Source organism: Schistocerca gregaria, chromosome 2 (genome assembly GCF_023897955.1).
Source record: "Schistocerca gregaria isolate iqSchGreg1 chromosome 2, iqSchGreg1.2, whole genome shotgun sequence".
Taxonomy (NCBI): Eukaryota; Metazoa; Arthropoda; class Insecta; order Orthoptera; family Acrididae; genus Schistocerca; species Schistocerca gregaria.
The window spans coordinates 793,550,483-793,622,571 of NC_064921.1; the positions used below are offsets into that span (position 1 = coordinate 793,550,483).

At 38.1% G+C, this 72,089-nt stretch overlaps 1 protein-coding gene across 2 annotated transcripts; it reads left to right on the forward strand.

Moving 5' to 3' along the window:
- The first annotated feature begins 4,178 nt into the window (after nucleotides 1-4,178).
- On the forward strand, nucleotides 4,179-40,941 carry LOC126335058 (specificity protein transcription factor 3-like). 2 transcript variants are annotated; one of them, XM_049997941.1, is made up of 4 exons: nucleotides 4,179-4,467; nucleotides 4,567-4,623; nucleotides 32,617-32,745; nucleotides 36,952-40,941. In XM_049997941.1, exon 4 carries the CDS (start codon nucleotides 36,987-36,989, stop codon nucleotides 39,018-39,020), a length of 2,034 nt encoding a protein of 677 aa, XP_049853898.1. In that variant the 5' UTR covers nucleotides 4,179-4,467; nucleotides 4,567-4,623; nucleotides 32,617-32,745; nucleotides 36,952-36,986; the 3' UTR covers nucleotides 39,021-40,941. The 2 variants fall into 2 exon arrangements, with proteins under 2 accessions (XP_049853898.1, XP_049853897.1); XM_049997940.1 differs by having other exon boundaries at nucleotides 4,191-4,384.
- Nucleotides 40,942-72,089: the final 31,148 nt, after the last annotated feature.

Here is a 72,089-nt window from a genome sequence, read left to right on the forward strand (position 1 = left end):
CCGGCGGCCCCAGATTCTACAAACAGACTCTTTGGTCAGCAATAGCCGCATGTTACCCCACTTTCGCACTATTCTGGGCTCGACTGATAACGGCACTCTAAAGTGGCAACGGTACAGTTATGATCTACCATGGGCAGCATTGCACAGCTGGTCGCTCACCGTCTTACTCTTAAAAAAAAAAAGGGAGGGGAAGAAAGTATCTTACATCGTTACTGTTGATCACCTCTCCTTACTTTAGGACAAAACGAATAATTACAGGGCCAATAAAACCACAGTCACTCTTATAAGACACCCTGTATAACTGTAGGCAAATATATTCTACCTGATTCACACTGGCTATGAGAAGAGAAGTATACAAACTCGTCGGTTATTTCTGTAACAAAGCCCTATCACAGGACCTCACTCAAAAACACATGGAATTGTAATCATATTTTAAGGCTGTCAGTGGCATACAAATTAGTATATATATATATATATATATATATATATATATATATATATATATATATATATATATATATATATATATACACTCCTGGAAATTGAAATAAGAACACCGTGAATTCATTGTCCCAGGAAGGAGAAATTTTATTGACACATTCCTGGGGTCAGATACATCACATGATCACACTGACAGAACCACAGGCACATAGACACCGGCAACAGAGCATGCACAATGTCGGCACTAGTACAGTGTATATCCACCTTTCGCAGCAATGCAGGCTGCTATTCTCCTATGGAGACGATCGTAGAGATGCTGGATGTAGTCCTGTGGAACGGCTTGCCATGCCATTTCCACCTGGCGCCTCAGTTGGACCAGCGTTCGTGCTGGACGTGCAGACCGCGTGAGACGACGCTTCATCCAGTCCCAAACATGCTCAATGGGGGACAGATCCGGAGATCTTGCTGGCCAGGGTAGTTGACTTACACCTTCTAGAGCACGTTGTGTGGCACGGGATACATGCGGATGTGCATTGTCCTGTTGGAACAGCAAGTTCCCTTACCGGTCTAAGAATGGTAGAACGATGGGTTCGATGACGGTTTGGATGTACCGTGCACTATTCAGTGTCCCCTCGACGATCACCAGAGGTGTACGGCCAGTGTAGGAGATTGCTCCCCACACCATGATGCCGGGTGTTGGCCCTGTGTGCCTCGGTCGTATGCAGTCCTGATTGTGGCGCTCACCTGCACGGCGCCAAACACGCATACGACCATCATTGGCACCAAGGCAGAAGCGACTGTCATCGCTGAAGACGACACGTCTCCATTCGTCCCTCCATTCACGCCTGTCGCGACACCGCTGGAGGCGGGCTGCACTATGTTGGGGCGTGAGCGGAAGACGGCCTAACGTTGTGCGGGACCGTAGCCCAGCTTCATGGAGACGGTTGCGAATGGTCCTCGCCGATACCCCAGGAGCAACAGTGCCCCTAATTTGCTGGGAAGTGGCGGTGCGGTCCCCTACGGCACTGCGTAGGATCCAACGGTTTTGGCGTGCATCCGTGCGTCGCTGCGGTCCGGTCCCAGGTCGACGGGCACGTGCACCTTCCGCCGACCACTGGCGACAACATCTATGTACTGTAGAGACCTCACGCCCCACGTGTTGAGCAATTCGGCGGTACGTCCACCCGGCCTTCCGCATGCCCACTATACGCCCTCGCTCAAAGTCCGTCAACTGCACATACGGTTCACGTCCACGCTGTCGCGGCATGCTACCAGTGTTAAAGACTGCGATGGAGCTCCGTATGCCACGGCAAACTGGCTGACACTGACGGCGGCGGTGCACAAATGCTGCGCAGCTAGCGCCATTCGACGGCCAACACCGCGGTTTCTGGTGTTTCCGCTGTGCCGTGCGTGTGATCATTGCTTGTACAACCCTCTCGCACTGTCCGGAGCAAGTACGGTGGGTCTGACACACCGGTGTCAATGTGTTTTTTTTTCCACTTCCAAAAGTGTGTATATATATATCACTTGTTGGCTGGCCATGGTGCACAGTCACTTTAAAGAAACTTCTGAAGAAACAAAGACTACTGCGTAAGTGGCGTAAAACAAAGTACATAAATATACATAGAGAGATGCCGAATGAAGCGCATTTGGTAGTTACCACAGCAATGCATGAATATTTGAATTACTGCTGACTGCTATCGAAAGATCTTTCACAAAACCAAAAGAAATTCTGGTTGTATGTAAAGGCTGTTGGTGACACCGAAGTTAGTATCCAGTCTCTCATAGACAATGCAGGAACTGAAATTTAGAGTAGCAAAGGAAAAGCAGAAATGCTTAACTCTATTTTTAAATGTTCCTTTACAAAGAAAAAACAGGTGGATTTCCCCAATTTAAATCTTATACCAATGAAAATATGAGTGAAATGTATATTAGTATCAGTGGTATTTAGAAACAGCTAAAATCCTTAAAACTGAACAAACCTCCAGGGACCATGGAATCCCTATTAGATTCTATAGCCAATTCGCGTCTGAGTTAGCCTCTCTGTTGACTATAATCTGTCTTAGACCCTTTAAACAAAACACTGTGTCTAGTAGCTGGAACAGCACAGGTCATGGCTGTCTACAAGAAGGGTAGCGGAAGTGATCCACACAATTACCCTCCAGTATTCTTGACATCCATTAATTATACATTCTTAGAACATATTCTGAACTAAAACATAATGATGTATCTTGAATAGAACGACTTCGTCCATCCCAATCAGTATGTATTTCGAAAAATTAGACCATGTGTAACCCAACTCAAACTTTTGTCGCATGACAAGCTGTTAGCCATGGGTCAAAACAGTCAAGTAGATGCAGTATTTCTCAGTTTCTGCAAAACATTTGACTCTGCATCACGCCTAAGCTTATTAGCAAAAGCTCCCTCATATTGGGTATGAGAAATAAGGAAAATGCAATCAGTCTACATAAAAATTGCTTACAAATCACTGGTGCAATCCATCTTAGAATATTGCTCTAGTCTGTGGGACCCACACCAAATAGGACTAGCAGAGAATATTGAACGTATACAGAGAAGGGCAGTACACAAATGGTCACAGGTTTGTTTGAAGGCTGGGAGAGTGTCACTGAAATTTTGAAAGGACTGAAATGGCAAACTCTTGAAGAGTATACCCATAAAGTCTACTAATAATGTTTAAGGAACTGACTGTAAATGATTGCTCTAGGAATTTACTACAAATCCCATCACAATGCTCCCATAAGGATCGTGAGGACCAGGTTACATTAATTACTTCAAGTGGCATTTAAACAACCACTCTTTCCGTGCTCCTCACTTGAATGGAATGGGAAAAGCCCTAATAATTGGCGAAGTGGGGTGTACCCTCTGCCACACACTTCACAGTGGTTTGTAGAGTACAAGTGTAGATGTGGACTGGCATAGATGACGATAATATGAAAGTGAAAGTCAGTATGTTGTTTATTGTGAATGGAGGAACTTCATGGCCGTACTAAAACACAGGATATATTACAATGATAGTAAACAGTTACACCTGATGAAAGGTCTTTATTCATTTAACAAATGTTTACGTGCAACTCTGACTCGCCTTCAACTAATTTACATCAAGTTCTAATGCTTAATGAGAATTGTTCCCATTTGTTTTCAGTACTGGTGGAATTACTTGGTATGCTACTCATTTCCGATATTACACTCTTCAGTGCACAGCAATAGGCCGGAAATCGCTGATACCAGTCATAAAGAAACACAGCGTCCTGATCATCTAAGGCTTGTTTGTTTTCGACATTTTGACCTTCCTTAGCGACTCGCCCATTGTATTTGAAGGAAACGCGGAGAAATAGTAGTATTCACAGTAATTTAATGGTGATACACATATTTTAACTACAGGTTAGCCTGTAATTGTAGGTATAGAGATAACCAATCGCTGTGTCGTAGTAGTGATAACAGTTATTTACTGCTCTATAAATGTTTCTTATGCGGTAATATTTAAAAATTTTATGTGTAATGTTTGTTAATTGCATGTCTATGTTTTTTAATGGAATCATAGATGTGACATTTGTTCTTCACTTTAAAATACTCAGTCCTGATTTTTAGAAGCGTTTCCTACGAAATGAGGTGTTTTCCAGGCTCGTTGTTCTACTACTGCTACAGTTACAAACCAAACAGTATACCTCGTCTTCGAAATTTGGAAAGTAAGATATTGTATATCGATATTGATATCCGAAAGAACAATCGCTGAATGTCGATAAGAAAACAACGCAATATCGTGAAGCACAGCAGGTGTTTTCGTTTTCGTGTTTGTTGTCAGTTTCCGAAATTTGAGTGTATCAAAGTATTGTTTGTCTTTGTGACTGGAGATTCAACATGAATGTAATCATCAGTACTTATAAAAGGCACTGAAGTTTGTAGTGAACTCCTGATTAGTTGTGTAAGTGGTTAATACTTGTGGTTTTAATGCCATCTTGTGACCCTATTTTAGGAGACAACGGATTAACTTGTGGCTGCAAAACAGTTATGTGATGTGAAGTATTAAATTGTTTTCCTGTGTGTGATGGACTGCGCGATTGTTCTGCATGACTACGAAACGTAACATATGTAATCTTATTTCAGATGACGATGTGGGAGCGCAATGGCAGTGAAATTGTAGAGAGCTGTTCTTATTTTGAGGTAAGTAGGTCTCTGTGAATACGCGTACCCAAACCGGTAGAAGTGGTGAATGTGTCTGTGGTAAAAATGTTGTAGTCAAGTCATGTAAGTTATTTGTTGGTTTACTGTAATTTTTCTTTCCTAATTTCGAATTAGTAATATGTGGTTTATGACTGTTATCTTAAAAGTTTTGTAAAAAATGGTTCAAAAAAACAAGTTCAGTTTCATTTCATCGTTTGATAGTGATATTAAACGAAAATAACCATAAACACAAATATTTTCTGCGAAATTTTTAAAATTTTAATTTGCGCAATAAATTGTTAATGGCATTTCGCATTAAATTAAAGACATTAACTTGTCTCATATTTTAGCAAAGCTACTTGTAACCACGTCAACACGTTACCTCTTAAATTTGCTTAATACGTGCGTTATTGTGCAAAAACATTTAATGCATTAAATACTGCTGTTCTGTCACTGAAAGGGTCGCATATTTTGTGTGGCAGCTATTCATGTGGACCTTTGTTTTTATACGTAGTTGAAGATTTATCTATAAACTATCATAATGACAGTTGATCAGTAGCTTAGCTTACAGTAAATTAATGCAATGGGCATAGTTGATTTTAATGATAAAATATGCAGCACACTGATATTTACCTTGTTATGTTTTTTGTATGTGAATAGACTGTTGCATTGTGTAGATCAGATAAACAAAATGCACAGGAGGCATTAGAGAATAGCCAAATAGCACAAAACTGTAGAAATAAAGCAATTTTTACGATTTCTATTAATATCTAGTAAGTTTTTTTAATTTTTTTTTGGTGAGAGGTGATTGATTGGCAAAATAGTGTTATTTGTTTACGTGGTGGCATGTGATAAGAACTTTGTCATGAAAGAGAGAATATGTGTGTTTCATGAATGAGGAATGTGCAAGTACAAGGAATTTCATCAAGCTTACCTGTACATATTTTACATCCAGAGTCATCAGCCAATTTTTTGAGTGAAACGGAGTTTGTTTAATAGTGGTGGTTGGCACTGAACGTAGACAACTTGTGGCAGTAGTAAGTGTATAGAACGAATTGTTGTGGGGACAGATTGATCTATATTGTAGCTTGAGATTGAGGGTAAATTGGAAGTTGACAGCTGATTTGTTGTGAGTTTCTGAAACTAATGAGAAAATACTAGAAGCAGCTAGGCTGTAGTTTCTGAACAGTTTAAGTAGCAGTTCAGAAGAAAGCAATGTTTAGAGATTACAGTCAGTTCAAGGACAGTTGCTATGTAGTTGACATCATCAGTCAAAGCAAGTTTCCTGTAGTGGTCAATGTATAACATAACATACAGAAGCATCAGAATAAATGGTTACAAACATTTGCAAAATTAATGTTTATTTTATCAGTCAAATTTGAAGGGCAATACTGTTTTGTGTATTAATTAACTTTATTACAGTGAGCAACCGTGTATTATCAGAGATCCCTGTAGTTTTGTGTTAAATATGGGCACTGGAACAGCTTTTATTTCTTATGGTATGATCGTATTTAATGTGATGTTAAGTTACACTTTTGTGGTAGAACGATGATCTGGAAAACTAGTGAATATTTGGTTAGTTATTTGGTGACTCACTGTTTTATTTTTGTCTTTCATTTCCAAAAGTTTGAATTTTGTCTTGCAGATGTATACCAAAAGTGATTACAGAGCAACTTTCAGTTGATTATCTTACTTTTTCAGCATGATTGTGAAGTGCATTGTTTCATGTGTTTTTAGGTTTTGGAAATTCATAGGTGATTTGTGTCATTTATATTCAGTGTACTGATAGTGAATTAATATGATTAACTTGAAATCTCATATGGTCTTATTATCTTTTAACTGAGTATGTTATTTCCTTTTTTAGGCTTAATGCCTTGAATTATTCAGAATTGTTATTGGATGGGCATTTTTTTCCATACCATGGTGTATTGTTCAGCTTTATGTATATTATTTTATGGTATCTTTCTTATTTAGAGTAATGAAAGAAATCTACACCATCGTACTCTTGATTGCAAATCTGATTTTTGTCCCTGTTTTCATTTGCATGCTGAAAGAAAGTGTGGTGTACAACTTAAAAAGTTCTGTGTTTAAAAAAAAAAAAAAAAAAATACAGCGTGCACTGTATCTTGAATATAGGAACTGCTGCACTTCTGTAATAACTATGAGATGAGTATGCTCCTAACTCTTATTAATTTCACATGAAGTTTATTTTAAATCCAGTTACTGTATAACTTGATCGGCCATATTAAAACCTTAATGCTGAATGTCACGAATGCACATCATATGAATTCTGTGCTAATTATTGGAAGGTTAACTGTTTTTTTAGCACCCATGCCAATCAGCAGACTGTCTTGAAGCTTCCACTTTGAAGCAGTGTCTAAGAAAAGTATGACTATAAAACCATGGTGATTCATGTGTACTATATTCTGGAATTGTGCACGTTGTCTGGTGAGATTATTTTTCCACTGCCTTTTTCATTGGAATCTGTTATCATTAATAACAATATATGCCATTTGCTGCAGGTGGTATGCATACTCTACTCTTTTGTGTGGTGGATAACAAGTGACAGTCTTTTGAATTAAAGTATGCAGGGTAGCTGATATGGTACCTGATTATTATGCTTTGTGAACACACTGACCACGTATGAAATAGGGATAAAGTATTAATTGTGTTTAATGTATGGTTGATATCTGATAATCCATTTCAAACAATGGAAACTCCAGGTAGAAATATCATCAATGTAGGAAAAGATAGACTGCTGCTTACTGTAAAGAAGACATGCCAGGTTGCAGACAGGCACGATTAAAAGACACTCACGTAATTCTTTCAGCCACAGCCTTTGTCAGTAAACAAACACACACACACACACACACACACACACACACACACACACACACACACACACTTGCCAGCTTCAGAATCTTGACGTGTCTTCTGTACGGTAAGTAGCAATCTATCTTTTCCATCATTGTTGATAGTCCATTTATGTATATCGAGATCAATGCTATTGTTGAGTAGATGTAAAAAGATCTCTGCCACCTTGCTGCTCTGTTGCTAGCTTTCAGCAAATGGGTGCTGGTTAAAAACAACAGTTATCTCTGATGGTATATCAGCAGCTCTTGGCCGTGCAGTTAGCATTGCTGATTCTCAATCATGGCATTACTGATTTAATTCAAGGCTGGGATGAGAATGTTCTCCATTTGGACTGGGTGTGCATGCATTCCTCCTCATTATTATTGACACGCATGTCGCCAAAGTAGTGTTAAATGAGAAGACTTGTTCCAGGTGACTAAATATCTCAGATGGGGTCTCCATGGCCAAAGAATGCCCTACCCACATATCACATTTTTTAAATGGAGCTGCGGCAACAAAGGGGTTGCCATAGAAATGTTTACAAATTCGCATTACTTGAATGGTTAAGAAAGGTGCAAGAAGCTGCTGCAACCAGCCCACTGCAATTGTCATCTTTTCACACTGACTCATTTGTAATCCTATATTGTGCTTCTGTGACACATTTCATGTCACTTTTGCTTCACTTAAACTTTTGCCGTCTACTGTAACATACAGGACTTTATCAGTCAAAAAATCTTTAAACCAATCACATTTGTGAAGAATCTCCATGTGATCATATCTTTCTTATTAAGCGACATCGTGCTACAGCGGTGATTCGTTTAGAGACCAATGTTAATTTGACACATTTGGATTTTAGGTGCTTTGATGATTTGGAACAGTGGAGACTTGGTTATCCGGACATCAGATTCGCAATTATATACTACGGTGCCCATAATTTATAAACACCAAAAAAAAGGGGGAATGGTAGAACACTGAAATATTCATTGATTGGCATGACAATATTTTTGTCTATGAAGTAAAAAAAAAATCAAAATGTAGTTGGTAAACAAGGAAATGTTCTATTGTTACTGGATAAGGTGCCAACCTGTCCTTCATCTTAACTGTTTAGACAGAGAATAAGGGGTGTTTACACAAAAATTCGTGGCTCCTAATGTGACATCCTTTCTACGACTAATGGGTCAAAGAGTTACTGAAAAATTAAAACAGTTTCATAGAAAACAACTTTTATGTAGATTGTAATTGTTGATTAAGATAATGTTGAAGTCTTTTTGTCATTATTCAAGCAAATGAATTTAAAGGAGTTCTCTTACACGGTTTTAGATGCGTGGGATTTAATTGAAATGGAGATGTTGAACAAAACTCAGAACAGAATTTCAAAACGGGAGCACGAAAATTCAAACTGATATGGATTAGTCTGTTGTTGACGACATAAATGAACTAATGTCAAACAAGCAAATTTGCAAGGAATGTGATGCCTAAGATATGGAAGACTGACTCACTTGTGAGAGTAATGATCAAGGTTTTCAAATCATGTCAGATGACGAAATTGTTGAAAACATATTGCAGGCAAATGAACAGTAGGATAGCCAAGAAGATGAAACAGAAGAAGACCATCTCATGCGAAAGTATTTCAAGCTCTGGATACAGTTTTCAAAAGGCTCATAAAAGAAAAGAGTATGATACTGGGAGTTTACTATAATTAAAACAAATTTGTGGTGTAGCAGCAATGAAGAGAAGAAGTTATTTACATCAGATAATAATTGCCTTTTTTAACTACACCGACTGTCCTATGTGGCTTTTATTGGCCAATACATAATTAAGGTTGCAGTATTTTAGTAATTTTAAGAAATTTACCTACATATGAAAATGTGTTTCTAATCTTTTAATGAATATTGCTTTTTTATTTTAATAAGTTTAATTTGTTTTTGTTGTTTTAAATAAACACCTAATATTACCCTGTGTACTAATCTGGGAAAGATAACCATACATTGGTGACAGATTGCCTCTGTAGAGTTAACAATGCAAAAATTACTTTTCTTCATAAATTCGGTTACCTGGATTTTCGATTATCCTAATGACGAACACTAACATGTTACCTTCAGAAGCAAAGACTTTTTCCCATGGCTAAAATATTGAGAAATTCATTGATGTGTATTAGGAGGTTATATGTCCTAATATGCTATCCTGCGATGTTCTTACATTAATGTAATTTATCTTCGATAAGGATAGGCAAATATAGTTCCATCAGATTAATGTATTGTGGTTCTGGCAAGTGTTTCACTAAAAGTTTAGACATATATACCTATATTTCAGATATGATCAGAGCTGGTAGAACAACACCTGTCAATCTGAATGATCTCAGCTTATTGAGTAGCATCTTGGAAGACAGCAGTTCAAACACTGTATGGCCATCCAGTTTTCTGTTTTCCATAGTCTCTGGGGAATCACTTGTGCCAGGTGCTTACTTTGAAAAGGAAATGGTCAAATGCCTCTCCCGTTCTTTCCAATTGATGTGTGACCTCTGTCTCTAATATCATCTGCATCACTCTGCGTGAAACCCTAATATTCACTTTTATCCCTTCCTCACTTTTTTTTTTAAACACTTTTGTACTTTTTACATTTTGTTTCAGCTTAGAATCTGATACTTCGTGTAGATGTGCTAAATTTTGGATTTTCGTTTCTCATTTTTATACTGTTTTTCTGACTTTAAATTCTGCAGGTGGGAATAATATCATTGTGTTTAGTGCTTAATTATTTAAAAGTGTCATATCTGTTTCTGGATCTTTGGTTGCAGTTTATTTCCAATAACAATAACTGAATTTTCCAGCTGTGCTTTGCATAACACAAAAAAATAGTACATTTGTCTGGAGCATCCTTTCTTGTGTGCTAGTCTTGCAAGGTATGCAAGAGAATTTCGCTGAAGTTTGAGAAGTGGAAAAGTTAAAGAATTTGCACAAACAGATTAGATTTCACCATTTCCTGAACATGATCATTTTTGGTTCGCTACTGGAGCCTTTCTAAAACTGATAACAGCAGAGTTATCACTTCTGAGGGACTTGATAGAATGTGAACAAATTAAGAGTTAAAATTTCAATTAAGAAATAGACATTAAGATTTTTGGCTTCTAAGGTAGTATATCTTCCTTTATGAATTACAGCAAATGAGGTTTCATTGTATTTCATTCATCATATCTAGTCGTACGATAATTTAACACAGTTAGAAATTCACTAACAAAGAAAAGGAACACATTTTAAGTATGAAGTGTGATGATATAAGATTTGGTGATGGCAAAAATGATTGAAAAGCTAGTGTAATTAAAACTCCAGCTCTCTACCTAATAGTAGAAACCTCAGGGATTAGTCCTGTTATGACTGACCAGTTGCTGCATACAGAGCAGTATGAGGAGTGATCTATGGTCAACCTGTCACCAAGCCCTCCAGCTGTTATTGTGCCTATTTAAGTAGATGACACATGATGCCGCCATTGCTTCTTTAGTCAAGCAGCTCCTCATTTGACCTCGTGAGACAGTGTATATTCTGTTCTAAAAGTTGTACTGGGTATCGAAACCAGGTCCTTCCACATCGAAGGGTACTTACCATTCAGCTGTGAAAGCAGTCAGTAGTATTGTGTTTTATTAATATAACTTTGTTAATCAAGTGTTGAACAGTACACCAGTATTGTGCAGTCTTTTAATAATCAAGTAATTTACAAATCAGTCTTGTAGTTCTTCAGTATTTGATGTAGAATACTTTACCTGAGAAGGAGAATTGTTGCTGGAACCAAAAAGTTGGAAACTGTGTGTAACGTTATTGTATTTCAAGGACGGAAGTCACTTTTGTTTTCTTGTCCCTGGACAAAACCACACTTGTGTATTTGCCACTATGCCAGCTAATTGCCAATTGATAGAGACCTACCAATCATTAGTGGGCTTGGAAAGTCATAAAAATGGTCACATATACCCTCTTCCTGTTCTTACTGTAAGCTAGTGGTTTTTTTTCGGGCCAGTAAATATTTAAAACAGAGACTGATGCTCTTAGGACACAAGTAGAGTTGATCATGTGACCAGTGGCTGTGAGGCAGTTAGAACAGCAATGACCTAGCAAAACAGTTCATGGTGATAGGGATCCTCCACAATATACCATCACTATAAAGAAACTGTGAAGAAACACTGCTGTATAATGGGTGTAAAACAAAGTGTATTGCAATAAATAGAGAGCTTCTGAAGGAAACGTTTTTGACTGCATGAAGCATTCGATGACTCCTGCAGCCATAAGATCTCTCACAAAATCGAAAGCAGTACTTGTTGTAACGGTTGTACTGTTAGTGATAGCGAAGCTAGTGTCCAAACACTGATGGACGAGACAAACTGAAATTGAAGGTAACAAACCAAATGAAGAAATGTTGAAATCCATTTTCAAATATTCCTTTACAAGTAGGAGTATGGGCATAACTTAATTCTCATACCACTGCAAATGTGAGTAAAACAGGGCAGTAGCATTGGGAAACAGCTGAAATTGTTAAAAGTGAGCAAAGCTGTATGGCTGGATTAGATCTCATATCAGATTGTGTAATGAATATGCTGTTGAGTTAGACCATCTTTTAACAATAATATAGTATAGATCCCTAGAACAAAAAATCATGCCCAGTGGCTGGAAGAATGCACAGGTCGCAGAAGTGTTCCACAAAAACACTGTCCAAATCCTGGACACCCGTTTGTTATAGAATCTTACAACAAATCCTGAGTGCAAATGTAATGACATATATTTAACAGAATAATCTCCTACATGCAAACCAGCATGAATTCTGAAAATATCAGTCATGTGAAAATCGAACTTACTCTATTTTCACTACATCCTAAATTACATGGATCAAGGTAGTCGTATAAATGCAGTATTTCTTGACTTTTGAAAAGTGCTTGACTCGGTATCAAATGTACACTTATTATTGAAAATATAGTTGTATGGGATATCAAGTGAAGTTTGTGACTAGACTGAAGTTTTCTTGGCAGAGGGGATGCAGTGGAGAGTCATTGACAGATGTAGAAGTAACTTTAGAGGCATCCAAGGAAGTGTGTTGAAACTCTTGCTGTTCAAATTGTATATTAATGATATTGCATGCAATATTAATACTAACCTTAAGCTTTTTGAAGATAACACATTTATCTATAATGAGGTACTGCCCAGAAAAGCTCCACAAATATGCAGTGAGGTCTTCATAAGGTTTCAAAGTTGTGAAAAGATTTGCAACCTGCTTTAAATGTTCATAAATGTTAAATTTTTGCACCTCACTAAACAAGACACTATAGTATTCTGTGACTACAATATCAGTGAGTCACAGTTGGAATCAATCAACTCGTGCAAATACCTGGGTCATAGATAAAGGAGGTCATAAACAGTAGTTCATAGGTAGAATATTATGAAAATGCAATTGGTGTATAAAGAAGATTGCTTGCAAAACAAATGTTTAATCCATCATAGAATACTGCTCGAATGTGTTGGATTGTAACAAATAGAACTAACAGGGGATATTGAACACATGTAAAGAAGGGCAATACAATTGGTCACAGGTTTGTTTGATTCATGGTTAAGCGTCACGGAGACGTGAGAGAACATAACTGGCAAATGCTTGAGGATGGGTATAAATGTCACTCCTGCAGGGATTGTGATTATGAGACTGTATTAATCTGTACTACTGTCTTCTAAAATAATTTGCTTTGCCTACTGTGTGAAGCTCTCTGTAAAGTGAAATGGCAGTACTACTAGAAGGATTTTAATGAAATTAATTGGATCTGATAAAGTCAGTGGTTAGACGATGAAATCTGTTGTTATAACTGGAAAATTCAAGTTAAAACATGGGAAGCCTTAGTTAGACAAGTAATAACAACTTATTTGCACAAACATTAAAACCTCAAGTGTCTCACAATTTCACTATTCCCATCTTGAGACATAGTCTTTTGAACTACATTTGTATAATCAAAATGTCTTTTGTTAAGATACTTGCCACTTGTTCCTTAGAGCTGATACCCACATGTCTTTCATTGTAACACATACCCTCACCAATCGTATAGATATATTAAAAACAAAGATTCCAAGACTTACCAAGCGGGAAAACGCCGGCAGACAGGCATAAAAGAATTTTACTTTAGAGTTCTGTTGGTTTATTTTGATGCATACTAAAGTAGTTAACTGACGTCTGATTCTGTTGCTGTCATTAAAAGTATCACGCAACCTACCAGTTCTCTTCATGGTTTGTTTTCAACTATGTCTCCACAAGTGTGTTCACTGGGTTTGACTTCCATCAGTGCCTTACAGGGTTAATACTCTTCCATGTTAATATTTTGACTAAGAAACATTTTTGCCACTGGTTCTCTGTACATCAATTCTGAGATAGAATTTTGGACCACCAAGTTTTCACATTCAAAGTTTTGTTTTTAACTTATTCTTAATATCAGCGAATTTACTTTTAGAGTTCCCAGCAATTAGAATGTCATCTGTATGAATCAGCAAATAAGTATTGGAACCTTCGTGTTTTTCAACTTTGGGTTGTTGTAATTGTAAGAAAACTGTCAAATGTAGAATTCCAAGTTCTTGGCGTCTGCTTGTATCCATGTAAAGCTCTATTGTGTTTACATATTGGCTGTGGCATGTAAAACCAGCCTGTTGTGCACATCGATAATGTTTCAGTGCATGTGCGCATGCCTGTAATAATGTAAAATGATAAAAGCCGGCCAGTCGCGCTCGAACTAACCGTTTCCTCTGATGTACTGACACTGTGGGGAACTTTGTTGTTGTATAAGGGAGCTGCAGTCACAGCCAGTGAAAGTTGTCAAAACCAGTTGAGAAAAAGGCCGCATTATGTGAAGTCGGGTTTGTGTGTGTGTGTGTGTGCGCGCGCGCGCCATACTTGTTACCCGAGCATATTGCCGTTGTTGAAGCATTTGTTTGCACAGGATCTTGTGTGAAAACAAAAATTTGTTTCAGGAGAAACTTCCAGCGCATTCTGGTCAGCAAAAAGCACCATACATGAATTGATTGAAAAATGGGAGCTTACAGAATTGGTTCAAACAGCTCCCAGGAACAGATCACCAACTGTCAGCGCACCTAAATTAAAGAGGCTGGTGCAGGAGATAATGACGAGAAGTCCTCATAAGTCAGCCAGGAGACTGAGTCAACAGGTTCATGCAAGTGAGAGACGTTGCACACGTGTTTTAAGGGGACTGAAGTTAAAAGCATACTGGATAAGTCTTGTGCAAGAACTGAATGAGCCTGACCTGCAGAAGAGAATGGGTTTCTCTTCATAGTTGTTGAGGGATGTTGCCAGTGTTGTCTTGGACCTACTAAGGCTCATCATGACTGACGAGGCATGGTTCCATCTGTCTGGGGACATAAATTCCCAAAACATTCGGTATTGGTCAACAGAAAATCTTCACACGATCCACCTGGTACCCTTGCATGATGAGAAGATTGGTGTTTGGTGTGCCATTTCCATCACATGCATTACGGGGCCCACATTCTTTGAGATGACAGTGAACAGTGATGTGTATTTAGGAATCCTGTAGGAGTTTTATTCAAACTTGACAGAAGAGGAGTGTCATTTATGTTTGTTCATGTGATGACTTCATGGGCCGGTTTTACATGCCGCACCCTGTACAATTCCCTCCTTATTGAGTTTACATACAATGCCCTCCTAATTCTTAACCCTTGGAGGCACTTTGATATAAGTTTCTTCAGTTAACTCTCCATGTGGGAATACATTTTGTATGTCCAATTGTTCCATAAAAATACCTTGTTCATTCATCACACACAATCCAATGAGTCAATCATCTAGAGTGTATGTCTCGTAGTCCAGGTTCCTCTCGGAAACTGAGGTCCAATTCTTCCTTTATTGCTTTTGTCCATTCTTCCTCACCATGGTGATCCTTCACATCCTCAAACTTCTGCATTCAGTGTCAACACTCTGTAGTCATCCATGTATCTGCGTATTGTTCTATTATTGTGAACAGTTAGTTCAGGAGTTTACGTGCTTGATGTCTAAGCAAAAACTAATCTTGAGCAAATAATAAGCATAATGTAAGATCCAGGGGTTGGACCACATTGTCATCGTAGCGAGACTGGATCCCATAACATTATAATTCATCAAAAACAGACACAAAATGTATCTATTAAAAGAAAGAAGAAAACTTCCAAACTAACTATGTATGTGTATACCAAATACAGCTTAAAATCAAAGAAACAGCATTGATAACACTTAAGAGATTTATGTCTTTTAAATTAATAAGAGATGGTACTGATCCTCCATGGTACACAGAACAGCAGCAGAGTCAGTCCACGTGAAGTGATCCAATTAGGGTTGCTTGACCATTTTTAAATATTTTGATTTTTTAAAATATGTTATAGCCCTATAACAAAGAATTTCAGGACATTTTTTTTTAAAAAAAATTACCTTGCACCATTATTGAATGACCCCCATTTTTATTTGTAAGCGCACTACAGTTTATTACTTTGGAAACACTAGCATTAATTTGAATATCTTTGCACTGGGTCAAGTTACAACATTGTTTATTACCCAAAATACTTTAAATTCAAAAATAACCAGTCAAAATGGCCTCCAAAGTTTGGTATTGAAAATTTAGAAAATAAATTTTACCAAAAGTAACAGCCAAGGAATGATTTTCAATAGTGTATTTTTGTCATCCGGATAGATATCATAAATTACTAGCCTTATATAGAGCAAGAACAGTAACAAATGTTTCCTTAATTTTTTATAAGTTTTTGAAATTTGAAAATCTTTATTTTCTGTAAAGTTTGGGGCTGGTTATCTCTGGTTGGACTGAATATAAAAATTTGGTTTTTGTACATTTTGTACACCTATATGATAGCAAAGTACTGTAAAAATTTCAGCATTGGTATTTGACTGTGAACAAGGATACAAATTTTTGAAAATGATGAAATAATTGATCTTATGGTTGTTGCCTCTTTAAATGTTTTGTTGTAATAAAATTTAGTTGTAACCTATATTTAGTTAACACTATCATCCTATACTTACTTAGTATTATTTATTTTGATAGTAAAATATTACACAATAAGAGCTTTTGTTTTAGTTCTATATTGAAAAAATTATCAGTTTACATGTAGGTTTATTTTCAGTTAAGTAGCACATTATTACAAGTTCAAAATGTTAAAAGTAAAATATTGAAAAAATTATCAGTTTACATGTAGGTTTATTTTCAATTAAGTAGCACATTATTATAAGTTCAAAACGTTAAAAGTAAAATAATAAACATGTGAAATTCCTCTGTTGAGAAGACTACAGTTTTGCGCATGAGTTTAGTCCCCTAGATAAGCGTGGACAGGAGCTCTGTGGACGGAGTTAAAAATCTGCACAGAAGCCCAGTAATCAGTGAAAAGTCTGTACATCAATTGTGTACCTCCACTACATTTGCTGGGTGTGGCATTGTTGTAGCCAGTCTGTTCAAAAACCTTAACCTCTGTTAGACTGGATGTATATAATATACTTCATTAAGAGTGTAGAATATTTTGTGTACTTTTGTCATTAATGTAATTTTTTAATTAACTAAAATAATTTTAAAATTTAATAATACATAAATTTGAGAGACTAATTGGAATGCAATAAGGTGGGCGAACAATGCTCTATTGGACATATAGTAAGGGAAGTGTGTCACGAAACAGTTTCTGGTTCAGTTTCAAAAAACTTAAAAAATGTTAATGACTTTGATGAAGATAGACAAACTTTGTTTAAATTATGAGTAGGTTCTTCTGTATCAGCTGTTTGTATCACAAGAAAAAATATATTCTGAAGTACAATCACATTTTTGGAAAAAAAATGCTCTGATCCACTCAAAGTTCATAAAAAGCCAGTTACTAAAGGTTTGAGGAAAATAAAACTTCAACATTTGTCCTTGTTAAGTGTGAATAAAACAGCTTCTCGAGTGAAACTTAATATGATTTCTGGAAATTCCCTGTGCACAAATTGTTACTCAAAAATGTTTCTCGTGAATCCAGAACCAGAATCGTGTAACTTTGTTAATGACATTTGTATTACTAACGAGGAAGCTATTAGCAAATTGTTCTTATTAGAGGTATCTCCTTCTTCGAAAGAAAGAAAATTGAGTAGCGGAAAAAGAAAAGGAGCTATTAAAAGCAAGGTACAGTGAATTACTGACAAAATTAGAAAAGACTTAGAATCATGCCTTAGTAATAAAGATGTAACAGTATTTCTAAAAAAGAAGAAAACCTATCTTCATAATCACCTGACGCTGAATATTTGAGCTTAATTTAGAAATTAAGAAGTAAGTGTTCAATGACTCTTAAAGAAGAAAAAGTTAAAATTTTAAGTTTGTTCCCTGACTCATTGTCAAGAGAAAAAAAAATGGTTTATGAATTCACCGTTTCTGATTGTTTGGTTAGACTAACCCAAAAATTTGTGAAAGAGCAAGGCATTCTCCAAGTTTTAGGACAGAAGAAAGGATTAAGTGTAAGTGAAGAAACAACTGAAAAGATTCAGCAGTTTTTTTGAAGGTGATGAAAACAGCAGAATGTGCACAGGTAACAAAGACAGCGAAGGAGATGTTATAAGTGGAGTTAAAGTAGCAAAGTAGAAATGACTAGGGCTCTCAGATTTAAATGAACTTTATGTAGCTTTCAAAAATGCTCATACTGAATGCAGAACTGGAAGGTAAAAAATTTTGTTGCCTTTGCCCTAAGTGGTTTATTTTGGCCGGCTTCTCAGGAACACAATCCTTATGTGTTTGTTTATATAATCAGAATCTCTGGCTGATGACTGCAGGTGCTAAGCTCATTGATGTTAACTACTAAGAGTTACTAGATTTAATGCCCTGTGACACTAACAATTATGGCTGTGTGATGAATGCCATAGTAAAGAAACTGCTCTTGAATTGTTTAAGAAGTCTAAGGAGGAAATGCCCAACAATGTTACCTTCAAACAGTGGGTCACAACCGACAGGGTTGAAATGATAACAGTGGTTAAATCTCAGGGAGAGTGATTTGAATCTGTAATTGATAATTTAGAAAAATCTCAAAAGTCACCACTATGTTTCTGAAATACAATTAAGTTTTTTTAAGGCTAAAGAAGCATGATTTTATGGAACTGAATGCATAATCCCAGCTGATTTTGCAGAAAACTTTAAATTTGTGGTTCAGTATGAAATACAAAATTGGGTCAGTAACCAGGCAACAGTGTATCCATGTGTTCTGTACCTCAGAAATGAAAAAGATGAAGTTTGCTATTCTTCAATTTGCATCCTAAGTGACTACTTTGGAACACAACACTTTAGTTGTCCTTGTGTTTCAAAAGTATCTAACAAGTAACATAAAAGTTGCCCAAGGCTGAGAAGCTCATCTACTTTTCAGATGGAAGTGGTAGTCAGTACAAGAACAAGAAAAAATTTTCAAATCTTTGCAACCACAAAGTAGATTTTGGGTTGGGACCCAAATGGCACTTTTTTGCCTCTTGCCATGGTAAAACTGCATGCGATGGAGTAGGAGATACAACAAAAAGTGATGTGAGTAAAGCCAGCCTACAAAGGAAGACCACAGACCAAATTCTTACAATAGAGGATATGTATGCTTATTGCAAGCATAATATTAAAGGCATCACCTATTTTTTCATCAAGAAATAAGAGGTAGTTCTTCACATCAAAACATCACCTCAAACCAGAGTTGAAAAATATGTAGCAATAAAAGGGACAAAGCAATTCCACCAATTCCTTGGCATTGCAGAAAACGTATTTCGATGCTCTGTAACACCAGAAACTAAAACTTACAAGGATCATTTTGTCAGTAAAACTATATATCTGTCTTTAACGTTGAATGACATAATGGCATGTGTGTTTTTGATGGACAGTGGTGGCTAGCACAGGTTGAAAGAATTAGTTTGGGAAACAGTGATGTTTTTGCGCATTTTTAGCGCCCTGCTAATCCAAGAGCATCATTCAATAAATCTACTAGTGATAAATCTTCTAGGGACAAAATTTGGTTACCAGTGAAGAACGTGTTAAGGAAGCTTTCTGTGTGAACTTATGACAGCAACTGGGACGTCTTATTCTATATCACTAAAGCTGTCTGAAGAAATAAGTGTTCTTCTCCATCACTACTAGGATTAGGAAGCATTGTATCTCGAAAGTGTGTTAATTGAACATAATTATTTTAAATTTGTCAAGGTAATATAAGTGTTTAGTTCAGTAATTTTTCAAGTCTTTGCATATAATTCAGTACCTTAACTTCAATAATAATTGATTACATCTAACCAATATCACAGATGAATTAGGCAACAGCCGTAAAATCAGTTGTAGTGTAATGTGAACATTTCCTCATTTTCAGAAATTCATATCTTTGTTCACAGTCAAATAGCAATGTTGAAATTTTACAGTGCTTTGCTATCATATAGGTGTAAAAAATGTGCAAATACAAATTTTTATATACAGTCCCACCAGATATCTCTGGTGCTCTTGCCACAAACTCGACAAAAAATAAAGACTTTTTGACTTTCAAAAATTCATTAAAAAAATTGAGGGAACATTTGTCAGTGTTCTTGCTCTATATAAGGCAAACTAGAGAAAGAAACACACTCTGTTAAGTTGTTATTTTTGGGTGTCCAAAACTGGATATTCTAAATTTTCAGTACCAAACTTTGGAGATCACTTCAACTGGTTATTTTTGAATTAGGGTATTTTGGGTAATAAACAGTGTTGTAGAGGAGACTTTTCTAAGAACAATCATGTCAATTGCAATATTGTAATTTAACCCAGTGCTAAGATATTCAAATTAACGCTAATATCGCCAAATTGAAAAAGGGCCATGCGCTTACAATTGAATTGAGGTCATTCAATAACGACACAAGGAAATTTTTTTTTAAAAAAACTTCTCTACTGTAATGTAATCAGATATAAAAAATCGAAATAATTAAAAATGGTCAAGAAAATAACTTAATTTTATTTTGATCACTTCATTTGGATTGACATAGCAATCAAAAAAGATTGCCAAATTTAAAAGAAAGTAAAATATTCAATACTGATGATGTTTTGCTGAAGCTCAAAACATGGCCTTTAATAACTTCCACAGCAAAACTCTGATTTGAAATCCGACAGAAAATCAAGAGAGGATCTGGTTGTATACAAAGTAAACTTGTGACTAGCGTAATAAATAGTCTTACTGTGCAGTAACGATGGTATTGTTACCAGTGACAGTGACATAAAAGCGGAGTTACTATACATGATTTTCGGAAATTCATTCACCCAAGAATATGAAGTAAATATTCCAGAACTCAAATCAAGAACAGCTACCAACAAGAGTAATTCAGAAGTAGATATCCTCATTGTAGTGAAGCAGATTAAATCACTTAATAAAGGCAAATCTTCTGGTCCAGATCATATACCAGTTAGGTTCCTTTCAAAGTATGATGATAAATAGCTCAGTACTTACCAATCGTATTCAACTGCTCACTCAGTGAAAGATCCATACCAAAAGACTGGAAAGTTGCACAGGTCACACCATTACCCAAGAAAGGAAAGGAAATTAAAGTACATGCTAGAGTACAGACCTGTATCACAGATGATAATTTGCAATAGAAATTTGGAACATATACTATGTTCAAACATTATGAATTACCTCAAATAAAACAATCTGCTATCAACAGGGGATCTCAAATTGCTTCCATATTTCTAGTTTCCAGAAGGTTTTTGACACCAATCCTCACAAATGATGTGAAATCAAATTGCATGCATTTGGAGTATAATCTCAGTTGTGTGACTGGGTTCATGATTTCCAATCAGAAAAAAACACAGTTTACAGTAATTGACAGAAAGTCAGTGGGTAGAACGAAGTGATGTCTGGTTATCTCCAGAAAGTGTTATAGACCTTCTGCTGTTCCTAATCTATGTAAACTATTTAGAAGCAATTTGAGCAGCCCTCTCACATTATTTGCAGATGATGCTGCCATTTACCGTGTAGTAAAGTCACCAGAAGATTAAAACCAATTGCGCAGTTATTTAGACAACATATCTGTATGGTGCTAAAAGTGGTCTTTCACTGTAAATAGAGAAAAGTATGAGGTCGTCTATATGAGTGTTAAAAGAAATCAGTTATATTTTGGTTACATGGTAAATCAGATTACCAACTTTTTTGTCAAAATATGAAAATATTTTGTTCACACTAAGCTACATAGGGAGAAATGTATCATTGTTTTAAAAAATAAAAAAAAATGAGAACTCAGAGCTCCCATGAAAAGATTTAAGTGCTTGCTCTTCTCATTTGCTGTTCGAGAGTAGAGTGGTAGAGAAATAGTCCGAAGGTGATGCTATAAACCCTCTGACCTTAGTGTAAATTACAGAATAGTGATGTAGCTGTTGTGTTTTTCCACAAAGGTTCTGTTTTCTTCAACTTCATAAATTCTGAGTTATCTTCAACAGTTCATTCAGTTTCCCCAAAGTTTGTTTCAGTCTGATGACCCTGATGATCTGCTTTGTTATGCGCTGCATTGCCCATTTGAATAGTCTCCACAATAATCCAGTATCACTACTTCCACCTTCAAACAAAAATTTGTCTTCTTTAAAAACTACATATCTTCTAAATACTGTTTTATCTTCTTTGGTATACCATAATCTATAACTGTTAGGACAATAGCAAATTATGAAACACTTTAATGACCTACTATCAGGCTTTCTTGTTATTAATTCCTTTAGAGCATGCAGGTATGCAGTGCACCTAAACACATGCAGTTTATTCAAGTTTAACTTCCTTCTATACCGCAGCATTGCTGGAATTCTCCACATAAAGCCGACGTAGGACAATGGTTAATGATAACAATAGCTGCAATTGCAGCTTCTGACAAAAATTTCTTTCCAAGTTTGCATGCAAGAACTAAACAGTGAGATTTTTCAGTTATAGTATGATTTAGTTGCTCTAACACTCTGTTTCGTTGACATGTGTACTTTATCGTAAACTCTTAACTGCACACCCTTTCCTACAAAGAATTTCATCATTTCATTCGAAATGTGTTCACAACCATTACCACATCTAAATCTCCCGATTTTCATCTCAAAATGAGCAGTAGCCCCTTCATAATATACTTTAAAATAATGAAACACTTACAGTTTTGATTGAACTATATAAGCTACTGGAAAGTGAGTAGGATTGTCAGTGAAAGTCACTGCATCATTCCATCAAAATAGATGGGCAGTATAGGGCCATGCACATTACTGTGTGATCACCAGCTCAAACATGAGACTCATTGTGTGATAATCATGTTTGTTTTACTTTCGGAGCAGATCAAACATTTAGTTACAGGTTCATAAAACTGTACTTCGTCCAGTCCATCTGCTAGATAATGAAGTTTTTTCATATTTTCAAAGTTCAAATGTCCTAAGCTTTTGTCTGAATCTGGAGCACCAAACATAGCATTCATAGTAAGTATACACTAAAGGGTATACAAACCCGAATCTTTCCTTTGAGCTACAGCCGTAACTTCATTGCCTCTTTGAACTGAGCCCACTTAACTTTCAAAAACAATATTGTAGCCCATGGTTTACATACCAACAAAAGATTGTTAGGGAACGTGGTACTGCAAGAATGACTTTTATTTTTATTTGAAATTTTTTTCCACAAACTGTGCCTTCAACATCAACTTCTCCAAACTTTCTGCCAAACAAAAATGTATCAGTTCTGGCAACTATAATTCTTATTGGAGTTTCAAGTTCCCTCACATTTGTCAAAGGAAACACATTTATTGGCTAAATGTTCTGTTGTCCCTATGTCAGAAATCACTCCAGTTTGTTATCTGACAAACTTTCAGAAGCAGCTGACAAAGAAAAACTGTCTTCACTTCAGTTGTGTCTTGTACCTTAGCCGTTATATTTGTGGAATTCTTCCTTTTATGTTTGCATGCTCTACATTGTGCCCCAATATTTCCCATGTCCGTAACAAGTATATTTAGACCTTGCACCATACATGGCTTGATGCTTTCTTTGACATTGCTGGAAGACAAATGCTATAGATGAAGGCAGCTTATTTAATGACCCGTTACATTTAGAAAAGTTGTTCAACTTTATTGTCGTGAATAGACTCTTGCCATTTCTGTGTCGGACTTTCCACTAACTAAATAATTCCAGTTGCTGAAATTCCTACCATCCAACAATGGTATCCAATAGTGTTCTGTTTTCTGTGCCATGATTGTAGTTTATGTATTGACTGATAAGTTCATTTTCCACTGTTATTACATGCGGTTTGATATATTCAGATTACGCAGGCAGCAGCACTGCTAGTTTGCATATGGTAGTTTGGTACGTCACTACTGTGGTTACAGTATATTTAGCTTTTCTGTCAGTTGTTTTTTGTTTTCCCACGATTTTGCTTTCTGGTTATTTACCATAACGTGGAAACCCGTGTGGAGAATGAAAGTTCATAGTAAGCGAACTGTGTGGAAAAGCTGCACTGCCTAGACAGTCATGTGGAACTGTCAAATTAGGACAGCAGCAATGAAGTCTTTCAGAAACCAGCATTAAGAGAGAAGACAAGAAGCAGCTGAGAATGGAGATCAGATAATAAAGGAAGCACTATCAAGCAACTGTAGTTGGCTAGAGGAAATGAAAAAAGACGAAATGACAGCAGAACATTGTTGAAGAAGAGGGTGACAAAATACAAGAGAAATTAAAAAATAAAACTGAGAATCATAGAAAACAGCAATCAAAGATATTATCACAATTTCAGGCTGGGTTTGTGAGAACAGTGACATTTTGGAAAGCATTTTGCAATCTAAATCTGTACTCAGCAAACCACTGTGAAGTGCATGACAGGGAGAATGTACTAGTTATTAGGGTTTCTTACTCTTCCATTCTTGAATGAAGTGCAGATAGAATGATTTGCCTCTATGTGCTGTAATTAATCTAATCTTGCCCTCATGATCCAAGTAGGGGGTTGTAGTATATTCTGAAAATCATTTAAAGCCTGGTCTTGGAACTTTGTAACCAGGCTTTCTCAATATATTTTATGTCTATCTTCAAGAGTCTGCCAGTTCAGTTTCTTCAGCATCACTATAACACTCTTCTGCAGGCCGAACAAACCTGTAACCATATGTGCTGCCCTTCTCTGTATATGTTAAATATCTCCTGTTAATCTAATTTGCCCCCATTAACCATGGACATTGCTGTTGGTGGGGAGGCTTGTGTGCTTGAGCATTACAGGTAGCCATACCGTAGGTGCAACTACAATGGGGGATATCTGTTGGGAGGCCAGATAAATGTGTGGTTCCTGAAGAGGGGCAGCAGCCGTTTCAGTAGTTGCAGGGGCAACAGTCTGGATGGTTGACTGATCTGGCCATGTAACGTTAACCAAAACGGGCTTGCTGTGCTGGTACTGCAAATGGCTGAAAGCAAGAGGAAACTACAGCTGTAATTTTTCCGGAGGGCATGCAGCTTTACTGTATGGTTCAGTGATGGTGGTGTCCTCTTGGGTAAAATATTCTGGAGGTAAAATAGTCCTCTATTCAGATCACCTGGCAGCGACTACTCAGGACAACGTTGTTATCCGGAGAAAGAAAACTGACGTTCAACGGATTGGAGCATGGAATGTCAGATCCCTTAATTAGGCAGGTAGGTTAGAAAATTTAAAAAGGGAAATGGATAGTTTAAAGTTAGGTGTATCAAATAAGGGTAATGCAGGAGTAGGTTTAATAATGAGTATTTATTTAAATAAAAATAAAAAAACAGGAGTGCAGATAGGCTACTATGAACTGTATGGTGAACACATTATTTCAGCCAAGATAGACACAAAGCCCAGGCCTACCACAGTAGTACAAGTTTAGAAGCCAACTAGCTCCGCAGATGATGAAGTGATTGAAGAAATGTATGATGCAATCAAGGAAACTATTCAGATAGTTAAGGGAGGTGAAAATTTTATAGTCATGGGGGACTGGAGTTCGATAGTTGGGAAAGGAAGAGAAGCAAAAGTAGTAGGTGAATATGGACTGGGGGGTGAGGAATGAAAGAGGAAGCCACCTGGTATAATTTTGCGCAGAGCATAACTTAATCATAGCTAACGCTTGGCTTAAGAATCATGAGAGAAAGTGGTATACATGGAAGAGGCCTGGAGACACTGGAAAATTTCAGATAGATTATATAATGGTAAGACAGAGATTTAGGAACCAGGTTTTAAACTGTAAGACATTTCCAGGGGCAGATGTGGACTCTGACCACAATTTATTGGTTATGAACTGTAGACTAAAACAGAAGACACTGCAAAAAGGCAGGAATTTAAGGAGATGGGACCTGGATGAACTGAAAGAACCAGAGGTAGTAAACAGTTTCAGAGAGAGCATTAGTGAACAATTGACAAATATGGGGGAAAGAAATACAGTATAAAGAAGAATGGGTAGCTTTGAGAGATGAAATAGTGAAGGCAGCAGAGGATGAAGTAGGTGAAAAGGCGAGGGCTAGCAGAAATCCTTGGGTAACAGAAGAGATATTGAATTTAATTGATGAAAGGAGAAATATTAAAAAAGTACAGTAAGTGAAGCAGGCAAAATGGAATACAAACGTCTCAAAAATGAGATCGACAGGAAGTGCAAAATGGCTAAGCAAAGATGGCTAGAGGACAAATGTAAGGATGTAGAGGCATATATCACTAGGTGTAAGATAGATACTGCCTACAGAAAAATTAAAAACAGATCTCTGGAGAAAAGAGAACCACATCAAGAGCTCAGATGGAAAACCAGTCCTAAGCAAAGAAGGGAAAGCAGAAAGGTGGAAGGGGTATATAGAAGGTCTATACAAGGTGATGAACTTGAGGACAATACTATGGAAGTGGAAGGGGGCATAGATGAAGATGAAATGGGAGGTATGATACTGCGTGAAGAATTTGACAGAGCATTGAAAGGTTTTTTTTGTGTATATATATATATATATATATATATATATATATATATATATATATATATAATAGAAAGAAACTTCCACATGGGAAAAATATATTAAAAACAAAGATTCCAAGACTTACCAAGCGGGAAAGCGCCGGCAGACAGGCACAATGAACAAAACACACAAACACACACACAGAATTACTAGCTTTCGCAACCGATGGTTGCTTCTTCAGGAAGGAGAGGGAAAGACGAAAGGATGTGGGTTTTAAGGGAGAGGGTAAGGAGTCATTCCAATCCCGGGAGCGGAAAGACTTCCCTTAGGAGAAAAAAAGGACAGGTGTACACTCGTGCACACACACACACACACACACACACACACACACACACACATACACAGACACAAGCAGACATATTTAAAGGCCTTGAAATCTTATCAGGAGCTGACTGAATATTTATGCAGCGTCTTTGAGACAGTACTTCATTACAGACAACTGCATCATCTGCAGAAACTCTGAGGATATTATTTATAATGTTCACATGGTCATTAATGTAGAACATGAACAGCAAGGGTCCCGACACATTTCCCTGCGGCACATCCAAAGTTACTTCTACATCTGATGATGATTATCCACCCAAGATAACATGCTGCACCTGCCCTACCAAAGAGTTCTCATTCCGGTTACAAATTCCACTTGATACCCCATATGATCATACTTTAGAAAATAAGTGTACATGTGGTAATGCTTTTCATAAATCAAGAAATACTGCATCTGTCAGACTGCCTCGATCCAAAACTTTCAGTATGTCATGTTTGAAAAGTGTGAGTTGGGTTTCATATGGTCGATGTTTTTAGAATTTGTGCTGGGTAGCATGAAGATCATTCTGTTCAGGCGACCTCATCATATTTGAGATCAGAATATGTTCCAAGATTCTACAAAAAATTGATGTCAGTAATGTAGTTTTTTGGACCGCTTCTACTACCTTCTTGTAGACCGGCAGGAACTTTGCTCTCTTCCAACTACTGAACTTTGTGTGTGTGTGTGTGTGTGTGTGTGTGTGTGTGTGTGTTTACGATAGATTATAGTTAGAAGAGGTGCTAACTCAGCCACAAATTCGGTATAGAATCCGATAGGGATTCAGCTGGGATCTCGAGCTTTGTTTTTTTTAATGATTTCATTTGTTTCTCAACTCCACTGACACTAATACTTATTTCATTCATCTTTTCAGTGGTACAAGGATTAAATTGAGGCAATTCTGCTGGATTTTTCTTTGTAAAATAACATTTGGCAACAGAGTTAAGCATTTCAGATTTTGATTTGCTATCTCAGTTTCAGTGCCTGTCTCATTCAAGAGTGACTGGACACTGACTTTGGTATCAGTAGCAACCTTTAAATATGACCACAATTCATTGGGTTTTGTGAATGACCATTTGACAGTATTGTGTTATGGTAGTCACTGAATGCTTCACACATTGCTCTTTTTACAGCCAAACACATTTCATTCAACATCTCTCTATCTATAGGTTATCCTTTTTTACTCCTATTATGCAGTAGTTTCTGTTTCTGTAGAAGTTTCTTTACAGTGGTAGTATACCATGAACTGTCCTACTGAGTACACATCTATCCAGTTAATGGTCAACTATTCCTGTAAACTTAATCTGTGGTTCGTTCATATGCTCCTTTCCTGTGCTGAAAGTTTCAAGCTCCTCACTGAGGTCTGACACTACTGCTATTTTATCTATATCTGTGTGTTTGTTTTAGTTGTCCTTTGTACTTTGGTAATAATTGTTGCCACAACTGCATCGTGGCCATTGGTACCAGTTTTGATGTGGGCATCCTCAAAGAGGTCAGGTCTATTTGTTACCATTAGATGTAATATATTTTCATCATGAGTGGGGTTCTGAACTATCTTACGGGGTTCCGAACTATCTTATCTATGTAGTTTTATAATGTTTCACAGACTGTCTTGTCATGCCCACCACTAACAAAACTGTAATTTTCCCAATTGATTGTTGAATGATTAATCTCCACCGATGATGGTAGTACAAACTTAACATACAAGCCAACTCATGTGTTCTCTAAAGTTTTCAGTTACACCAGGAGACGAGTCTGGTGTTGGGCAATAGAAGGATCCAATTTCCATTTTATGCTCATCCCTGATATTAAGTCTTGCCCAAACAATCTCATATGCATCTTCAGTTTCTGTCTCAGTGGATTTGAGTTTTGTGTCTACTGTGACAAATACACCATCTCCATTTCCTATTAGCCTATCCTTTCAGTATACAATTAAATTTTCTCCGAAAATCTCACTGCTGTCAATTTCAGGTCTCAACCAGCTTTCTATACCAAGTATTACGTGAGCTTCACTGTTTTTCAGGAGCACTCCAAACTTTGGCAGTGGGTTGCAAATACTTTTTCAGTAACCACCAGGATTTCAGTACTGTCACCTGTGGGTGGAATTTCCTTCGATCCTATATTGATACTTCTGGGTTTCAACACAGATCTCATTACCTGCACTGGATGGGAAAAAAAGGAGGAGGAGAAGAAGAAGAAGAAGAAGAAGAAGAAGAAGAAGAAAGAAAGTTCACACCTGATTCATTTAGTGGTACTCTACAGTTCTCAACCCTATGGTGCAAGTCCATGAAATTGCAACCTAGCTTGTCAGGAACTTTTGAAGTCTCTGGTTCATTCCTTCCTATCAGCTCAGAACCAAGGGGTCACGATCAGTTCTGGGGACAATGCTGTAAATTGTGAGCTTAGTTGAAACTTCATGCGCAAGGCTGGGCTTCTCAACCTTCTCTGCCAGTCACTGGAATAATCCAAGTATGACCACGGAGGCCAAACAACACCATAATTTGTTCCAGTGTTCGCCAAAATCTGCAGTTACTTGCACCCTGTTCCCTCAGTGGCTGCCGGAATAGCCTCTTCAACATTTTGAATGAGGTCCCCAGGCATACATATTGAGTGAATCTAGTATTCTTTCCTGTCCCTTGCTGCTATACGTTTGAACTGCCAACAATTAATAAACCCTACCCTTTTGTGTTTGCCTCCTCTCGACAACAGACAAAACACATTTCTCCAAAGCAGGTGAAGTGAGTCCCACTGGCTCAGTTTCAGTGAAAAACAGCACCTCAAACTTGTTGGTCAGGGGGATTAGTATAACATCCTGAGTCCTCCCTAGTACCCTTCCATGCTGTGCAGGTTGCCTAGATCTACCACTGAAACACCACTCGCAGTCAAGTGGGTGAGTAATGGCAGATCCTGTACTTTCTGCAGAGGAGATAGTATACACAGGAGAGCATAGTACTCGAGGTACCTTTGATCCAGTACCACAGGTACATGGCTCCCTGGAGCTCTGCCAGCTCATCAATTTGCAGCACCTGCCAATCGTTCGACAGTAGACAGGATGATTTACAGCTGCTTATAATCATCAACTGACTCATCCTGTATTCGAGAAAGCATTCCTGTTGGGGCTGCATTTTTGCTAGTGCAGTGTATTACAGTACTGTGAACAAATAACTTTGAGCTAAGCCTGCTAATTATCTTTTATGCGGTTGAGCTAAAAACTTGGTAATTCCCTATAAGAATTGAAGAGAATACCCAAAACAAGATTTCTATTAAGGCAACAGAAAAACCTTTGGTAAAAATTACTAATTTCCTAAAACTTTTTGAGGTTTATTATAGGTATTAGCAAACTTGAAAATAGAGATGATTTATAGTAAATGTAGAGAATATCTCCTGTTTAAGGGAAAAACTAGATGTAACACAATACATTTATTATAATATCTGCTACAGTAACTAAATCATATATGCTGATTTACTACATATTAGATTATATACAGAACAACGGTAAGTTCCGAAAGTTCTGAAAAATGTGTGTTTATTTATGTTGATATACAATGAAATTTGGAGTGACCTGTTCTTTGACAGTAATTGTGAATCACAATGCTGAGTTGCCATGAAGTAAGTTATGTAAAAATACTCGTACTAGTATCTTATCATAATAAAGTTTTGTAAGCATCAGAAAATTCTCAGAAATAACCTGTTTCACCTGTAATTATACAATGAAATTAGAGAATGATTGTTTTGAATGAAGCTAGCCATACCCTTACCAAAATTTTTAAAAGAGTACAAATTAGTTTAAGCCTAAAATTGACAATAACAGTAGGAGTTTATCACAACACTCGCCGAATGTTCAAAATTTTGCATTATTTTAACAGTACAAATGGGTATTGCTGCAATCAGTAAAATATGTGAATCTACACTCCTGGAAATTGAAATAAGAACACCGTGAATTCATTGTCCCAGGAAGGGGAAACTTTATTGACACATTCCTGGGGTCAGATACATCACATGATCACACTGACAGAACCACAGGCACATAGACACCGGCAACAGAGCATGCACAATGTCGGCACTAGTACAGTGTATATCCACCTTTCGCAGCAATGCAGGCTGCTATTCTCCCATGGAGACGATCGTAGAGATGCTCGATGTAGTCCTGTGGAACGGCTTGCCATGCCATTTCCACCTGGCGCCTCAGTTGGACCAGCGTTCGTGCTGGACGTGCAGACCGCGTGAGACGACGCTTCATCCAGTCCCAAACATGCTCAATGGGGGACAGATCTGGAGATCTTGCTGGCCAGGGTAGTTGACTTACACCTTCTAGAGCACGTTGGGTGGCACGGGATACATGCAAACGTGCATTGTCCTGTTGGAACAGCAAGTTCCCTTGCCAGTCTAGGAATGGTAGAACGATGGGTTCGATGACGGTTTGGATGTACCGTGCACTATTCAGTGTCCCCTCGACGATCACCAGAGGTGTACGGCCAGTGTAGGAGATCGCTCCCCACACAATGATGCCGGGTGTTGGCCCTGTGTGCCTCGGTCGTATGCAGTCCTGATTGTGGCGCTCACCAGAACGGCGCCAAACACGCATACGACCATCATTGGCACCAAGGCAGAAGCGACTGTCATCGCTGAAGACGACACGTCTCCATTCGTCCCTCCATTCACGCCTGTCGCGACACCACTGGAGGCGAGCTGCACGATGTTGGGGCGTGAGCAGAAGACGGCCTAACGGTGTGCGGGACCGTAGCCCAGCTTCATGGAGACGGTTGCGAATGGTCCTCGCCGATACCCCAGGAGCAACAGTGTCCCTAATTTGCTGGGAAGTGGCGGTGCGGTCCCCTACGGCACTGCGTAGGATCCTACGGTCTTGGCGTGCATCCGTGCGTCGCTGCGGTCCGGTCCCAGGCCGACGGGCACGTGCACCTTCCGCCAACCACTGGCGACAACATCGGTGTACTGTGGAGACCTCACGCCCCACGTGTTGAGCAATTCGGCGGTACGTCCACCCGGCCTCCCGCATGCCCACTATACGCCCTCGCTCAAAGTCCGTCAACTGCACATACGGTTCACGTCCACGCTGTCGCGGCATGCTACCAGTGTTAAAGACTGCGATGGAGCTCCGTATGCCACGGCAAACTGGCTGACACTGACGGCGGCGTGTGGTCATTGCTTGTACAGCCCTCTCGCAGTGTCCGGAGCAAGTATGATGGGTCTGACACACCGGTGTCAATGTGTTCTTTTTTCCATTTCCAGGAGTGTATATAATTTCAAATCTGCTCATGAATCTCGCACTCACATTCTCATACAAAGGAAAATTACGTTGTCTGCTTTTACGTATAAATAAATGTGCGAATTGTGCAGATTTTTTACTTAGTGTTTCTGAGACAATTTCTACTCTGGCATGCCAAAGAAGAACACTGCAGGTTGAATTTATCTTTGTCAAAATCTAGAAAAATGTGCAGCACCAACAAAGCCCGCCTTCTGCCTGTTGCAGCTAACATCGGCAAATAATTGCTGTTTATTGTTGTAAATTATTTTAGTGCTTTTCTGTTCATTTCATGTATGTTATGAAATTATGTTGGGGGATTTTTTGCGTATAAATTAATTTTGTGTTCAAACTTGTGACAGAAAATTGCAGGGACCTTTACAGGTGTAATTTTTTTGGTGAATTACTTTGCTATCTGAATCTTTGTTACCTTATAAGTGCCCTTTTTATGCCATATTTTCAGTTTTTTAATTATTTATTCCCTGACTGATTTTTCCAAATATGTCTGGAACCACAGTGTTGTCTTCTCAGCTATGAACTATTTTAGGTTTTAGTTTTCATTCTGATACATCATGAATTTGCTTTCGGAATGTCATTATGTGCCTTGTTTTTCATACATATTACTTCTCATTGCAGGACTTGACCGACAGAACATTTCCAAAGGAGCGGAATGTCTTTTGGGGCATTAGATTCTGATCGTTCAGGCTGTCCAGACTGCAAGGCTGCCAGCCGTAGTCCCTGACAAGTGCTGTGAATGAATCTGTTGTATGTATATTTCTGATTGCTACTTTTTGTACCCTTTCACATTATTCTTTCTTGAATTGCGTCAATCTTCACTTTTCATTTATTAATTCCAGAACTAAAATAGCCTGTACAGATTTCATACCCACTAGCTGCAAAAATACCTTTCAGTTAACCATTCATTCAGTCATTTCTTTATTGCCGTATTGTAGGTTAATTAATGCTCAAAGCGAGCTGTACTTGTTTAGCTCTTGTTAGAGTTCTGTTTTTCATTCTTGTTGCACCAGTTGTTTGAGATGTTTGTGTAGTTTACTTTTATAAAATATTTTACTGTCATATAATATTTAGTGAAGTTTGCTTTTGCCATTAGAATATAAGCAGTGCCTTTGTAGCAATGCAGATGTGTAGACATTCATCAGAATTATTAGGAGACAATCCATAGAGGGATATACTTTTGGATAACTTATACTGTTATAGAATGTACTGTTGGAGGCTACATAAAATCTTGTCCGTATGTTTGGAGCTATGATTGACAAATTGTAGAGTAGTGTAATAACAATAAAATGGAGAAGGAACCGTTACAGTGCCATAACATTGTATATGTGGCCATTACAAATGACCAACCCTGCTAGCCAATTTTAGAAAATTATGATTTAGATTTTGAGGCGTCTGGACTTTTATCCACATCAAAGACAACAAATTTAAAACTAATTCAAGCCTCTATTCATACATGATCAGACTTCACACCAAGTTGTAAAAGACACAAAAGGACAATATGATGGTGTTTTTATCCTGCCTGCATAATCGTTACCAGGGGCAATCCCTAACCCAGTTACAGGTTATTAAAATCTATGTATTTAGTGCTGCTCAAGAAAACAGAATTCTCCATTTAGTAAATCTTTGAAATATTTGACATCTTGTAAGGTGCAAGTTAGGCAAAATGTGTGGGTTATTTCATGCTCCATATGGGTGTGGCAGGTGTGGATATTGTACAAACTCATGGGATGTTCTTGCAGTATGTCTTCCAAGTGAATCCCTGACATTTCCAGCAGGAGTGAAATGATATTGCTGCGACCATAGCACTGGAAGTACATCTCCTGACAACGTCAAACCATCAAGTGGTCTCTCTGGAGCCATTCATAGCTGTCCGAATAAAGTTAAGACTGGTGGTCCAGCATACATCACAGCTCAGTAGTGCCTTGGTCTCACACCTCACCCGACAGTACTAAACTGTGACTTTTCAAAGAATAAAATATGGCTGCATTCAGTATATCCCTACCCACAATGTTCCTATGTCCATCATCTTTTATCTACTAAGATGATATGATATGTAATTAATGGGATACACACGGAAGCCTATGTGCATAGAAGTTAGCTTCACAAAAATAAAAATGAGCATTTTCTGTGATATTCTGAGTTCTGTTTCCAACAATTGAGTAATAGTCTGCTACCTCCTGTGATGGCCTTGAGCAAGAGACATCAGTCTGTAAATGGACTGGCTTATTGAAGATATTGTGCTGATATTCATGTTGTATATGCCAATATCCCATTGTGTGATGCTACGGTCGCAGGTTCGAATCCTGCCTCGGGCATGGATGTGTGTGATGTCCTTAGGTTAGGTGGGTTTAAGTAGTTCTAAGTTCTAGGGGACTGATGACCTCAGATGTTAAGTCCCATAGTGCTCAGAGCCATTTGAACCATTTGAACCATTGTGTGAATGCAATAATTTATTTCCAGGCAACTGGACTTTTATCCAAATCAAAGTCAACAGAGTTAAAGTTACGTTAGGCCTTTATTTGACCATGACCTAAGCTCCTCACTGATCACCTGTGAAATTACACTTTGGAAGCTCAAATGTCATTTGCTACCTCTGCCTGCAACTGACTAGCTTCTACCACACTTTTGGAGATTTGGGCATGTCACACTACTAAGACGTTGGCCTATGCATCTAGGCGAGTGGGGATGACTTTTCCTGATCCTGTAGCAATACCAAGCAGTGTTTACCCTTAAATTCACCAAGTCACAACATTCATCTCCACATTATTTAAAATAGGGGAAAGGCAACCAGACACTTATAGCAGACAGATGTTTGACACAAAGACAAATATAAAAGAAAACTGTTCACTGGCTTTCAAGCTCTGGCTCTTTATGTAGTAAGAAGTACACACATTCACACACACAACCACACAGACACACAAATGCACATTATTGTGGCTGTGGCGACTTTAATTATTGATTATCAATTGTTGAGCTTGGTTGCCTGAGCTGATGGGTGTGAGGAGCGGTTAGGGAAGGACACACAAGGCAAGGAGTAACAGGGTAGTACAAGGCAAGAGTGGGAAAGACAGATGACTCAGTGGCTGCACAAAAAAACAAAAGGAGTTCTAAGAGGGTGCCAAGGACCTTGCGACCATGAACACTATCTTTCCCAGCTTCCTCCTTATACCAGAGCCATTACCTCTTTCCAAATCCTCTTTGCAAAACAGATGTGGACCCACAAGTATTTCACTTTTGAAGGCCAAATCTATAAATAAATCTGTGTTGCTGCCATGAGTAGTCACATGGTACCATCCTACACCAACTTATTTATGGGCCGTGTGGAGAAATCCTTTATATCCACTCAGTACTTAAAATTCCTTGTCAGCCTCAGATTAATTGATGACATTTTCATGTTAAGGACACATGCCAAGGACAACTCAATGAGTTACCTTCCTAGATGACAATCTCAACCTCTCAGAAGGCTCCATGAAGATGTCTGCTTATATACACCACACTAGCCATCAATAGTATCTCGACTTTGACAGCTGTCAACTGTTCCATGTCAGAAAGACTCTTCCTTACAACCTCACCACCTGTGAATGTATCTGCAGTGGAAAGCAGGAGTTTTTGAAATATACTGATAATCTTACCAGAGCCTTTATTGACAGACAAAGTCTTACCCCGCTCATCCATAAACAAATCTCCCCTGCCATATCCTCATATCTCATGACTAAACATGTTAACCAGCCACCAGCCATCACTCCTGTTATCACCCAGTATCACCCAGACATTGAAAAGTTCAAGTACAACCATCACCAGAGCTTTGGTTATCTCTCATCGTTCTCTGAGTTAAGGGATATCCCAGGCAAAATAGTAATCACATCACCCAAGGTGATGCTCAGCCACTCCCCCAATGTACAGAATATCCTTATGTAGCCCTACTCCAGTCCTGCTCGCCATTAGTCATTCCTTTGTGGACGACCCAGGTGCAAGACCTGTCCCATACACCCACCCATCACCTCCTATCACATTCCAGTCTCAGGAATTTGCTATCCTATAAAAGGCAGTACCACATGTGAAAGTGCCATGTTATATATCGGCTATGTTGCAATTACTATCTTGTGCAAATGACCACCAACAAACCAAGGCCAAACCCAAAAAAAAATTGGGCCATAAGTGGAAGCAGCCACATATATGCGCTATTCTGCAGGTACTGTTTCCTTGCATAAATTTCCACCACCAAAGTGTGACCAAATCCATATTTTACCATCCAGTTGCCAAACATGCTGCCCACCACAACACAAATTACTTTAACTGCTGCTTCATTACATGCGCCATTTGGTTACTTTCTGACAGCACAAGTTCCTCCAAACTACATAGGTGGGAATTGTGTCTTCATAGTGTGTTTGGGCGTCTGCATAGGTGTATGTCTGAATGTGTGTACTTCCTGCTAGAAGGAGAACCAGAGCTCAAAAGCTGGGGAACTCTGTTTTCTGTTAAGCATGTGTATGCACCACATACAAGTCTCCTGTAGGCGAGGGTTTGCCTTTCTCTTAATTTATGCATCATTCCATCCAAAATGTATCAGATATCTGTATCAGTCTTCTAATTGGTTTGAGCACTGTTGTTAAGATTTCCATGTTTAGCTTGCGACGGAATACTTTTGAAAGAACAGCAAGTAATTACCTTGTGAATGCCGTGGTCCGTGGTGAACAAGACTTTTTTCAATCACTTTTAACTAATTTCATTTGTAAATAATAATTGTTACATATTCAGAAAAAAAACTTTGTTTCTCCACCACAATTTTGTGTGTGTGTGTGTGTGTGTGTGTGTGTGTGTGTGTGTGTGTGTGTGTGTGTGTGTGTTTGGGGGGGGGGGGGGGGGCAAAAAGCGACAGTGGAAAATTCTGTAGAAAATAGTAAAATTCTTGTATATTTTGTGTTCTAATACTGTGCATTATCTTATTTGCAGGTTCTGTAATTTTACAGTTTTTTGACAGAGCTAAAATGAACTTCACACCATTTGGAAGTCCGTTCACTGGATCAGTTCCTACAGCTACTGTTCATCAAGTTGCCACTGCAAAGCTTGCTCACAATGTTGCTGCTGGTGGCCAAGTTCTTGGTGTTTTTAGTGGTGGTGATGGTGCAGTGCATTATTTGCGCCCTGTTGATCCAAATGGTTTTACGTTGACAACCCAAGGTGCCATAAACAGCCAGCATCCACAGGCGCAGCAAGCACTGATAACCCTACCTATCAGCATTGCCGGAAAGCCTGGTGAACCTGGACAGCCACAGCAAGCAGTTCACATTCAAGTAGTTAACCCCAACGCAACACTAGGTGCTAATGGTGCTGCTAGTAATGTGGGCCCCAAGTATATATCTCCTCTTTTCTCACAAGGGATTTTAACATTATGTGGTCAACAGCAAGGTGGTGAAATTGTTCAGTTGCAAGTGCAGCATCCTCACATTCAGGTAACACCACAACCGGCTCAGCCACAGAGTGAATCCGATGCCTCCAATAACAGCTCTCAAGCACAGGTTTCGTTGCAGCAGCAACAGCAACAACAAACACCTCAACAGGAACAGCAGCAGCAGTCGCAGCAACAGCAGCAGCAGCAGCAACAACAACAACAGCAGCAGCAGCAGCAACAACAACAACAACAACAACAGCAGCAGCAGCAGCAGCAGCAGCAGCAGCATCACCAACAGCAGCAACATCAACATCAGCAGCCACAGCAGCATCCTCAAGAACAGCAACAGCATCATCATCAGCAGATCCAAACACACACAATTGCTGTTGCAACAGATGATAAGCCAGAGGAGCACCAGCAGGCCTTCCCAGTAGCCGTCGTAGCACATCTTCCACAAGAATTAATTTTGCGTGACGGTATAGCCACAATGGAAATTGAAAAGATACAGGGGGAACCAGGCAAGGAAACTTTGCAACTTGCTATTGTTAAGTCGGAAAATGATAAAGATTCTCAGGATGATTTTAATGGAAATGGGGCTCAGCATGCTACAGTTGCTGCCATGCCAGCTGCATGGCAGAGTATTGCAACCCCAGGTTCAACAGTTGCAGACTACTTGTCACGTATCCCAGCATCGACACTTCCACTAAGTTTGCACCACTTCTTGAAATTTTCTGCCGAAACGATAAAACGGGAAGCAGCCATCGAATCATCCCCCCTTTCAAACCCCGAGATTGTCGAAGTAGCGAACGGTGCAGCAGTTGAGGAGCCATCTGCCCCTGCAACAAACACAAAAACAAAGAAAAAGAAGAAGTATAAGAAAAAACCTCCGAAACCCCGGCGGCCCAGGCCAGGTCAAGTGCACATTGCAACAGCGTTGGACGGCACCACATTATTTTGTTGCCCCGAGTGTCATATGGCATATCCCGAAAAAGAGCTGTTAGAACAGCATCTTGTCGGGCACAAGATAGAACGGAGGTTCATTTGCGATATTTGTGGTGCAGGTTTAAAACGGAAGGAACATTTGGAGAGGCACAAGTTGGGTCATAATCCAGATCGTCCATTTGTTTGTTCTGTTTGCCTTAAAGGCTTCAAACGTAAAGAGCATCTAAATCTTCATTTCGTTATACATTCAGGAGAAAAGACAGAACTTTGCCCAGAGTGTGGTAAAGGTTTCTACAGAAAAGATCACTTACGAAAACATGCACGCAGCCATCTTACAAAACGCGTGAAAGAGGAACTTAACAACCAACAGCAGCTGCTACAGCAACAACAGCAGCAGCAGCAGCAACACCAACAGCAGCAGCAGCAACAACAACAGCAGCAGCAGCAACAGCAGGCACAACCACAGCAGCAACAACCATTGCAGCAGCAGCAGCAACAACAGCAGCAGCAGCAGCAGCAGCAGCAACAGCAACAGCAACAGCCTCAGCAGATAGAACAGGAACACCAACAGCACCAAACAGACCATGAGGCTCAGCAAGTCAATGCCCCTGCTGCTACCATGGTTGCAACAGTGGTTTTACCAACTGCAGCAGAAACAGGTGCTATGCTGCTGCAGCATCACCGCTGAAAAACTCGAAGCACAAATTTTCTAGCCTTAAAGGGAATATGCTGGGTGAGGACAGTACTCCTGAGACCATTGTACTTTTCTTAGCTGTATATACTAATATTTAGCACCTTCTATTAACTTTTGCATATGTTGCTTACGGATAGTGATCACTTGTGCTGCAGAGTTACTGTTGTACTGTTTTTGATAAATCATATACACAGCTTTTATGTGTGTGGTACAGGTTTATGATTTTATACCGAGCTCAGAATGATCGAACAGTGTGAGAGGGGGATCACTATGATTTATAAATTAAAACTTACTGCAAATAATTGTTGAATATGGACATTATCCCAACTAAACGGTAATTACCAGGTATGTTATGGAGTACATCTTTTTGTACATCACAGTGGGCTTACAGCCCTTTTTGAATATTATGATAGGGAGTGTAACTTCCTGTTATTTTATGAATATTTCATTGTTTTACAGATAGTGTTAACACAGATGTGTATAGTTAACTGCCAAGTCCAGAATAATAAACAGATATATATATATATAAGAATTAAATTGGATTTGGTGAAAATGTGTTTATTTTTTAGCACCGTGTAATCCTACTTCGTACATTCATTGTACTACGGCAGGAATCGACAGACATCTAAGTGGTAGATACTTGTACAGTGAATTTGCCAAAGCAAAGATCTGTCCAGAATACATAGTTGCTACCCTAGTCGTACATTTTAATACTTTATTTTGTTTATCTTGTGTGATCACTTAATGCATGGAAGTTTTGTTTTATGCCATACCACGTAGAATGTTGATATTGTTGAATAAACAGAGTCATAAGTATGGTATTGAACAGTATATGTCTCAGTCATCAGATAATACAGTTGAGTGGCAGGTGGCAGGGATATATAAATCAATCCGATGTCTGTAAGCAAACTACTACTGTTGCAAAAAAGATGAAGTATAACATTTATGTGTTTTATGATGCGTTATGCTACCTTGGATCCTTCACAGTGAAAATTTGCTCTCTGTTTTCTTCTAAATAAGTCATGAGTTTGCTCCTTATGACACTGCATTCCATAAGATTCTTTGTAAAGCTAAATCCTGTTTCTTTCCTTATTTCATCTACTTAAAGTATTTATTGATATTTTATTTGCAAATTTTGCAAAAATTAAATAACACTGCTCGGACACTTTTTACTTTACTTTTAATTTTGAATCATGGTTAATAGTTGCTTTTGTGCCAACAGACACACCACACTCAGCACCTATTATCTTAAACTGTACCTGTTTGTTATGCAAAGTGATTGTGTCTCAAAATTCTTTACTTTCTGTCACCCCACTGAAACTGACAAAAAGGTAAATCCTTTACATAAATGATTGACAAACAGCAATGTGTGTTCAGTAATATCTGTTTAAACCAGACATGTGAGGACCTCGTTGTTGACTATATCGTCTGGCATGTCCCATAGCTTCATGTTAACCTGTGTGTCTATGTTTCTTTATTTTGTGTATTCCTGTATGTTATTTAAATCACTACAGAACTACTTGTTATTTTGTCTTGAAAAATTTCAAATATAAATACAATGGAAACTTACTGATTTCATTTTAGTGTTACGGGGAAAGGCTAGGTACTCCAATGTTCTAAAAATATTATTTATAGAATTTTTTAGGCATGTCCTGTACATAGTGGCCTACATGAAGTGTATAATTTTCAAGTATGAATTGTACATGCTTATATAGTTTCCACTTTTGTAAATTATTTTTATTGAAATATATACACAAATCTTTATCAGTGGTGTTTTTTACACATATAATTGAGGCTAGGAGAGTTGTTACAGAGTGAGATTCAGCCAGTTGAAAGAGCACAGCATATTAAGTTTCACATTATATCAGATCAAGTAACCCTTTGTTCAAAATAAACCAATTACTGTACTGCATTACTAATTGTGTTTAAAACCGAAATAGATGTATTTTGAATTATTGGATAATGTTTTTTCCTTGTTAGCGTTGCACTATGTAATTTATTTTGGAGGATAGTACATTACATAAGCTTGAAGTGGCAGTGCATTGTTTTAGCACAGCGTATTAGGCTGTCATGGCAGTTTATTTGTGCTAGTCATTTTCACGTAAAAAATTGCACACAATTGCTATGTTGTAATTACATTTCTTTGTTTCCAGTCTTTTAATACCATAGATTTCTTTAAACTTTGAATAAAAGTCAATAGTTTTCTCCCTGTGTGTTTGTGTGTGTGTGTGTGTGTGTGTGTGTGTGTGTGAGAGAGAGAGAGAGAGAGAGAGAGAGAGAGAGAGAGAGAGAGAGAGAGGAGCAGAGGGGGGGGGGGGGGGGGGGAGGGGGCAAGGCTGACATCGTTATCTAAATCTCCACCTCTCAATTTGTAGCAGGCTACTTCAAATTGTGGTGAAGGGTAGAATTACAATACTATCAGTTTATCCTGCTCGTCTGTTGGCTTCTCTTTCAGTGATTTGCTAATGTTAAAAAATGTCATAGTTTCTTCATGCTTCAGAGTTTGTGCTGAATGACAGTTCTTTCTTTAAATCACTGGGTATATGAGTTGAAAAATCAAAGGAAACCCAGAGTGTACAATCTTCAACAGGATTATGCCTAGGAAAGCATTGTTGTATTCAAACAAGTCTTTCACTTCAGGACAGCTTTATCTTTTCTTTATTATAGGCTTCAAGATATCTGAATTATTACTACTTTATTGGCAGTTAATACAATGTTGGTTTGGAAGCCAGAAGTGTATCTTATAGGACAAGAGCTGAGATAAATGGTTTTGATATCTCAAACTGTTCATATTGTCCAGTAGATTTTAACATGTTCTTGTTGTCTAGGATCACACTCATCCACATTTCCAAAATTTTTGTCCTTTTTCTTAAAATATCATCTTTTTCTTTGTACAATTTCATGTTTAAGCAAATATATATTTGTTGTTGTTTCACCTCTTTCCAATCTCATTCTGCAGTGTTGAGGATTTGATTTACATGTGTGCATCAGTTGTGTACCACATTTTTTTGAGTTGGAGGAAAATGTTCTTTGATATGGATTGCAAGAAAAGAACACACCCAGGATCCTTGTTTTTTATTGCCAAAGATATCAGTTTTCATTTAACTGTTTTGGTTGATGTAAAGTATAGATCCATTTTTAACTCTGCAGATACTTATCTTTTATCCATGAAGTTTCCAAAGCACCATAAGGTTTTCAATAGCTTTGCACAATACAGTGTGGTTCAATGAAAAAGTTACAGACGATCCAGTGGTATCGAATTTGATCCTAAGTTGGTTCTATGACGTATCTGTCACTTACCATTACTCTCACCTCTTCCAGTATCTATTAAAATGAAAAATGCCGAGTTGCATCGTTGTTCAGAGTTTATATTAAACTGTAGTTCCTCCCCTACAGTTGGATACGTCAGATTAGAGGTTGAAGGAAGGCAATGGCATACCATCTCTAACAGAACAATGGCTAGTAAAGTGCTATGACAGCTTTACTTTTTTCTTCATACTATGCAAATTCTGAGTGTTCAAATATTCTTTTATCCATTCTGAAGGAAAAAAAAGTGTTTTCTGAAGCCCCCTAGCTCAATCACTCTTTGTTACGTGATAGGGAATATATGTGGCATGTCAGGAAGCAATATTGTAATCATGCAAAGTAAAATTACTTATGTCCAAGGTATCAGGCAAAGAAAGTTGAAATTATTTGTCCCAATGTTACTGAAAAACAAAGCCAGCGAGGAAAATAAATCTCTGTTAAGCCCTAGTTTGTAATTTATTGAACACCATTTCTCGTGTCATCAAACATGTTTGAAAATGATTTGAAAAGATGCGACAGTGATTTGAAACCTGCAGAATGTTGCAATGTTGAAGGCAACATGTCACTAAGAGCCAACAAACTTTTGAAAATCAGACTGTTTGCATTCTTTTATCAGCTTCTAAGAAGTGTTTTTGCTGTTGGGTTTGAGCTTGGTATGTTTGTGCATGAGTCTAAAAACTTTAAAAATGGCTTGTGATTAACTAAACTTTAAATGGCTTGTGATTAACTGTTTTTTTGACTGTAAAAGCGTGAATAATTTTCAGAGAGATTTTACTATAAAAGTTATGTGAACATTACATAACCTCAGTTATTTCATTCGTTGCTCTCTATTTTATATGTAGGTATGTATATTTACATTTCATAGACAGTATATCATTGACATTACTGCTATATAATCCACAGATTAAGGCCAGTTCACTTGTCATAGAGAGAAGTTCACTTGTTCTTTCCAGAAAATACATTTGTAAGGGTCATAAGTAGCATACTAAAAAAATTTTATACTCTAATTGAATTGAAATACTGTGAAACTAAGTTGAGTTATTTCTTGTGTATCACACAAATACAAAAACATAATTATTGAGCTTCCTTTATCCTTACAGTCGCTGCTCAGATCAAATACAATGATGTAGTAGTGGGTGTGACATGGATAATTACTATTAAAATCTCACTCATAACCAGAATAGGGTAGTAATCTTTCTAGAATGTGTGTGTTCTGTGATTTTCTGTTGTGACCTAGGGAACATAAATCACTGTTATCCCCCTCCTCCTCCTGTTTGCACTTGTTTAATCTCAATTTTTGTCAGTGTTTTTTGACTGTGCGAGTTTTGGTAGGGCATTGCACACACATGAATAGATTTCCAGATGCCTCACAGATAGAAATATAATTTGCCATTTCAGTTTAGTTATGGGTTTCTGTAAATTTTGCTATGAGACAACTGATTCAGAGTGTATTCTCCAAAACAATTGCTCAGAAATTAAGTTCTGAATGTACAGTATGTTCTATTTGTTATTAAGCTTTGAGTGAATTATGCTAATGGCAGTCTGAAGGAAACATATTTACTGCAGGTTCTAGAAGTCCAATGTTTTAGGCGATTATCTGTTCTCCTTCTGGCTATGCATGTTTTGATTTTCTTATGTGAGGCTGTGGAATTATAATATCAGAAATCTTTCTCCTGGTTGTATTGCCAGTCATTTTTACTGCCCTTGTCTGTGTGGTGTGCCGTGTGTGTGTGTGTGTGTGTGTGTGTGTGTGTGTGTGTGTGTGTGTGTGTGTATTCATTAAACATTTCACATTCTTTATATGTTACCCAACAAAAGTCTTCATTTTACGATATGTTTCATTAAGTAGATGACTGTGTAATTATGCTGAGTTCCAGGATTCTATCTGTGGCTCTCGGAAAGCATTTGACTTAACAAAAATTTGTTCTCATTGTAATTTACTCAGGTTTATTAAGAGAGTGAACTATGCAATGTACCATGATTCATTTAGTTTTTGGCTTAATTCCAACCACTGCATTCCATCATGGTGTTGAGCTTGACAGATGAAGAAAAGTGGTAGAACATATGAACTATGATATACACATTGTAATTGGATAGATAAAAGAAATCCACTCACCAAGCACCATCAGGAGAACACATCCATATGAAAAAATAAATAAATGAATAAATAAATAAAATTGTAACACGTAATCTTTTGGAGCCAATGGCTCCTTCTGGCAGAAGAGTTGAAGGGCAAGGAAGACGGGTGAAGGAAAAGAACTTGTGAAGTTTAGGACATGGGGAGAGTTCGGAAAAGTTGCCCAGAATCAGAGGTAAGGGGAGACTTGCCTGCCAGGATGAAAAGACAACAGTCTCTCCTTCTCCTCCTATCTGGTAAGTCTCCCATGACCCAGGGTTCTCAGTGACTTTCTTGAACTCCCCCCATGTCCTAAACCTCACCAGTCCTTTTCCTTCAATTCTGTTCCTTCCCATCAACCCTTCTGGCAGGAGGAGGAGCCATTGGCTCCGAAAGCTTTCAAATTTCCTATCCAATTACGTTATTTATTTTGAAAAATTGATTATTTTTGTTGATACTATGTACACATTGGCATCTACTTGAGAATGTCAGTTTATTATCCTTATGTGGTGCTGATTATTTGTCACTATCTGGTAAAATTCTGACTTACACATATAAGTGTGGCTTCAATTCAAGCTAAGTATCTTAACATTAAACATTATGAAATTTATGACAGTGCATGCAGTGTTACAGATAGATGCTGGTTATTTAACAAACTCAGTTTATTCATATAATGATGGTCTTCAGTTTTCTATAGCCTCTGAAATTGCCAATAGAAGACTTTGTAATTGTTCAGAAATCTAGTGACAGGAAATTCACATTTTGCTATATGCCAGTCTCAGAAGAAAGGAATAAGTTCTTGTAGAATATGCCCTAATCTCTTCTTCCTTTGTAAAAACAGCAGTTTTTGAGAGTTCACTGGGTATATAGAGGGGCATATTCATTTCACTTAAGCTATTCACATTATTGCATTTAATCCTATTTTCATCCAGTTTTCAATAGCACAGGTTTTGAACTTTGATTTTTGTCTTTCCTACTTGTGACTTGAAAAGTGAATTACTGAAACTGATAATGCATTGCCACTTCGTAATAGCTTTGTTACTGTTACTCTTTTGAAATACATATTGGGATAAAGCAGGCAGAATAAACGTGAGATTATGAAGAGACATCTTCCATTTTTAGCACCATTTAAATCCAAGGGCACTAGTAATAAAAGAAATAAACTATTCAGTAATATATTTCATTAATATTTCAGAAAAAGGTTAACAACAGGTTTTTTTCACTTGCTTATAGAAATTTTCTTTTGTTTTTCTTTCATAAGTTGAAAGTAAACCTTATTTGTTGCCCCCATGAAGAGATTTATAATCACAGTACCCATTTGTTATCATTATTGGTTTTATGCTTCTCTCTATCAACTGTGAATAAACAAATAAAAAAAGTTTTCCAGCATGTATATGGAAGGGATGAACTCTGTATGTATTCTGGACCTATTGGTACAAAAAATATATTTATTTAAATCAGTTGTGGAGTAGTTACTACCGTATGCAGTAATATCCTTTCACAGATTGTAATTTCATTGCAGTTGCCATTGTATTACAATTGATGTTTACCAGCGAAGCAAAGGTATGTAACATATGTTAATGTAATTATTTATTTGTGTGTGGGTGTGGGTGTGGGTGTGCGTGTGTGCATTTGTATGTATGTATGTATATAAAAAAGAGAAGTCAAAGAAAAACTGAGGGAGAGATGTACAAATATTCATGTTAATAATAAATTGTACCATAAATAACATTAGTGTTGATTTTATCAGGTATATATTTTACTGGTTCTCTGTGCATAATTAGTTTTATCAGGAATATTTTCAATTTACTACTGTGCTGAGCCTCTAGGGATGGTGCATTTACAGTCAGTTATTGGATATTCCCCTCCTTGCAATATCTGTCCTGTCAGTGCTTTCTTCTCTACTTTGAGAAAGTCCTGTCCATCTTCTGGGTCTGGTTCCAGTAACAACTCCGTTTTCTTTACTTTTTGAAATTCCAGATACTATTCAACTGGACTTAAGGCATTCTGTAAATCTTCTTCTTCATCATCCTGAAACGTTTCTACTAATGCTACCATTGACAAAGCCTTTTCCAGTCGTCTCTCATAGGCTACCATTCAGCATTTTCTCCTATTGCAGTGCTCTCGGATTTACTTCGTCTTATACATGATGTGACCATCTTGTTCATGGTGTTCCAATTGGTCTTCTTCCATATTCTGTCAGTTCCAGAGCCTTTCTTTTCCCATTATTTTCACTTGGCAGCCTATTTCACTCCATAGTTTCTTTTAGGAGACTGAACTGAAGTGTGCTTCATATTTTTTCATATCTTATGTTGCCTTTTCTCATTGTACCCAGGATCCTTCATACTGTAGAAAGTGTATCTGTGTTCCTTGTGCTCTACACAGCTCTTTCTTTGTCTAGGTGCAACAATCTGATCCATAAGTCGAAATTGGTAGATATTGATGTGTACATAATGATTTTTGCTTTGGCAAGTATTTTCCTATTCTTCATTATGTGTGATACAGAACAAAACAATTTTAAGAAATTTTCTATCCTCTCCAAAAAATTTTCCTTATCGAATTGTTTCCTGGTTAGTTTACTTTGTAGATATTTGAAAGCATCTACTTCATTAATAATTTTTTATTACAACTTCCATCATTTTTCAGTTTTCCACACTAATTTTTATTAGATCACTTCTTAAGCTTATTTCCGTGCCTGCTTCTTCACTTACCCTCTGGCGGATATTTGATTATTCTTGCAATTTCTGCTCATTGTCTTCCCATATCATCTGCATATAACATGAGTTTCATATCATCTGCTGTTGACCCTTTGTGAATTATTCTTATAATGTTGGCTGTGACTGTATTGAAAAGTGCTGATGAAAACACACTTTATTGTTTAACCTCCCCTCCCCCCCCCCCTCCCCCGTCTGTTATAACACAATTCAGACATTTGTTATACATGTTTCTGATTCTGAGGTGCATTCTTTTTGACAGTTACAGTCTATTCAGACCTTGCCGTATCTCTTCCCATCTAACAGTCTTGTAAGCAAGCCAGTTGTAGTGTATCATCCTCACTTTCAACAATCAAAACTTCTGAAAATATGATCATGAAACAGGAGCATTCACTTTCTGACTGATGTTTTAAGTTTCTATCTTCCTGTAAAATTTCTCATCAGATCATAATCTTGTCTGTTTAGTCAGCTACCCACTGCGGAGGTCTTTCTTAGTGTTCTGAATTTCGATTTTATATACTGGTCAACTAGCCCCCTTCCACCTGTGGTCAATATTAGTTCTTACAAGGAAGCAACAAAAAAACTTTTCATTTTTCTGACGAGTAAACTGACCCCCTTTCTGTTATTTAAAATGTTTCTCATCCAGATTATGTATCAGGCCCAATTCACACACAAATGGCATGGCACAGATGCCTAGTGGTGGCGAGTCTGGGACGTGGCACGGTCAGGACATGAGCAGTTCACACTGATGTGGCGATGTCAGAGAGACATGGAGCAGTCGTGCTACAAATGGATCAGAATATGTTATCTTTATCAATGAAGATATTGGTGCACTAAAACTTTTGTAACTTGTAAAAGTTGAGCAGTGAAGACGATACCAGGTACATCCGCTATGGTGGAAAAAGGAAAGAAATGCGGCACATTCAACATCATTAAAGAACTGAATATGTATCCCAAACATTTCCAGCTTTTTTATAGTGCGTCTCAAAAATATTTCTACATTGCATTAGACAAATTGAGAAATGACATTCAGAGAAAAGCAACAAAACTGGAATGTTTTTGATCATAATACCTGTCTTTTGTGTGATATTCATTTAAATGTAATACTAACATTGCTGGTTTTGTGAGAGGTGTTAAAAATATTATGACACTGTTCCGAAATCTGATCATCTGGAAATATTTTGCTGCTATTCAGGGTGAGTCACAAGGTTTTCCCCCAGTTGCTGGAGGTTATCCCTTAGCTTATTTGGAACAAAAAATGTAAATACAGTAATATGATCAGATCCATAATTAAGGAGCTACAACAGAGTCCCGAAACATGGCACAGTATATGGAATGCTACACTTGTGTTCACAGGACACATGATCAGTCTTAGGCAGACAAGTGCAGCGAGTGTCAATGTCTGATGTGGTGTTGAGTGTGACCAGTTACTGGTACCATTTATTCTCCCAGGAAATTTAAATGGTCAGATGTACGGTAACTTTTTACGAGAAGACTTACCACAGCTTAATGAACATGTTCCTCCGGAAACAAGACGTCACGTGTACGTCCAACATGACAGAGCACCTGCACAGCTTATCTTAATCAGCAGTTCCCACATTGATGAATAGGTTGTGGTGGCCATATCAACTGGCCTGCCAGATCCCCAGATTTTAACACCCCTAGATTACTGCATGGGGGGGGGGGGGGGGGGGTGGATGAAAGACATCGTGTATGAAGTTAAGGCTGGAACAAGAGAAGAATTGATACAACACATTGTTGATGCCACAACCTCAATAAGGAACGAGCATTCGAAATTACGAAATTCTTCTTGGGCGGTCTACTCCCATGTGAATCTTTGCCTTCAAATGCAGGGAGGAAATTTTGATCACTTGCTTTAAATTCTCTGTGATTGCAAGAGACTGTTACAAAATAGTTTAAATTAATTATTATGTGCATTTTTTATTGTGAAATCCTTCAATAAAAGTTTTTTCTGTCATTTTCATGAGTTTTTCAATTACTGTAGCTCCTTAATTATGGATCTGATCCCATTGCTTTATTTACTTTTTTTTTCCCAAATAAATTAAGAAATACCCTCGAGAAAGTGGGGGAAAACCTTATGACTCCCCTGTATACCATAAATTCTTCATTACAGGGGGCATAGTTTCCTAGCATGTGATAGAGATTTTGCCCTCATAGAGAGAAACATAATATCCTTTCCCCCAGAAGACTGGATTCCAATAATTGCAAATGCCAAGGAAAATAGATACCCTATGTGCAGGATGGAACCAGAAGATTTCAGAGATCTTGGCACGCTAGACCACAACCTGCACAGAGGCATATTCAGAATAACTGAGTATGCCTGGCTACACATTTCATCAGACAACCCTGCTACACTAAGAGCAAGAGAAAGTCATAATATACAGCAATCGTGGATTTGTCAAATCACTGCAAAGAAGCGAAGTGCTGGGGAAAGAAATATGCCACTACAGAACATACAGTTTCCCTACTTCATATGATAAAATTCTGCCTGTTAAGATCGCCAAGAAAAAAGCCTCAACTGACATGTGATAGTATATTTCAGCTAAAAAACAGAATTTCTCGGAGCAAGTTTCAAGTGAATAATAGATTTGCATGTCTGTCTGGCAAAACCCTGAAAATGTAATTCTGATTGTTTATGATTAAGGTAATTGCAACAGGAATGGTGTTACATTTCACCATAACTCCTGATGCTGCTTGGGCGGATTTGTATCGCAATAAATGTTACATACATTGTACTTTTCTAGGAATAAGATTTCTATTCCTGCATTAAGTAACACAGAGGAACCAGTGTGTTTCAGCAGCACAATGTTGTAACTGCATAGATTCAATATTGTTCATCCAGAAAAAAGATAGTGCTATTTTCTTCAAATATAACATGAGTAATTGTGTAATAACTGTTTCGAAAGGATGCAAAATGGTGTTTTACCTCTTATGCACTGTCTGGCTCATAACAACCTATGTATGCAAGCATAAAATAGGTAAGCATTTATGCTTACCTATTTTACAGTTGGAACACAGAATATTTAAGTTACATCAATAACAAAATCCCATTTCTCATTCATCATTTGCTGGAACACACACCATTTATTTTGACAATATGTGAACGAAAATAGCTATGAGTGTTTTATGACTGTAGAAGTGTAGACGAGAAAAATTTTCTCTATAAGGTATATAGCTAACCCTGCACTGGATCAGCGATTGTTTGCCTCTGGTTTTAAAATGAAAATTACTCTGAATTCAGTATTAGCTTAAAATTTGTTTGTAACTGACTTCATGAACCACATATGGAAGAGAAATGCAAGCTACAAATAAGCTTAGTGTGCTGCCATAACATCAAATGTTACACATAATAGCTCATTGCGGTCGAACGCCAAAATATATCACTTATTTGCTCGGGACTGGAAAAATGTATCGCTCTCCTTACACAGTTAAAAACAATTTTGATATCTTAGCTATATTTTATACACAGCAACCTATGTCCTAAAACCTACCAAAAGTTCACGGGCCAGTGACAACATTCTTTACTGCAAGCTTTACAAAATATACCGCCCAGCAGTTTACTTATTTGGGAAGTATCACAATAACTATGGGAAATAATGGGGGGGGGGGAGAAATTCAGTATCCATTTTCTTGAGACACATAAGAAGACTTTAAGTTAATGAAACCAGCAGCGCACCACTTGGACGTCTCTGCCATGCATCCCTGCAGTGCGCCACCAGTGGCAAGAAACACATGTGGCATGGACCATGAAGCTGCACATTGTTACCTTACCATCTCTGTGCAAATTGCTGCATTTGTTAACATGGAAGTGGTGCGAAACGGTGCCACACCATTTCTGTATGAACTGGACCTAAGAGGAATTTGACAGTGTGATTTACATGGAAGTAGGTACACAGTGTCATCAAAACATGGGACTTAAAGTAGCTTTTAATGTCTCCAGAGATAGCCACACTGTGAGCTGTTCTACATCTACATACATACTCCACAAGCCACCCTTGGTGCGTAGTGGAGGATACTATGGACCACTACTAGTTTACTTTTCTGTTCCACTCGCAAATGGAGCGAGGGAAAAATTAGTGCTTATAACCCTTCATACAAGCTCTAGTTCCTCCCATATTATCTTTGTGGTCCTTATGCGGAATAAATGTTGGCGACAATAGACTCCTTCTGCAAATGACCTCAAATGCTGGTTCTCTAACTTTCCTCAGTAGTGCCTCATGAGAAGAACATCTTTCTTCCATGGAGTTCCATTTGAGTTCACGAAGCAGCTCTATAGTACTAGTGTGCTGATTGAACCTAACAGTAACAAATCTAACAGCACACCTCCAAATCACTTTGATGTTTTCCTTTAAACCGACCTAGCGGGAGTCCCAAACACTCGAGCAGTACTTAATAATGGGTTGCACTTGTATTCTGTATGTGGTCACCTTTACAGATGAACTACACTTTCCCAAAATTCTCTCAATAGAACTAATGATCATTTGCCTTCCTACTACCTATTTGATGTGCTTGTTCCATGCCATATTGCTTTGCAATGTTACGCATAGATATTTAACCAATGTGACTGTGTCAAGCAGCATGCTACTAATGCTGTATTTGGACATTACAGGATTGTTTTTTGTCCTCATCTCCATTAACTTACAGTTTTCTATATTTAGAGCAAGCTGCCATTCACCACACCGACTAGAAATTCTGTCTAAGTCATCCTGTATCCTCCTACTGTCACCCAATGATGACACCTCCCCATACGCCACAGCTTCATCAGCAAACAGCTGTAAATCGCTACTCACCCTATCCATCAGATCATTAATTTATATGGACAATGAGACAAGTTCTATCACAGTTCCCTGGGGCACTACTGAATTTACGCTTGGTTTCTGATGCACACTCGTCAAGACAATGTACTGGGTTCTGTAATCTTCTATTTGGTACATGTGATGTACTTGTTATTTGTCTAAGAATCACAGACATATCTTACAGTAGATTTGCATTGGTATTCTTATTGTGTCCTTTTTCCACTGGGATAAACTGAACCCTAGTTCCTAGCCTGTCTTTACTTACATGACAGTATTCCTTGTTTGAACTGTGAAAAATTCATTCAGAGGATAAAAAAAACAAATTTGCTTCTCTGACATGTATACCACTGTGTAGCACACACAAAAAGAAAAGAAAATTGAGGAAAGGCAACCCTCTTACATATGATATTTGGCACATACACATACGTAGTAGCATGTGTACTTGGCCAATACAAGGACACACATGAATAAACCAGCCTCCAAAAATATGTGCAGAATGAGAAGGCAGTCGTCAATAAAATACTAGCAACAGGAGGATTTGAAAACATAAGAAGTTAGTAGCGGTGTGGTGGTATGACAAGTTAGGGGTAAAGAAAGAACATTCAAAAAATAATATTGATGGGAAGTCTCCAATGAGGTTGATTGTGCTGGAGCAAAAGCAATGGAAGAGAATTGCATTAAATTATTTACAGAGTTTCTGCAGAGGAAGAAAAGCCCCTAAAATTGGAACAATGCTGTACTTAGTGTGTTTCACAAGAAAGTAGCCAGGGGAAATATATCATCAAGCAAAGGAACAAACTGGATTTAGAATAGGATATAGCATAGCAGACTACTTGAAAGTCATGAATGAAATGACTGAACATAGCAATGAGTATAAATTACTGCTTTGCCTGGGCTTCACAGATTTTGCGTATGCTTTTAAGTCAGTTTCAACATTTCTATTAAGACACCTTGACAAAGAAGATAATGATCCAGTGTGTTAGTGTTCTCAGAAATATATACTGTGGGTTTATAATTAAACTGATGGTGTTCAAGGTGCTGTAGTGCAAGCTGTATCTGTTGGAGGAAGCTGATTCATTATAGGTGTATTCGTTAATGGATGATGCTGGATAGTTCCACTTTCTGCCACTATGTGAAAATATGGCACTGTACGTGATCAGAATATGGTGAGGGTACAGAAAAAGGAGAGGAACAATCAAACACTTGATAATGGTGGTTCTGGAACTTTTATTAGAATATAGTTACAAGTTACAAAATGTTTTCATCGTGGTTTTCTGACTCAGCAGCATGACGCATCCATAACAGGGCATATTGTTAGGAGCATGTCTGGTGTAATCAGTTGTTGTAAGCTATCCTTCAGATCAGGAAGAGTCCAGATAAACCACTGACAGACCTGATCTTTCAGATATCCCCACAACCAGATATCACATGGATATAGGTTGGTGTTTTTGGAAGGCCATACATCTTGAGATTGCCTAGAGATGATGTGGTTGTTACTCAACATTTCTCAAAGCAGATCTTTCACCTGACAAGCAATGTGTGATGTTGCCCCACCTTGGATTAAAATAGTGGTTGTTGTTGTTGTGATCTTCAGTCCTGAGACTGTTTGATGCAGCTCTCCATGCTACTCTATCCTGTGCAAGCTTCTTCATCTCCCAGTACCTGCTGCAACCTACATCCTTCTGAATTTGCTTAGTGTATTCATCTCTTGGTCTCCCTGTACGATTTTTACCCTCCACACTGCCCTCCAATACTAAATTGGTGATCCCTTGATGCCTCAACACATGCCCTACCAACCGATCCCTTCTAGACAAGTTGTGCCAAAAAATTCTCTTCTCCCCAATCCTATTCAATACTTTCTCATTAGTTATGTGATCTACCCATCTAATCTTCAGCATTCTTCTGTAGCACCACATTTCAAAAGCTTCTATTCTCTTCTTGTCCAAACTACTTATCGTCCATGTTTCACCTCCATACATGGCTACACTCTGTACAAATACTTTCAGAAATGACTTCCTGGCACTTAAATCTATACTTGATGTTAATAAATTTCTCTTCTTCAGAAACGCTTTCCTTGCCATTGCCAGTCTACATTTTATATCCTCTCTACTTCGACCATCATCAGTTATTTTGCTCCCCAAATAGCAAAATTCCTTTACTACTTTAAGTGTCTCATTTCCTAATCTAATTCCCTCAGCATCACCCGATTTAATTCGACAACATTCCATTATCCTCGTTTTGCTTTTGTTGATGTTCATTTCATACCCTCCTTTCAAGACACTATCCATTCCATTCAACTGCTCTGTCATCGGCATGGTATGAACACAATTACGTTCTTGCAAAGCTGGAATTGCGTGTTGCACAAGGAGATCCTTATAATGTGCAGATATAGGAACAATGAGGTTGCATACAAGTATAGGCCTGTGAGGTACCATCTCGAAGCAGAACAAACTGATAATTAAAGAGCTAAGTGCAGTGGATATTCTTGTACGACATGTGGCAGAGTAGAAATCCAAACGAAACTGTTTTGGGCATTCACAGAGTAAAATGTGCCTTGTCAGTGCAAAGAATATTCCCTGGTCACTTGTCATCCATTTCTGTGCGTGTCGGAAAACGAAGGACAAAGTCAGGGAGTTGTAGCATGTGTTGGGGCTTCATTTGATGCACAATCTGTATATTATGGGGATACCAGTGTAAAATGTGCCACTAAATCTTTTGAACTGTTTGATTTGATTTGATTTATTATTGGTCCTGTAGATCATACAATTTGAACAGCAAATCACATCTTGATATAGGACAAGCCAATTTGAAAAATTATGTTAAGATGGTATATGACGAGAGATGACAGTAGTGGTACATAATTCACATAGCAGAATACATACAGGATATATAGACAAAATATAAAAAAAGCTGGTGTGTGATGAGAGATGACAGTGGTGCATACAGCACATAGCAGAATACATATAACAGATTCAGACAGAATATGAATAACAAACAATAATTAATTTATCTTACTAAGTAGAAATATCTACAAATGAATAAACAGCTTATTAGAAGTAATTAAAATACTGTGGTACATAGTTCACATAGCAGAATACATATAGGAGATACAGACCGAATATGAGTGACAAACAATAATTAAATTATCTTACTAAGTAGAAACTTCTACAACTGAATAAACAGCTTATTGCAAGTAATTAAAATTTTGTTTCAAGAAATTCATGCACGGAATAGAAACAGTGATTTAGTAGCAATTCCTTTAATTTAGTTCTCATTATTTTTGGGATTTTGCTTGTTTTTATGTCTGTTGGGAGGTATATTTTAATGCCTATACATTTAACCCCATTCACACACAGTTTTGTGTTGTGGGTATAATTTGTAATTGTGTTTTGTTTCTGGTGTCATGTGTGGCGGTCTGCATCTCTGTCGAGGGCGTCCAAAGTGCTGTACTGTAAAACAAGCTAGTTCCAATATATAGACGCATGGCAGTGGCAGGATTTTTAGCTGTTGAAATAGTGGTTTACAGTGTTCAGTTCTTTTTTTACATTTCTTTATTCTTACTACTTGTTTTTGTAACCTGAAAATTGTGAGAGAATCAGAGCTCTTTCCCCAGAAGATTAGGCCATAGCTCAAGACAGACTCAAACAGGGCATGGTACACCAGCTTCAAGGTATCTACACTGGCCATGTCTTTTAATGATCGTAATAGATAGCAGGTTTTACTAAGCTTTTGTGACAATGCCTCAACATGTGGTTGCCAATTTAGTGTCTTACTGATGGTAAGTCCAAGAAATTTGGTGTCCTGCCTGTACGTAATGTCATCTTTGCCGATAACTATAACTGAATTGAAGGAGGTTGGATTTTGTCTAGTATGGAAGTTCATACTTACAGTTTTTTGAGTATTTATGAGTAGTTTATTTGCTTCAAACCACGATTGTAAATGACAAGAAGATTCATTAGCTGCCTCTTGCAATGTGTCACCTCTACTGGTTATCAGGATATTTGTGTCGTCCGCATACACAAAGGAGCTGGCACTTGGTATGTGTTCTGGGAGATCATTTATGAACAATTTGAAAAGAACAGGGCCAAGGACAGATCCCTGAGGGATGCCATTTGTTGTATGTAGTATATCTGACCTGCAATGCCTGAATGTCTCTGATTTTCTTATTTCTACATATTGCTTTCTTTGACTAAGGTAACTATGGAACCAATCGTGGGCTACACCTCTAATCCCATACTTATGGAGTTTCATAAGCAATAGCTTGTGGTTGACCATGTCAAAGGCCTTGGACTGATCAAGAAATATACCGACAGCAGGTTGTTTATGGTCAACAAAACTTCAGCACTTTTCTAGAAATGCATACAGAGCATGTGTGTGGACCTATTTTTCTGAAATCCATATTGGGAAGATGTGATTATGTTGTTAGAATTTAAACACATTTCTAATCTAGTTAACATACAGTATTCAAATATTTTTGAGAAGGCAGATAGTATAGCAATTGGCCTATAGTTTGTCATGTCCATTTTCTCTCCCTTCTTGTAGAGAGGTATAATTTTAGCAAGTTTTAGCTGGTTTGGAAATGTTCCCTCTAGAAATGAGATATTTATGATATTTGACAGGGGTCCACTGATGTAATTTGAACACTTATGAAGTAAGAAGCAGGGTATCAGAGCATGCCCTGCAGAGTAAATCTTTCTGACTCTTTTTTTTTTTAATAATATCTTCAATTTCATACGGTGTTGTTGGAGATAGGAAAAAGGAGCTCAGAGGAGTATTATTTTTGAGACGAGTGTGCAGTGTTTGGAGTTAGTCGGGAGATTTGTGGGAGGAGAGTGAACAGTATTTGAAGAGTTGGTTAGGAGATTTGTGGAAATTTCTGAAAAATAGATGTTGAATTTATTGGCACTTTTATGTGCTTTTTCAGTTATTTGTCCTTCTATATTTAGTGTGATTTTATCCTCTATCCTTAACTTTCTACCAGTCTGTTCATTTACCGTACCCCAGATGGTCTTACATTTGTCGGAAGAGCACCTAATTGTTTTATCATTATGAGCTTTTTTAGCCCATTTGATAACTCTCCTGTATGTGTTTCTGTAATTTTTATGGTGTACCTTGAACTCTCTGGATTTGGCACTGTCCAGTTTGCTAAGTCTGTGCAGCAGCCTCATCTTTTCTCATGAAGTTTTAATACCTTTTGTGACCAAAGCATTCTGTTTTTTGTTAGTGATAGTCTTTGTTTTCTCTGGGAAATGGCAATTAAAGTAATATTCAAATGTTGTTGTTGTTGTCTTCAGTCCTGAGACTGGTTTGATGCAGCTCTCCGTGCTACTCTATCCTGTGCAAGCTTCTTCATCCCCAGTACCTACTGCAACCCACATCCTTCTGAATCTGCTTAATGTAGTCATCTCTTGGTTTCCCTCTACGATTTTTTCCCTCTACGCTGCCCTCCAATACTAAATTGGTGATCCCTTGATGCCTGAGCATCAACCGACTTAATTTGACTACATTACTTTATCCTTGTTTTGCTTTTGTTGATGTTCATCTTATATCCTCCTTTCAAGACACTGTCCATTCCGTTCAACTGCTCTTCCAAGTCCTTCGCTGTCTCTGACAGAATTACAATGTCATCAGCGAACCTTAAAGTTTTTATTTCTTCTCCGTGGATTTTAATACCTACTCCGAATTTTTCTTTTGTTTCCTTTACTGCTTGCTCAGTATACAGATTGAATAACATTGGGGAGAGGCTGCAAACCTGTCTTACTCCCTTCCCAACCACTGCTTCCCTTTCATGTCCCTCGACTCTTATAACTGCCATCTGGTTTCTGTACAAATTGTAAATAGCCTTTCGCTCCCTGTATTTTACCCCTGCCACCTTTAGAATTTGAAAGAGAATATTCCAGTCAACATTGTCAAAAGCTTTCTCTAAGTCTACAAATGCTAGAAACGTAGGTTTGCCTTTCCTTAATCTTTCTTCTAAGATAAGTCGTAAGGTCAGTATTGCCTCACGTGTTCCAGTATTTCTACGGAATCCAAACTGATCTTCCCCAAGGTCGGCTTCTACTAGTTTTTCCATTCATCTGTAAAGAATTCGAGTTAGTATTTTGCAGCTGTGGCTTATTAAACTGATAGTTCGGTAATTTTCACATCTGTCAACACCTGCTTTGTTTGGGATTGGAATTATTATATTCTTCTTGAAGTCTGGGGGTATTTCGCCTGTTTCATACATCTTGCTCACCAGATGGCACAGTTTTGTCAGGACTGGCTCTCCCAAGGTTGTCAGTAGTTCCAATGGAATGCTGTCTACTCCGGGGGCCTTGTTTCGACTCAGGTCTTTCAGTGCTCTGTCAAACTCTTCACGCAGTATCGTATCTCCCCTTTCATCTTCATCTACATCCTCTTCAATTTCCATAATATTGTCCTGAAGTACATTGCCCTTGTATAGACCCTCTATATACTCCTTCCACCTTTCTGCTTTCCCTTCTTTGCTTAGGACTGGGTTTCCATCTGAGCTCTTGATATTCATACAAGTGGTTCTCTTTTCTCCAAAGGTCTCTTTAATTTTCCTGTAGGCAGTATCTATTGTAAGCCTCTACATCCTTACATTTGTCCTCTAGCCATCCCTGCTAAGCCAATTTGCACTTCCTGTCAATCTCATTTTTGAGACGTTTGTATTCCTTTTTGGTTCATTTACTGCATTTTTATATTTTCTCCTTTCATCAATTAAATTCAATATTTCTTCTGTTACCCAAGATTTCTACTAGTCCTCGTCTTTTTACCTACTTGATCCTCTGTTGCCTTCACTACTTCATCCCTCAAAGCTACCCATTCTTCTTCTACTGTATTTCTTTCCCCCATTTCTGTCAATTGTTCCCTTATGCTCTCCCTTAAACTCTGTACAACCTCTGGTTCTTTCAGTTTATCCAGGCCCCATCTCCTTAAATTCCCATCAAATATCTGCAGAAAATTGTCATATTTTTCATTTGTTGTTGAGGTAGTAAATATACTTTGCCAGTCTTCTTTCACAAGTTGTTTATGTTGCTATCACTATAACTTCTACATTTAATAACTGCTTCTCCTGTTGGGAGCACATTGAGTGGTGGATTAAAATATATTGTTAGTGCACTGTGATCTGAAAAACCAGCATCTATAATTGTTACAGTGCAATCAGTGTTAGTAGCAACTTGATCAAGACAGCTGTTTAATCTCATAAGACATATAACTTTCATATTTAAGTTGAATGACATAATTAAATTTACTAATTGGGACTTTCGAGCAGATTATTCAAGGAAATCAATGTTGAGATCACCACATATTATTATATTTTTTGAGTTGTTGTGACAAACTTTTTCTAGCAATAGTGCGAAGTTTCTGAGGAAGACTGAAAAGTTACCACTAGGTGATCTATATACACACATTATATACATATTTAGGTCGGAAAGTACTACCCCAGCTATTTCAATGTCTTTGTCTAAGGAATACACTTCACAGGGATGGAAAGGTTCACAGCTAATGCTATTTCTTATGTATATACAAGTTCCACCAACTTTGTAATTTTTCCTAGAATAGTGGTGGATTAATCTGAAGTTTTGAATATACTGATAAAGTAATTCTGACTCTTTTAGCCAGTGTTCACTAATACACAGTAAGTGCATGTCTGACAAAACATTAGTATCACTTGTAAGAATTTCAAGTTCACTCACTTTATTTCTCAATCCTTGTACATTGTGACAGTATATGTTAAGTTTGTCATGTTATTCTATGTGAGGAAGATTTAGTATGTCTGCTGTGCCCTCTTGCGAAAGATGAGACTTAACCATAAAAAAACTTTGTTATTAGTGGACACTTTTTTTTGTTTTTCTTGATGATCTTCTCAGAGATGTTGAGATCTTGCTGCCTGAAACTGTACTCCCAGAAGAAATGTAACTCTCCAATGACGAATATGATGCAATGGGAGTATGTTGTGAGCTCGTAGACTTTCCTTGTTGAGATGTTGTTTGAATAGCGCTATCCAGATTTTGACTGTGTAGTAATTTGCTACTAGTTTCTTGTGATTTTGTAGGTGAAGTTTTCCTATCTCCTTCTTCATTAATTGCAAGGGAATTTTTTTTTTGATGCAGCTGTTTCTTTTTCTTCCAATAGTACGCTTTCATTAGGCACGGGTGCTTTTAGTGCAATTGGTAGCGTGGTGTTTTCATATATTTTGGACGTCTCTATTAATAATGCGTTAGCAAGTACATGTTGTTCGCCGATGACATTGTAATTCTGTCAGAGACAGCAAAGGACTTGGATGAGCAGTTGAACGGAATGGACAGTGTCTTGAAAGGAGGATATAACATGAACATCAACAAAAGTAAAACGAGGGTAATGGAATGTAGTCAAATTAAATCGGGTGATGCTGAGGGAATTAGATTAGGAAATGAGACACTTAAAGTAGTAAAGGAGTTTTGCTATTTAGGAAGTAAAATAACTGATGATGGTCGAAGTAGAGAGGATATAAAATGTAGACTGGCAATGGCAAGGAAAGCATTTCTGAAGAAGAGAAATTTGTTAACATCGAATATAGATTTATGTATCAGGAAGTCGTTTCTGGAAGTATTTCTTTGGAGTGTAGCCATGTATGGAAGTGAAACATGGACGATAACTAGTTTGCACAAGAAGAGAATAGAAGCTTTCGAAATGTGGTGCTACAGAAGAATGCTGAAGATAAGATGGATAGATCACGTAACTAATGAGGAGGTATTGAATAGGATTGGAGAGAAGAGAAGTTTGTGGCACAACTTGACTAGAAGAAGGGATCGGTTGGTAGGACATGTTTTGAGGCATAAAGGGATCACAAATTTAGCATTGGAGGGCAGCGTGGAGGGTGAAAATCGTAGAGGGAGACCAAGAGATGACTACACTAAGCAGATTCAGAAGGATGTTGGTTGCAGTAGGTACTGGGAGATGAAGAAGCTTGCACAGGATAGAGCTGCATGGAGAGTTGCATCAAACCAGTCTTGGGACTGAAGACTGCAACAAAAACAAGAAATACATGTTTTCCACGGCGAGTAAAGAAGCTTCTTTCTTCGGAGCTAATGTCTAAGAACTTGACATGTTTGAATGCTTTACAGATTTTCTGAAACTTTCTGTTTGTGAAACTTATTTCGGTATTTATACATGAACTTTTTACTAAGTCATGTCTGTGTGGAATGCTAACGACAATCGTTTTTTGTTGTCCAACTCTTTCCAACGTTAGGCGGAATGTTCTGACTGCATTTTTTTTTTTTTTACTCGTTTTTATATACACCATTAGCTCCAGCAATAACTACACAGACATCATTTAGGTGTGGATTGCAGTCTTTAACTAGTTCCTGGAGGGGAGCCCTAGGTTTTACAGTTCCTGTAACTAAAAATTCCTATTGCTTATTCATAAGAATAGTGGCCAAATCTCGTCCATGGCTATCAGAGAAGATGCAGATGTTCGGTTTTGTTGCCTCTTCTCTCGCTAACTTTTTTTGGCCCTTGACCAGGGAAATACAATACCCGTGACACGGCTTGAGCACTGGCTGCAGAATTTGAGGCATGTGCTACACAGTCAGTTATAGCTACAGCAACTTTATCAGCAGCTGCTATGGGAATGGACCACCTCCTCTCCCTGCTGCACCACCTAATTCACCTGTTTCTTCACATTTCCTAAGCATATTCTTTAGCCCATACATCAATACTGGGCCTCTTCACAGCTGTTTCTGTTGGTGATATCTCTGCAATGCAGTGCTGCTGTTCTGATAAGACAACTTTGCTAGCAGTGGACGATCTTTCTTCTCAATAGCTTTTGCATTTTGTACAGAAAACTTCAACCTTCTTAACCCTTTACACCAATGGTCACTTCACAAAGGAAATCAACATGCATGCATGGTTGCCACAAGTACTGGAAATTAGGGAATTTCAATCACATCGGGGAAGTACCAGGGAAATTTGGAAAAAAAGAAAAAAAAAATGGAAAAATCTCAGTAGCATGAAATTATATCATGTGTCATCGCTGGCTGGGCACAGCTGAGAACATGCACCACTTCCCTACTCTCTCATTCTTACTGCTTCTCCCCTTCGCACCTCTCCCCTTAGCTTGAAGTCAGTGCTTCCAACACTACTGGCTGCTAACCTAGTAGCTGCCGATGAGAGGTAGGGGAGCGTGAGGAGTGGTTTGTTTGGATCTGATTCTCAAAGGTTGTTGACACGGTGGCTGGAGACAATGGTCATGTATGCAGTTGTTGTGTCTGAGTGAGTATGTGAATGTGTGTGTGCTCTCATTTTCTGGCAAAGGCTATAGCCAAATGTTTAGTTGAAAGGGTGTGATTGTCTTTTCTATGTGCCTGTCTGTGATTCAGTGATCATCTTTATGGTGAGTTGCTACCTACCCTCATTAGTTCACATTCTCAGAGTATTTGCACAAGTTACCTGTTGTGTGGGTGATCCCCGCAGTCTGTTACACGTGAATAGCTGGACACACGAGTGGACTTCCATGACAGGCCACAACCACAGGCCATTTCTGCGAGTATCTCTAATGGATTGGGCCCGTCCATCTGAAGCCCACAGTTTCCGACTAATGTGTGAGCCCTGCCTGTCAGAACTAGTCTCATTGATCTGCCCTCAGGACAGGTCTGTCTGTCTGTGTGTGGCGCAGTGTGGCAGACTTTCATGGTTTATCCGTGGACAAAGGACTGTGGTGCTCCTCGGCAGGCCAGAGGCCATGGGTGATGGATTTCAGGAATTGCAACTGTCTTACCACAAGTACATTGCACAGTGCTGCGTTTTATAGACATTTCATTTACACCAGTACATTCTGGCACTTCAAAAGTAGTTTATATATTGGAAAGTATGGACAATAAGAAGAATAAAATTGTGGCAGTCACTGGCAGTTATACTCTGTGTAGTTGTGTATTTTTTTAAAGAAAAGCCACACAATACCTGTACAATAATAGAGATAACAAAGTGGGTGATAACCGACAATAACGAACGTAGTAGAACCAACATTTTATTTGCAGTCGTCTATTGTGTTGGTTTACACAACTCTTTCCCACCTTATACATTTCTTTCAAGAGGCCTACTTTTTTCTGAGGTTATTTCTGAAAGCAGTGAAGGTATTTTAAATCTGTCTTGTGACTAACAAAAGGCCATCAGTGGCCTTAATGAAACATATATACCATTTTTCTTGCTTTATCCATCTAAAAACACTTAATTACAAAAGATGATGGTGTCAGTATGTAAGATTTTTCTTACATGTTTAGAAACAGAGAAGTCCTTACATATTTTTTTTTTGTCAACTTAGGTCTTTACTTACCCTTGAGATCTCAAAATCTGCCAGGGAAAAAATTCTAAAACTTGTCTGGAAATCAGGGAATTTCATTTGGGGAAACTTGTGGCAATCCTGTAATGTCAAAACAGGAAGCAGTTCACATTATGACTGCTTACAGAGCCATATTTTGACCTAGTGGCATTAACTGGAACTTTTTTTTCAGCATACTCTGCAAGCACGCCAAATAATGAATATACCTATGGTGTTTCAGCATGCTGCAATTTGTGTGGCATGCACTGCAACACTCTGAACACCATCAATTTAATTTGAACTGCACAGTACATCAATGCTAGTCTTGCATTAGACTTCCTGAGGGCAGTGAGAAATTCAGAGTTGAAAGAGGATCTAGTCAAGGAGATTCCCTATTATCAAAACTATTCTCAGCATATCAAGATGAAGTTTTTGGACCCCTTAAATTGGGGGAAAAGGAGGAGGAATACATAGTAATAAAACGTACCTAAACCACCTGCATTTTTGTTCTTTATCTACAGGAGAGGCAAAAAGTACAATGTCTTCAGAAAAACAAAATTCGGCCAGACAAGTCCTGTTACACATATTCCCCCTTCGTTTTTCCAGTTTATGAAGCTGGAAAGTTGCTCTAAGACTGCCGAGTACAGATTTGGTAATATGGTATCTCTGTGCCTGATTCTTCTTCCTATTCTTAATTTCTTAGTATCCCGTAAAAGTCTAATGGAAGTTGTAGTATTGGCTTCATAATATGTTGTTCAGTACAACATTGTACTGTTTGCATCTAGTGCAGATAGACTTCTATGAGGAATGTAAAAGAGTATGACTGAAAATCAGTTGTAATAACCCTAAATTAATCTACAATCATCAGCAACAGCATTTTTCATTCATTGCTGCATAGTGGACTCCCCTGGGACTTCTGCATGCCTTATGGCCTATAGTTATATGCACCTTCATTCTTCTTACATGCTTATCGAAAGTCATTCACCCTTCCCACTTTATCATTGTTCATTTTTGTGGCTTTTATTCTCTCTTGGAATGTAGAAAGAAATTTTCTTGGCCAATTTGCCTTGCTGTAAGTCTCACTTACCTTATTTTTTATTTTCATTATAATGCTAATAGGTCTCTCCTAGTAAGTTATTCCTATGACTTTCCCCATTGTTTGTTGGGCAATGGTTTTTGCATTAAAAGTCCATATGTCACTGTAATAATTCAAAAACTGGAAAATACAACACTGCATGTGGATATTCAATTTGAGACTCATTGGATACATTATTTTGAAGACTATTTCGCTCACCAAAAACCCTCTTTATTCTTCTATTTGTTTATTTCCTATACACTAAGTTGCCTTCAACAGCCGTAAACTCAGGCACACCCAAACTGAGTCTTTGAGTTCATAGTTACTTGCAGCATTTTCTTTTTTATAGTTTAACAGAATGTTATTAGAGTCTTGGCACAAAACTGATTTTCACCCTAAATTCAGTCTTTCTCTGTTAAATTCTTCAATTACTTGTTGAAATTTATCTCCAGTACAAGCAACCTTACAATTTTGTCAACAAAACAGAAATAGTTCTATTAACATGTTTTCCTTCTTTATTTTCCCATTTCTGGGTGCTAGAAATTTCCTCTAGGGCAGCTTAGTATACTTTTCATGATGTGGAATCGTTTTTGGTTGACTCCTCTTTCATTTCTGAATTTTACACTGTTACAGTGAAGCGTAATGGATGATGTTTCACTGGTGTAACATACATGGTAATTCATAAGTACCTCCATGGTCTGAGAAGGTGATTCTGCAAAAATTACAAAACATGTAGAAAATAAACACACATCAGTGGATAGAACATCTATCATACTACAGGTACTCCATAAGGCACAGTTTGTGACAAGGCAGTTGCCAATATGTGCATGTGATTTATTGAAGTTGCTGACACGAATTGCATCAGAAAGTGCAAAAACAACCTGATTTTGAAATTTCTTCATTGGATTGTCTGTTACTACTGTGAACTAATTTGTTGCAACAATAGGGTGGAGATGATTTTTCTACATGTTCTGACATGTCCGCCACCTAATGCAGCTACACTACATCACACATTATGAATCAAAAACTTGGTGAGATGCTCTATCCACTGATGTGTGTCATTTATCGGATGTCTTGTAATTGTCATGGAGTCATCTTTTGCAGCCCTGGAGATACATATGAACAATGTTGTACATTCTCGTACAGTTAGAATGAATGCCTTGTTTCTGTAGTGCTGTTTGTACAAATTTTGTTAAAATTTAGTGAAAAGCTCTAGCGATAAATTTTGATGAATATCTCGCACATTACAGAGGGAAGACTGATATGTCCATTGTTATCTTTAAAATCCTTAGAGGTGCACTGCCACACCACCTTATAAAGTTATTAGACTGGCTAGATAACCCACATTTTGCCACTTTCTCAAGGCACAGGATAATAAGCTGGGGAGGGAGTACTTCAATATATCACTTTTCTAATGGTGTCATAAGACAACCAATGTCACATTTATTAGATTTTACCACTTGTCAATATCAGGTGAAAGTGAAGGGATGTATGACAGACTATTCTTGGATAACACAGCTTGCTCATAATTGATAGCCTGCTATGAATCAGTGACAATTTTTCCAATTGTCAGTTGTGGATAAACAATGGCATTTGTGTGTGTGCTAGTTGTGGCTGTGCCTGGTTAGACCGTTGCCCTATGGTCGATCTCAGCCCTTTGCACCAGAATCTATGCAAGCCTGTGGCTGTCCTCCCTAATAATGCTGTCAGGCTGCTTCAGCATTTCAATTGCTTCTATTACTGCGCTTGTATGAAATCACATCCATCTAGCTAACACTCATGCTTCTTGAAGCTAAATTGCCTGTCCACATTAATAGAGACCTGTTATACTGTTCCAATTAAACACAGTGCTCATGCTCTTTCATGTACGTGCTAAGAGACCTTCTGGTTTCACCAATGTAGGTGGTACTGCATTCACAATGAATCTTGTATACACCTGCTGTATTAAGGGATTGTACTGGAAAGTTAGTGGACCCCACAACATCCTGGATCTTGCAGCCACTTCAGAAAACAATGGAGGGTGGGGGTGTCACTCTTTGAATGGTATGACATACAGTGTGTGGGTAATTGAATAGAACTGTTATTGCTGTTTATGGAGAATTGCTTGAGAGTGAAAGAAAAAATGGCAGTTATGTATGATTGGTCATTTGCTTGTACCAGGTATGACAATCTCCGCAGCTGAATACCAAGGGAAGTCTTCATGCATGCATAATATTCAGAACTGTTTAGACTGATCAAAGCAATATTCATTCAACATAAGAGTAAATATAGTGACAGATGATAAATGTGTTAGTAAACAAAACACTCGAGCTTGGACAGGACAACGAGTGTGAGAAAACACTAATTTTGTATTTTCATAATGTGTCAGAAGTTGCAATACAGTTGCGGATTATAATAGTGATCCAGGAAGTGTTGCAAGTGATTACAATACTTTTTGGTCCTTAGACTACTAATGGTAGTTTTGGTCAGTGATCATCTTAAGATATGCAGCAAAACATGGGAAAATTAAACACAACTACTGAACAGTTTACATCTTAAAACAAATATGCCATAACGGAAAGTATTACTTTCATAGATGAGAAAACATGTGAGTGTTTTCATATCTGTCAAAGTAATACTTTCCATTATGGCATTTTTGTTTCAAGAATAAACTGTCCACTAAATGTATTTGATTTTCCCATGTTTTACTGCAGATCTTAAGATGGTCATCACTGACTGAAACTACCACTGATAGTCTAAGGACCAAAAAGTTTTGTAATAACTGATGGACATAAAAGAAATTTAGAATATTGTCTTATTATTAATATAGGAGTAGTAAAGAGAGAGGGTCGGTGTTACATACAGCAGAGTTAACCCTTAGCTTATAAGTTTTTGAATATTGTATTAGACAGCCTTGAATATTATGTTACAATAATAGATCTCAAACAGTCGACATATTGGTGCACACTATGAGAAACATTTTCTATATTTTGGCCCATACTTACTTTTGTCTGGTAGTGACCATATATTACAAGTTCCTTCTGTCCTGTCTTCAATTGTTGTGTGCTGGTGCACTTACTTGTGAACTTTAAATAATTATGTCGTAATGTTAGCTATGTGACTGGAATGGAGGCTGAAATGTATTTGCCTTTAAATTTTTAAAGCAAGTTTTCATGACAGGTGTGATATTTTCTCAGGAGATTTTCACCTCCCTTACTCTCCCTCACAAATGAAACAAGACTATGATCATATGCACCAGTCTTATTTGCATATGCTCAATTTTCTTTGTACATGCCTAGTGTTTACCGTTAGTCCAATGGATATGGATCTTGCACACTTAAATTCCAGAGTGAGCCTTACATGTCCTTGGGATCAAATCTTTTGTAGGTAAACAGTAGTTTTTGAATAACCGACAAGTGAATCAAAAACTGCCATATGCTTTCACAGTTGTGGCTGATTATCATGTATTAATTTGCTACAACATGGTGTAAATATCCCACTAAAATTATGCCATTTCTCTGAATGCAGGCTGGAAATCACTCTAAAATTACACCATTTCTCTTTGAATGCATGCTGGTATGCAGATAGATAACAAGGAGAACATGTTTTGTAGCACTCTCTCCGCAATAACGACAAACCAGTGTCAACTACTGAAATGACAGTCAGCCACACTATGATCAACTCAGAGGAGGAATGCAGCTGTCTGTTTTCAACTGTGCATGTTTCTATGTATCTTAATCACTACATCTACCTCTATCTACACTCTGCAAACCACTGTGAGGTGCATGACAGAGGGTACATCCCACTGTACCACTTATTAGGGTTTCTTCCTGTTCCATTCACGTATGGAGTGCATACAGTAATTATCCTAATCGTATTCTCACGATCCCATGTGAGCAATACATTGAGGGCTGTAGTAAGTTCCTAGAGTAGTCAGTTAAAGCTGGTTCTTGAAACTCTGTTAATAGACTTTCTCAGGATGGATTACGTCTGTCCTCAAGAGTCTTACAGTTCAGTTCCTTCAGTATCTCTGTGACACTTTCCCACAGATTAAACAAACCTGTGACTATTCATACTGTACTCCTCTGTATACATTCAATAGCCCCCATTAGTCTTATCCTATCTGTCCCTTCTGGCATGATGAGTGGTATGTTGCTATCAGCACCAGGTCAGTATTTCTGTTTTTTTTTAACTGCATGTAACATATCAGGAGCTGTGGCCGAATGGTGAGGCACAGAGAATGTCAATTTATCAGCTCAGCTTTGATTCCCACTGCTATCCACACTCCCCCCCCCCCCCCCCATTTTATCTTATTCCTCACAATGTTAAGCTACTAACTATAAAATACATTTAGGCAGTTCAATTTATATATGTAAAATTAACATATTCAATTTAGTTAAATTACCCTTGTAAGTCAAAAGGCTATAGATGGTGGATAAAAAAAAAGAGGTATACACAAAAATTTAGTATGAAAGCATTTTCTGTAGATGATCTGATAAAGAGAGCTTTTTCCAGTAGATCTTTGAAGGGAAAAGTGAGATTTAACACTTTCGCTGCGGCATCGGTGCAGGCGCGCTACTCTCCAGTGCGGCCCAGCAACGTGCGAATGCGGGCCGGTAACACTCTGAAACAGCAAAATGGTTCTGAGCGCTATGGGACTTAACATCTGTGGTCATCAGACCCTAGAACTTAGAACTACTTAAACCTAACTAACCTACGGACATCACACACATCCAGATGGAATTCGAACTTGCTACTGTAGCAGTCGCGTGGTTCCGGATTGAGCGCATAGAACCGCTCGGCCACCACGGCCGGCCAAAACTTCTTCCTTCGTAAATGGGTGATACTGCATATTATGTGGTTCTTTACGCCAGGACTCACCTGGATAATCTCCGTATGACAGGTCAGGCTCTTTTTCGTTGTCGATTTCCACACAGTTGTCGTGATCTGTCACAAAACAGATTCGAAAGCTGTGCTTCCACGCTATCATCACTGTGCAATTCTTCTGCAGCATCTAAATGACAATCTCATTGGTATGCCTCGTCTTCACTACACAGAAAACCACTGGCATCTAGTACACTAAGTAACTGTTCCTCTGTCAGTTTAACACTTTTGCTGCTCCTTTTCACATTGGAACGTCCAGGTGTCGGTTCATTAGCCACCATTATGAACAATATACATTCTATAACTGACCACGCAAAACAAAAGTTTATACACTTTGATGCTAGCTTAGACGCTGCAACCAGACTGAGTAATCCAACAGTGAGCGTGGATGCTTATAAGCGTCAGCCGCACTGGCTCATGGCTTGTTGTGACGCTTAAAAGCGTCAGCCTCAGCAAAAGTGTTAAAGAGTCAAATAGATCTATTCAAAATTTGAACCTAACGACAGGAGGATGTGGTATGAGACTCAACAATTTGGCTCAAACAGTGAGAGCAGAAGCAGGTAGATGCCCATTTCAACTTCCTAGAACATTGGACGAGGGCTGCTAGAAATCCTTGGGTAACAGAAGAAATATTGAATTTAATTGATGAAAGGAGAAAATATAAAAATGGAGTAAATGAAGCAGGCAAAAAGGAATACAAACGTCTCAAAAATGAGATCGACAGGAAGTGCAAAATGGCTAAACAGGGATGGCTAGAGGACAAATGTAAGGATGTAGAAGCTTATCTCACTAGGGGTAAGATAGATACTGCCTACAGGAAAATTAAAGAGACCTTTGGAGAGAAGAGAACCACGTGTATGAATATCAAGAGCTCAGATGGCAGCCCAGTTCTAAGCAAAGAAGGGAAGGCAGAAAGGTGGAAGGAGTATATAGAAAGTTTATACAAGGGCGATGTACTTGAGGACAATATTATGGAAATAGAAGAAGATGTAGATGAAGACGAAATGGGAGATACGATACTGCGTGAAGAGTTTGACAGAGCACTGAAAGACCTGAGTCGAAACAAGGCCCCCGGAGTAGACAACATTCCATTAGAACTACTGACGGCCTTGGGAGAGCCAGTCATGACAAAACTCTACCAGCTGGTGAGCAAGATGTATGAGACAGGCGAAATACCCTCAGACTTCAAGAAGAATATAATAATTCCAATCCCAAAGAAAGCAGGTGCTGACAGATGTGAAAATTACCGAACTATCAGTTTAATAAGCCACGGCTGCAAAATACTAACGCGAATTCTTTACAGACGAATGGAAAAACTGGTAGATGCAGACCTCGGGGAGGATCAGTTTGGATTCCGTCGAAATGTTGGAACACGTGAGGCAATACTGACCTTACGACTTATCTTAGAAGAAAGATTAAGGAAAGGCAAACCTACGTTTCTAGCATTTGTAGACTTAGAGAAAGCTTTTGACAATGTTGACTGGAATACTCTCTTTCAAATTCTAAAGGTGGCAGGGGTAAAATACAGGGAGCGAAAGGCTATTTATAATTTGTACAGAAACCAGATGGCAGTAATAAGAGTCGAGGGGCATGAAAGGGAAGCAGTGGTTGGGAAAGGAGTGAGACAGGGTTGTAGCCTCTCCCCGATGTTATTCAATCTGTATATTGAGCAAGCAGTAAAGGAAACAAAAGAAAAATTTGGAGTAGGTATCAAAATTCATGGAGACGAAGTAAAAACTTTGAGGTTCGCCGATGACATTGTAATTCTGTCAGAGACAGCAAAGGACTTGGAAGAGCAGTTGAACGGAATGGACAGTGTCTTGAAAGGAGGATATAAGATGAACATTAACAAAAGCAAAACGAGGATAATGGAATGTAGTCAAATTAAATCGGGTGATGCTGAGGGAATTAGATTAGGAAATGAGACACTTAAAGTAGTAAAGGAGTTTTGCTATTTAGGAAGTAAAATAACTGATGATGGTCGAAGTAGAGAGGATATAAAATGTAGACTGGCAATGGCAAGGAAAGCGTTTCTGAAGAAGAGAAATTTGTTAACATCGAATATAGATTTATGTGTCAGGAAGTCATTTCTGAAAGTATTTGTTTGGAGTGTAGCCATGCATGGAAGTGAAACATGGACGATAACTAGTTTGGACAAGAAGAGAATAGAAGCTTTCGAAATGTGGTGCTACAGAAGAATACTGAAGATAAGGTGGATAGATCACGTAACTAATGAGGAGGTATTGAATAGGATTGGGGAGAAGAGAAGTTTGTGGCACAACTTGACTAGAAGAAGGGATCGGTTGGTAGGACATGTTTTGAGGCATCAAGGGATCACAAATTTAGCATTGGAGGGCAGCGTGGAGGGTAAAAATCGTAGAGGGAGACCGAGAGATGAGTACACTAAGCAGATTCAGAAGGATGTAGGTTGCAGTAGGTACTGGGAGATGAAGCAGCTTGCACAGGATAGAGTAGCATGGAGAGCTGCATCAAACCAGTCTCAGGACTGAAGACAACAACAACAACAACAGAACATTTTGCCTGAGTGCACCATATGAAAAAGTAGAATGTGCTCGAGTGTAAAGTATATGGGTTTTTTTAAGCAGCAGTTCCACAAGGCGCGGTAGCCTTGTGATTAAGCACACTGGCTGACAATTCAATATTTGAGTTTGATTCCCATTGCTACTAGTGTTTTCTTTCTAATTTATTTATTCCTTGCAATGTTAAACAATTAATTACCAAATTGAAATAAACTTAAATGGTTCAATTTATATATGTAAAATTAACATATTCAATTTAGTTATGATTGCCATCGTTGTAACTCAAAAGACTATATGCCACCACGTTGCAGCACATTGGTAAAATTTTGC

Excerpts from the sequence above, each read along its gene's own strand:
- LOC126335058 (XM_049997941.1), top strand. The coding sequence starts at position 36,987 with ATGAACTTCACACCATTTGGAAGTCCGTTCACTGGATCAGTTCCTACA.